Here is a 72,089-nt window from a genome sequence, read left to right as displayed (position 1 = left end):
TCAATTAACAATGTCAATATTTTAATGAGGCTGGCAGCCTCTGATTTAACAACCTTGTATCATATCCATCAATTCCTAGTCAGAGCACACTTCCTGAAGTGCTAGGAATTTTTCCCAATTGAACCCTTCCGCCTGCTCCCACTCTCGTGTGAGAATCCCACACGCCCCCTCCCCACCCACCCATTGCCCTGCCCTTTTGCGCAGAGCTTTGCGGCGGACAAGCAAAACGCGCAAAGCCCCTCCAGTAAACACAGAAGTGGGTGGGTTGAAGCCGCACTGACACGGTTCAGATGTTTGAAATTTAATATCTGACCTGGCACCAGTCCGACCATTCCTGGATATTACAATTCCATCAATAATTCTCCCCGGGTTGCTTGAAATTATTCACTGACACAATATACTCCAAATAAAGACTTTTCTCCTTCCTAAATTAATTTGCTATTTGTAATCAAGTGGTTTTGAAGCATGATGAATTGCAGGACAAATATAGTTAAAACTTCTTCCCCTTGCCTATCTTTACTTGATGCAGGTGTATAAACAAGTGACACCGATGTAGCTTCACATTAGAAACAGCAGCTGCCATTTAGGAGGCAGCTATAGAACTTTGATTTCTTTTTCTTGTTCACATGGGAAATAAAACAGTGTGAATTTAAACTGGAATTAAGAGGCCCTTTTATCTGGAATGTGTTGAGCAAAAGCTTTTTGAGCTGTTGCATTTCAAAATTAAGAAGGTACATGGAACATCATTTAGTTAAACGTTAAATCTGCGAGCCTTGCATTTACAGTTTGTATATGGAGTCATAAAAGAAAAAGCAGAAACTAGATCAAAGACTGGCTGGCTCCCAGTAACTCCTAACAGATGTAAGTAAGTTAACATCCCATGGAGATTCTGCTCAAACGTGTTATTTTAAATCATATTCCACTAAAGCCGCTTCTTTACAGAGTGCACACAACAACTTTAAAATAAAGTGATCTGAAAGTCTCCTACATTTGTCCCATTGTGAACTAGCCAGTACATGCTGTTTGATGAAGAGGAATGAATTGTTTGTCAAAATTGTCACAAGCAAATGTTTCTGCTTGAGGCAAAAAGAATAGTAGGTAATATCTGCTCAGTCTATTTTAAGGATTTCACTTTCCACCTTCTAATGCTTACTGCTTACTCGCTGATATAGGCCAATAGATTGATTTGAAATGCCTAGTGTGTGGGTGAAGACAACATGCCTTCTACATTTTGTGTACTTGTTTCCTTCTCATTTTCAGCCCGTATCACTGGCTGGCAGCAATGCAAAAAAAAGAACCACATGTTTACATCTCTCCATCAGCACACAATCTTTCCACTGACGAGTCCTCAGCTGTGCCTCCTCGCGGAGACTCAGAGAAAGTGGATCCTTCATGGCCCCAGGCTAAATCTTCAGAGGATCTCAGTCAAGATTTGACACAGACTTATTGTGTGTGGGCGGCCCACCCTGGCAGTCATGAACGAAACTTCCAGCTACGAGGTGAACAGCTCTAATGTGTGTGGGTACCCCAGGGGAGTTGAAGGTTCATGAAGTAAACCCTGATTGAACATTTGGAATGGAGCCCAGAGGTGGACTGATGTCTAAATACGGCACCTCTCCTGTAAACAAGTTGATGTCAAACATTGTGCTTTGCATTTCTTTGGACTCAACTGGGAGGTCGAGAAGGGGACTCTAACATTCGGGCAGCCTGGAGTCTCTATAAATTTTGTCCAGACTTGCATCCTGGAGAGCAGACTTCAGTTTCACTGCAGAGTGTAAATATAACACGGGGTGCAGAAGTTATGAGTGATGAGCCTAACTCGACTGGCATAGACTGGCATATGCCATGTTTGTGAACCTACCTCCTCTCACCTGATGAAGGAGCAGGGCTCTGAAAGCTCGTGATTCCAAATAAACCTGTTGAACTTTAACCTGGTGTTGTGAGACTTCTTACTGGATTTAGTGGCTACAGGGCATGGGGTATGGACCTCCTGCCTTGAATATCTTGGTCTGGGAAAGATAAATGAGAACAGAAAAAAATCTATTTATCATTGCTGCTGCCATGGGTTTTGTGTAACTAACACCATCTTTTGGAGCAGATCATGCCACAGGGTGTCCTGAAAACCATCAAGATCAGGCCATTGGCACCCCTGTTGGACCTGATCATCACAACATTCTGAACACGCACAGCTACCAAGGAGATGACTATGATCCAAATCACTCTCTGGTGTGCTCGAGGGTCAGGGACTTTTGACACTTTTCCATTCGAAGCAGAAGTGCCATCCTTACATCTACATGAGCCACACACTTACCCAGATAAAAAGCGACATTCCCTCAGCTCGATTGAACAGTGCTCTCCAGCATTCCCACGTAGGAGTGCAGAAGCAAAATGAAATATACTTTGAGACATTATCTACAATACCGCACTCTCAACAGATGAGAAGCAAGAGCAGAAAACACAATTTGCTCAAAGCCAAGTATCACTTTGATTGAACCATAGAACGGTAGAAAAGTTAGATTGCAGAAAGAGGCCATTCAGCCCATTGTGTCTGCACTGGTCAGAAAGAGAATAAAGAAACTAGCCTTTCATTTTAATCCCACTTTCCAGCACCTAGTTTAGCACCTTGTAGGTTACAGCACTTCAGATACAGATCTACGTGTCTTTTAAATAGAAGCATAGGACCCCACAGTGAAGAAGAGAAGGCCATTCGGCCCATCAAGTCTGCACTGACTACAATCCCACACAGATCCTTTCCTACCCCACCCCATTAATTTATTCTAGTTAGTCCTCCTGATACTAAAGGGCAATTTAGCATGGCCACTCCACTTAACCCGCACATCTTTGGACTGCGGGAGGAAACCCCATACGTACCCCCATGCGTGCTCATTGTTCTCCGGAGCAGCTCATCCACTTAACCCGCACATCTTTGGACTGTGGAAGGAAACCCCACACACACCCATACGTGCTCATTGTTCTCCAGGTGGCTGTGGTGAGTGTTGGATTTACTTTAAACGCTTTTTGACTGCATTTCCGGTTCGCGGGGTTTCTGTGTGTACTTTTTACTTCCGTACTGGAAGTTAGGTGAGGGGGTAGTTGGGAAGGGAGAGCGGGGGGTATAAAAAGAAGGCAGCAATAGACAGCGGGCAGTGTCGGGAGCGGGCAGCGGAGTGAGTGGGAGCTGAGTGAGAGGTATAAGGGCTTTGGCTCGCTGGGCTTAGGCGAGAGCAGGCTTAGGCAAGGTGAGTGTAGTTTCTACCTTTCCCGTGTTGCATTTCGGCGCATACAAATCCAAGTGAGGTTGGGACATGGCAGGGACTATGGGGAGATGCTTTAGCTGTGTTAGGTGCCACATGTGGGAGTTCTTGGAGGCATCACGTCTCCCGAAGGTCCACATCTGCGTCAAGTGTTTAGAGCTGCAGTGTTTGAGGGCCCGGGTAGGCAACTCGAGCTGCGTTTAGAGGATGCGTTTCTGGTTAGGGAGAATGAGGAGATAATGGCTAGGAACCATGAGCAAGTAGAGGTCCCGGGGCTGAGGAGCAGGTTGGGTGGACGACTGTTAAGAGGAAGAAGAGGAAGAAGAAGAACAGTCCTGGTCCAAAGACCACCCCAGTGGCCCCCCAAAATTCATCAACAGGGGTACAAAAGGAAAGACAGGAGGGCCAGAATGACTCAGAGGGAAGGAAGGGGGCTGGCAATGTGATAGTGGTGGGGGATGGGAGGGTCAAAAGGGATTGATAGGAGGTTCTGTGGGCAAAAGCATGACTCCAGGATGGTGGTCTGCCTCCCTGGAGCAGGGGTACAGGACATATCGGAAAGGATAGAGGGAATTTTGAAAGGGGAGGGGACCCAGGCACAAGGAATAATACACATAGGGGAGAGGGACGTAGGAAAGCAGAATAGGGCAGATGTACACAGGCAATTTAGGGAGTTGGGGGCCAAGCTGAAGAGCAGGACCTCCAGGGTGGCATTCTCTGGGCTGCTGCCTAGTACCAGCAGGGCTAGGAATAATGAGATCATGCAGCTGAATGCATGGCTGAGGGATTGGTGCAAGGTAGAGGGCTTTACTTTTGTAGACCACTGGGAAGTGAGAGAAGGGCAACTGTACAGGAGGGTTGGGGAAAATTTGAATGGGAGGGGGACAAATGTCTTAGCAGGGAGGTTAGCTGGAGTGTTTAAACTAATGGGGGGGGGTGGGGATGTGACTGATAGCTCATTAGACACTGGGGTCGGGAGTGAGTTGGGTGATAGGGTAGGTTTGGGTGAAAGGAAAATTATCAGGGAGAAGGAGGTTCCGAGTGGCCCTGGTGGGTTGGACTGCGTCTGTTTCAATGCGAGGAGTGTGACGGGTAAAACGGATGAGCTTAGGGCCTTGATGTTTGTGAGGAGGTTAGATGTGGTGGCAGTAACGGAGACGTGGTTACGGGAAGGGCAGGACTGGCAGCTGAATGTTCCTGGGTATAAGTGTTTTAGGTGTGACAGAGGAGGGTTAAAGAGAGGTGGAGGGGTGGCGCTGTTAGTAAAGGAGCACATCACAGCAGTGCAGAGGGAGGACAATATGGAGGAGTTTGGGATTGAGTCGCTGTGGATGGAGTTGACAATAAAAAGGGAGAGATTACGATGCTAGGGGTATACTATAGGCCACCCAACAGCCCGAGGTCAGTGGAGGAAGGTATTTGCAGGGGCATTTTAGATAGGTGCAGAAAGAATAAGGTGGTTGTAGTGGGTGACTTTAATCTTCCTGGAGTGGATTGGAAGATGCCTAGAGCTGGGGGTATGGATGTGGAGGAATTTGTAAAATGTGTGTTGGAAGGGTCCCTAGAGCAGTACGTAACTAGCCCGACTAGGAAGGGGGCTATACTGGATTTAGTGTTGGGTAATGAGCCGGGGCAGGTGGTTGAGGTTGAGGTAGGTGAACATGTGGCTAACAGTGACAACAAGTCTGTCTACTTTAGGATAAAAATGGAAAGGGATGAGTGCCGTCTGAAAGGGAGGGTGCTGAACTGGGGGGAGGCGAGCTATAGCTGGATTAGGAGGGAGCTGAAGGACACTGATCGGGAGGGACTGTTAGCTGGCAAGTCCACGGTTGGTAAGTGGGAGGCTTTCAAGGGCAAACTGATAATGTTGCAGGAAAGGTATGTGCCGGCAAAGAGGAAGGATGGGAAAGGTAGGATTAGAGAGCCGTGGATTACAGGGGGTATCGAAGACTTGGTCAGGAAGAAGAGGGAGGCATATGTTAGGTCGAAACAACTGGGAACAGAGAGTGCGCTGGAGGAATATAGAGAGAGTAGGAGGGAGCTAAAAAGGGGAATTAGAAGGGCGAAGAGAGGGCATGAAATGGCTTTGGCTGATAGGATTAAGGAAAGTCCAAAGGCATTTTACTCTTATATTAGGGGCAAGAGAGTGGTTAGAGGGAAAATTGGTCCTCTTAGGGACAAAGGAGGGGATCTATGCATCGAGTCTGAGGGAATGGGGGAGATCCTGAATGAATACTTTGCGTCGGTATTCACAAAGGAGAGGGGTTTGGTGATGTGTAATGTCTTGGAGGGAGCTGTAGATCATTTGAAGGAAATATCTATTACGAGGGAGGAAGTGCTAGGGCTTTTAGGTAGCGTAAGGACGGATAAAGCTCCGGGGCCTGATGGTATTTATCCCAGGCTGCTTAGGGAGGTGAAAGATGAAATTACTGGGCCTCTGACGCAAATCTTTGTCTCTTCTTTGGACACAGGTGAGGTCCCAGAGGACTGGAGGGTAGCTAATGTGGTATCGCTGTTTAAAAAGGGTAGTAGGGATAACCCTGGTAATTACAGACCAGTGAGTTTGACATCGGTGGTAGGAAAATTATCGGAAAAAATTCTTAGGGATAGGATGTATGAGCATTTGGAGCGTTGCGATCTGATTGGGGATACGCAACATGGCTTTGTTCGGGGGAGGTCTTGCCTTACGAATCTGGTAGAATTCTTTGAGGAGGTGACAAAAACGATTGACGATGGGCGAGCCTTTGATGTCATCTATATGGATTTCAGTAAGGCGTTTGACAAAGTCCCTCACGGTAGGCTGGTAGAAAAGGTTAAGGCACATGGGATACAAGGACAGATAGCTAGGTGGATTGAAAACTGGCTGGGCAATAGGAGACAGAGAGTAGTAGTGGAAGGGTCCTTTTCTGGCTGGAGATCAGTCACCAGTGGTGTGCCACAGGGCTCAGTACTGGGACCTCTCCTCTTTGTAATATATATAAACGACTTGGAAGAGGGCGTACGTGGTGCGATCAGCAAGTTTGCAGATGACACCAAGATGGCAGGATTGGCGGATACTGAGAAAGATTGTCAGGTGACATAGCAGGATATAGGTAGGTTGGTATATTGGGCAGATAGATGGCAGATGGAATTTAATCCTGACAAATGAGAGGTGATGCATTTTGGAAGGAATAATGCAGGGAGGAGTTACATGATAAAAGGTAGACGGATTAAGAGTATAGAAATACAGAGGGACCTGGGAGTGCACGTGCACAAGTCTCTGAAGGTGTCAACACAGGTAGAGAAGGTTGTGAAGAAAGCTTACGGAATGCTAGCCTTTATAGGAAGGGGTATAGAGTATAAGAGCTGTCGTCTAATGCTTCAGTTGTACAGAACGTTGGTTAGACCGCACTTGGAGTACTGGGTCCAGTTCTGGTCACCTTACTACCGGAAGGACGCGGAGACCCTGGAAAGAGTGCTGAGGAGGTTTACCAGGATGCTGCCTGGTATGGAAGGACTGAGTTACGAGGAAAGATTGGAAAAACTGGGGCTCTTTGCCTTAGGAAGATGGAGATTAAGGGGGGATCTGATAGAGGTGTATAAAATAATGAAGGGAATAGATAGAGTCAACAGTGGCAGGCTTTTCCCTAGACTGGGGACAACTATTACGAGAGGTCACAATCTAAGGGTGAGGGAGGAGAAGTATAATTTGGATACCAGAGGAAGGTTTTTCTCGCAGAGGGTCGTGGGGGTATGGAACGCGCTACCGAGTAGGGTGGTGGAGGCAGGCACGTTGGACTTGTTTAAGGTTTACTTAGACAGACACATGAGTGAAACAGGGATGGAGGGTTATAGTAGACGGTATTAGAAAGGGTCAGAGCCTTGGGACGACACCGGAAATGTAGTATTACATGTTAATGTTTTTGTCTCTTTTAATCCACAGGGTCGGTCCAACTTGTTGTCAAACGAGGGGCATGCACACAGTGGGTCGTGCATGAGCTGCTCTTGGAGGTTCCGGGAGTGGCCTAGTACTTCGTGTCGTTGTGTGTGCTTAATCCTGGACCAGTAGACGGGCACCACAACAGCTCAGTGACTAGCACTGCTAGCTGTGCAGATACATGGATTTGGGCCTGTGTCTGTGGGAGTTTGCGCATTCTCCCTGTGGTTGCGTGGGTTTCCTCCGGGCGCTCCGGTTTCCTCCCACACCCCAAAGATGTGCTCTTAGGCTGATTGGTGTACCAAATTTACCCTACACTATTCTCCCCTGAATCTGGCTACATTAGGGGTACCATTCACATACACACGGGGCAGGGTAGGTGTAGGAAAAGGCTTTGTTGAAATGGTTGTTCTTTGTTCTTTGTACAAGGGGAGAATGTGCAAACTCCAAACAGACATTGACCCAAGACAGGAATCAAACCCAGGACCCTGATGCTGTGAGGCAGTAGTGCTAACCACTGTGCCACCATTCTGCCCTTGAGCTGTTGAGCATTTCAGCCTCAACCACCAACTTAAGCAGTGGAATCCAGATGCTCACCACCCTCTGGATGAAAAGGTTTTTCCTCATGAACCCATTAATCCTTCCATCAACTATCTTTAATCTATAACCCCTGTCTCTCCTGTCTAGACCCCTCATAATTTTGTGCACCTCAATTCAGCGACCCTCTCAACCTCCTCGTTTCTAAGGAAAACAATTTTAACTTATCCAATCTCTCCTCATAGCAGAAATTTTCAAGCCCAGGCAACATTCTTGTAAATCTCACCTGCATGTTCTTTCCAAAGTGATTATGTCTTTCCTGTAATGTGGTGACCAGAACAATACACAAAACTCCAGCTGTTGCCTAACCTGTATTTTATACAGTTCCATCATTATATCCCTACTTTTATATTCAATACCTCGCCCACTAAAGAAAAACATCCATATATTTTCTTGAACATCTTGATCATCTGCCCTGCCACCTTCAAGGGCCTGTGGACATACACTCCAAGGTTTCTCACTTCCTCACCTCCTCTCAATAACCTCCCATTCATCGAGTATTCCTTGCTTTGTTTGCACTTCCCAAATGCATTACCTTACATTTTTCCAGATTGAATTCTATTCCCCACTTCCTGCTAACACACCCAAACAATTGGTATCATTCTGGAGTCGACAGCTACCCTCTTCACTATCAACAACACGGCCACTTTTTGTGTCATCTCATAGGCAGCTACACTGCAAAATTTCCCAATCGTGCCTCCCACATTTAAGTTTAAATCATTAATATAAACAATGAACAGCAAGGGCCCCAATACTGAGCCCTATGGAATATCACTGGAGACTATTCTGCATCTATTGACTATTACCCGTTGTTTCCTATCAGTTAACCAGTTTTGGATCCAACTTATCCCATGGGATCTCTTATCCCCTGTATCTCATGGGATCTCACTTTTCTCACCAATCTGTCATGTGGAACTTTGCCAACTGAAATCCATGTAGACAACATCCACGAGACTGCCCTTATCAATCCTCCTTGTTACTTCCTCAAAAAATTCTAATGATGAAGCAGTTTTCCCTCATTAATTCCAATAGACATCGGAGTGATAAAATATTGAATGCACAATGTTTTCAAGTGAAGTCCAACAGAGTGCAAGGTGGTGGGCCAATGACTACTGGTTACCACTCTGCCAGAATATCTAAATATCCTCCGGCACAAGGAATGTCAGGGGCATGTCAAGAGCAAAGAAAATGGCTCCATAGATGACAAAGGTAGTGGAGGTAATGACCGATTGCAATGATCAGTTGGATTGGGTGGAACACTACCTTGTGTTGTACTCCAGGAAGCACCATCACCAAGGAAACTCATGGTAGATCTGGATATTGAACCCACAATGGAAGAGCTTAGCCAAGCTATTGACTATTTTCCATGGGCAAAGCTCCAGGTGTGATATTATACCGCATGAGCTCATCAAGCACAGGAAACTAATACTCCTGCAACATCTGCATGAACTTCTCCTTCTCTACTGCAGTGAGGGGCAATGCCTCAGGATATGCCTAATGTAAAGATTGTGATGCTGTACGAGAACAAGGGAGCCCACTGCGATTACAACAGCTATCGAAGTATCTCCTTGCCGAGCACCGTGGGAAAATAGTTGCCCATGTCGCTCTTGTCAGACTGTAGATCTTGGATGATCATCTCTCCCGATTATCAGTGTGATCTCACAACTGGAGGGTTTACAACTGACACGATCTTCTCAGTCCAGCAGCTGCAAGAGAATCACCATGAACAAAGGGGACCACTATATATTGCCTGCATCAATCTCACTAATGCATTCGGCCATGTGAACAGAGGAAGTCTGTTTAAGCTGCTGGAGAAAATTGGTTCCCACCCAAGCCACACAATGTGGTCTCCTCTTTCCAATGACAACAAGATGGATAAGGTCAGCTTTGAAGGGGTGAAATTAGAACTCTTTGAGATGCACAGTGGAGTCAAACAGCTTGTATTCTGGCACTGACACTCTTTGGTATGTTCTTCTCTTTGCTGTTGTCCTATGCCTTTAGGTCATCTTGACAGAGTGTCTACTTTTATACCAGAAAGCAGTTCGGCCTTTCTCATCTGAGATCCAAGGCACCAAGTCCTCGTCAGAGGGTTGCCAATGATGCCACAATAGCATTCCATATTGAGGAACACCCTCAGTAGCAAATGGAAAGACTCTCCAATGCCTCTGCACAGTTTGATTTGACCATCAGCATCAGGAAGGTCTAGGATGTTGCCACACTGCCATCTATCCCCATTCACAATGTGACACTGGATGCTGTTGATAGCTTCACATATCTGGGTTCCACAATCATCAGAATCTGTCAGAAGTGACAGAATCTGTCACTTAGTGATGAGATCAGCATGTACATCACAAAAACTGCAGCTGTTATATCCAAACTGAGTGAGAGAATGAGGAACAACAACCTGACTGGGTACACCAAACTGTGAGTCTGCGAAGCCTGCATCCTCTGTGCACTCCTCTACAGTGGTGAGACCTAGACTACATAAGCTATAAAGGAGAAAAGGCTGAAAATTTTCCACCTTTGCTTTCACAGACATATCCACAATATCTCTTGGCAGGACAAGATCACCAATTTAGAGAACTTGCAACATGCTAATTCCATCAGCACACACTCATTACTAAGCCAAAAACATCTCTGCTGGCTTGGCCACATTTATTAGGTGAATGATGACCCTATACCCAAAAACCTTCTGCATGGTGACTTGGCCACTGGATCCGCATCTTCTTGCCAACAATACCTCCACTACAAGGACACCTAGAAGAGAGGTATGAAGATAGCAGATTGACACTGACAATTGGGAGATGGTTACCGATGGGTCCCAGTGACCTCTGGAGGCTAACTGTTAGGAAGGGTATTGGAAGAGGCAAGCAGAAAAAAAAACTTAGTTGACTAAGAGGAGGACCTCGACAAAACAGAGACCAGTGCATCATGCACCTTCTCAACCATTGTCTTCCTCTGCAGCAGATGTGGCAGTGACTGCCATACCAGAGTGAGGCATCTGAACCGCACTGGGTAAATTTTAACACAGAGTTGACCGTGTCTCAAAAGATGAAAAGCTGCCACATAGATAGGCCATTCGGCCCAATATGTCCATGCTGGTGTTTGTGCTCCACATGAACATCTTCCCACCCTTCTTAATCTAACTTCATCTTGCTCATCTGGTTCTTTTGGTTCCTCTTCAATGGATCAGTTTCTGTTTACACATGTGTTGTGCAGAGAATGCTCTTTCCGATGTTGTTCTGCAACACCACAACCAGATTACGTTAGGTATGTGAATGTCATCCTATTCCAGTTTTCAGTACCATAGCTGACATGATTAAACCATTATGTTTTCCTTCCCCTTTCCTTCCTTCTCTCCAGATCATTATACCAGAGGAAATTTCCAGCCCATCAGATTGTAATCTTCATGGCATACCATTTACACAACCTTCCAGATAATTACTGCTCACAAGTATAAGCTTTCGGTTTAAAGTAACATTAGCTGATAAATTCCTTGGATCATTGAAGTTTTGTTCATTAAGCATATTATATAAATTTGCAGCAAGGCTGAGAATGCTGGTGTGTTTATTGCATAAATGTTTTAAAGATTAAAGTTTATTTCTTAGTATCAGACATTAACACTGCAATGAAATAACTGTAAAACTACCCTAGTTGCCATACTCCGGCATCTGTTTGGGTACACTGAGGGAAGAATTTAACACGGCCAATGCACCTAACCAGCACATCTTTGCACTACGGGAGGAAACCGGAGAACCTAGAGGAAACCCATGCAGACACAGGGAGAATGTGCAGACCTCACACAAACAATGACCCAAGCCAGGAATCGAACCTGGGTTCGTGGCACTGTGAGGCAGCATGCTTTAGCCTTCTGCTGCATGCAAATTCGGGACTTATTTCTTGTTAAAGCGGAACCCCAGAAATCTTTACACACTACCAATATTTTATATTAATCTCAGGTCCAACCTCAGCAAGATCCTTGTATGTAAAGAGTTATAAGGCTCCAGCAGCAGCATCAATCATTTTTACAATCAGAAAGATCACAGTAATGGGCTTGTTTGATTCAACATAATGAAATGAGCAAGTGCAAAGTAGGATTTGCAGAGAGATTATTTGGTACCAGAGGTAGGCTCTCCACTCCCATTGTCCATTCAATACACCTACAGGTCCAGAAATATCCACCTTACTGAGCAACATATGAATAGAAAGAAGTTGTATTCCATTGATACGCAGTTGTTCTCTGATTCTAGCAGCATTGTATCATGCAGGTAATCTTCATTTCTCAGACAGCAATCTGATTGTTTCCACAGGGGCACAATGGCACAGTGGTTAGCACTGCTGCCTCACAGCAGCAGGGTTCGATTCCTGGCTTGGGTCACTGTCTATGTGGAGTCTGCACATTCTGCCCATGTCTGCATGGGTTTCCTCCCACAGTCCGAAAGACATGCTGGTTAGGTGCATTGGCCATGCTAAATTCTCCCTCAGTGTGCCCGAACAGCGCCTGAGTGTGGCGACTAGGGGATTTTCACAGTAACTTCATAGCAGTGTTAACGTAAGCCTAGTTGTGACACTAATAAATAAACTTAAACTTCTGTGCCAATCATGGCAGACCACATTGAAGATAAAGGGAAACAGGAAGTATAATGCTTTAGACATCTCTAGACTTACAGTACTGCTTTATCCAGATCTGCTGCGAATTGCACAACTCATAGGTACATAGGAGCAGAAGTAGGCCATTTGGCCCCTCCAGCCCATTCCAGCATTTATCTAGATCGTGGCAGATCTTCAGTTTAACGCCATCTTCCCACACAATCACTGCATTCCTTCATGTCATGGGTATCTAAGAATCTATCGACTTCAGTTTGAACATATTTAATGACTAAGCCTCTGCAGTTTAAGGACACTTCAAAACTAATGGCAGAGTGGAGATGAATTTATGAAGTGAAATCATGTTTAACAGCCCCTGTTGAAGTCTTTTGTTCTGATGAATGTAATTATGAACTATTGGCACTCAGGCTGTTCAGCTTGTGCTCCTGTTGTATACAGAGCTAGAGGCCTGTTGCTCGCCATTCAGCTTTCAAGTCTTATCAGGTCATTGTGTCTTTACAACACTGGACTCACATCTTTCTGGTGCTGACCTCTGTAGCCACATCCATCCAGAGCCCTCCTGGTGTCTCTGAGTGGATCTCTTCTGCTGAGTACTGGGAGCAATATCTCTCACATCTCAGAGACTGCCTCAGTTAACGCTACAGGAGAGGTGTTAAAGTACCTTGAAGGCCCCCCATCTCCTCAGGGAAGAGCAAGCTCAGACATGGCTGTCATTGTTTTTTTTCATAAGGGCTTTCCATTTCCAGAGCCCACTTTCACGCTGCTCCCAGCACTACTAATTGGGTATTAAACTTGCACCTGGACCAATTTTGTTTTTTGTATTTTAAAATGGTGCTGCTCACTGCCCTTGACCCATACGTCTTTACATCAAATTCCTGATTTCCATCAACCCCCGCCCCCATCCTTACTCACTCATACTGACTCGCACGTTCACTCACTCCCCCACATACATGTACGCTCACTCAATCACACACGAGCTCTCAAAGAAATAAAAGAAATCTTTCCTTAACCTAATCTAGTTTTTTACTTTCAATATAATTCTGTGGAACACAATTTAATTCAGTCCACCATGGCACAGAGTTTTACTATACAACAATTTAACTGTGCACAGATAAAACAATTATGACCATTACTCTGATGTTTTGAAAGTTAAAAGGGGAAGCATCCTATCTTTGTTTTATATGTTTGTTATTTTTAAAAATCTTTTTGCTAAAGTGAAGGCCCATAAGCACACAAGCAGAGATGTTAATATGTCCTACTTTGAGGGAGGGCTGAGTACAAAGTTTCATTTCTTCCTGCGATATTCAGAATTAAGCTATTGGCAAATGAACAAAACAGAGCATCTTTTTCCTGGTAGAGCTTGAAGTACTGAGAGGCCACACACACACATGTAGCTGTCAGCTATAATAGTCCAGTAAATATAATTACAAGTACAACAGTAAATCCATCCGACAGGAACTCCTTCTGTTCACGTACAGTCTGTTCTGATTCTTGACGCCGAAAATATGAATAAAAGTACACATCCATTTCTCATTTCAGTATTGAAACATACATGCTTGGACTGGTTGGCCACTGATTAGAACGTTACTCAATTTTAAAGTATTCATTTTTAACATTGTCAATTGTATATTTAAACAGTTCAGGAAGAGGACACTAATTGTTAAGTTCTGCCAACTCCTGACTCAACAGCCCTTCTGTAAGCAAGTCTAAATGAATTAAAAAAAAGCAACCAAACCCAGGCGCTGTTCCTTGTGAAACATGTGTGTCTATTTGTCTATAGCTGTAAGAAAATTAAACCCTTCAAATTAAGCCCTTAATTCTAAGTCCCCCTGCCTGGTGTGATGCCTTACCCACCCTCTGCTGGCTCGATCCAGCCAGCTACATACTGCTTATAAATGGTATCATTATAATTAGGTTTTAAATGTATATTCTTTATTTACTTATATTTCAATTAAAATTCTCTTCCCCTCCCTTTGCTCTCTGTTCCTAATTCCTACTCTACCCAAAATTCCATTTGGAAAGCATTGCTTTTACTCAGTTCTTCCCAGAGTGCGTTACCAGCTCACATTGAGGTTTGCTGTCTGCTCCAACCATGGTGATAGATCCCACATGAAGAAGGTGTCAGTTCATGATAATGAGACACAAGATACTAGTGGCTTTCCTAGCTGTGACAACACAGATGCTGAATTGAAGGATACGCTTCTTTGTAACAGAAGTGTCATTATATAATGGAACATTTAACATATGGCTCTAATGTCCAAAAAGAACCCCTCCTAATTCTGACGTTTCTTCTGGGCTTTCAGGCTGTTTTTGCCAGAGCTTGTGGTCAGTTGCTATGCCTCCTTCCTCAGCTGTGATCGTACCACTGAAACCAGTACTGACTGACTAATGAGAGTTGCATCTATTTTCACAGGCAATTTCCTCGATAGGCTTTGTCAGAGGTTTCCAAACTGGGTCCGCAGGAGCCTCCCAGGGGTCAGCATGAGCCTCCAAAGGGTCAGTGTGAGTATCCCAGAGGTCAGTGGGAGTGTCCAGGGGTCAGTGGGAGCCTCCTAGGGGTCAGTAGGCGTATCCCAGGGGTCGGTGTGAGTATCCTAGAGGTCAGTGGGAGTATCCCAAGGGTCAGTGGGAACCTCCCAGGGGTCAGTGGCAGGACAAGCTCATTTGTAAAATTTGGAAAATGTGGCAGTGCTGCATGTCCAATCAAGGCTGGCTTCTTTCTGGAATCTCCACATCAGAAAGAGCATGATGGGAAGAGCACGCCTCAGAGTGGAACTCAGACTTGGGAGGTCAGAGTAGGCCTTGGGGGGAGGGGCTGCTGGAGTGAGCCCTGGAGTGGAGAGCTAGAATGAAACTCGGGGTGTAAGAAAGATGAGTGAGAGTGTGAGTGAGGAACGTGTGTGTGTGTGTATGTGTGTGAGAGAGAGTGGGAGATGTGGGTGTGTGAAAGAGGGAGCCTGTAATACCTTGTAAAGAGTGGCACCCACCAAACAAAAGAACTATTTATTAACAGGAGTAACAATATGCAGAGAGTGGGGAAGATGTTACCAGTTACTTTGACTCCAGTCTCCAGACTGTATGGGAGACCCCATGCTCAACTCCACAATTCATGTGCCTTGGCCTGATTGACATAACCTACCGAATTCTTGCCTCTTGAAGGGGCTTACCACCACATCCCACCCTCTTTAAGTTCCTTCTTAACACATACCAACAGGCAGGAAAGTGGAGTTGAGATCAAAGTTCAAATATTAGTCTTGTTGAATGGCAGAGTGGGCTGGAGGGACGGCATGCTCACGCCTGCTTCTATTTCTCATGTTCCTATGTTTTTAAGATATGTATTTTTAGGCAGCACATGGTTTAGGATCAGCAATAGATATGAGTTCATTTTTTTATACCACAAAGTTACCAGTTTATATGTGTCTTGTTATGTTGATTGATGGTGTCTTGGAGGGGTATGTAAGCTCATTAGAACAAGTCACCATTATGAGGAAGGAAGTGTTAGCTAAATTAAAAAACATTAAGGTAGACAAATGCCCAGGGCCAGGTGGCATTTATCCCAGATTTCTGAGATAGACAAGAGATGAAATTGTTGGGCCTCTAACATAAATCTTTGTTTCCTCGTTGGCCACTGGTGAGGTCCCAAAGGATTCGAGAATAACCAATGCTATCCTTTATTTAAGAAGGATCGCAAGGATAACCCGGGTAGTTATAGGCCATTGAGCTTGACGTCAATGAAACTGAAATTGTTGAAGAAGATTCTTAGATATATGAACTATACACATTTGAAACTGAATGATCTTGTTAGCAACAGGCAGCATGATTGTATATGGGAGAGATCATGTTTCACTAACTTAATTGAGATTTTTGAGGAAATGACAAAAACGATTGAAGGGCTGTGGATGTTGCCTACATGGACTTTAGTAAAGCATTTGACAAGGTCCCTCATGGCAGGGCTGGTGCAAAGTCACACGGAATCAGGGGTGAACTAGATAGATGGATTCAGAACTGTCTTGGCCACAGATGTGGATGTTTACTATCAAATAAATCAGTTGGACTAAAACCTGGTGTTGTCAGACTTTTTACTGTGTTGGCCACAGAAGGCAGAGGGTGGCAGTGGAAAGGTGTTTTTCAGAATGGAGGTCTGTAACTAGCGGTGCTCTGCATGGATCATTGCAAGGATGTTTGTAATATATGTAAACAATTTGGAATAAAACTGGTCTTATTGGCAAGTTTGCAGGTGATACTAAATTTGGTGGAGTTGTGGATAGTGATGAAGATTGTCAGAGAATACAGCTGAAAAATTGGACAGAGAAATGGCAGATGGAATTTAATCCAGACAAATGCGAGACGATGAATTTTGGTAGATCCAATTGAGCTGGGAGCTATAAAATAAATAGCAGAACAATCAGGAGCATAGACATACGGAGAGATCTGGGCATGCAGATCCATAGATCCTTAAAAGTGGCAGCACAGGTGGAAAATGTGGTGAAGAAAACACATGGCATGCTTGCCTTCATCGGATGGGGCATCGAGTATAAAAGTTGATAAATTATGTTACAGTTATATAAAACTTTGGTTAGGCCACATTTGGAATTCTATGTCCAATTCTGGTCACCACACTACCAGTAGGACATAGGGGCTTTGGAGAAAATACAGAAAAGGTTTACCAGAAAGTTGCCTGGTATGAAGGATATTTGCTATGAGGAGAGATTGAATAAACAGGGATTGTTCTCCCTGGAAAGACAGAGTCTGAGGTGCGTCTTGATAGAAGTTTATAAAATTATGAGGGATACAGATAGGGTGAACCGTTGCAAGCTTTTTCCCAGGGCAGAAATTACAATTACAAGGGGGCCCAAGTTCAAGGTAAGAGGGGAGAGATTCAGTGGAGGTGTGTGGGGGAAGTTTTTTCCACTGAGGGTAATGGTAGCCTGGAATGCACTACGAAATGAGATGGTTGAAGCAGTTATGTTAGCGACATTTAAGACTTATCTGGATTGACACATGAACAGATGGGGAATACAGGGATATAAGCAGTTGGTCTGGATAGGACAACGTGATTGGCACAGGCTTGGAGGGCTGATCACATTGTTCTTTATTTGTTCTTTGTTCTTTGTCTCCTTGCCTAATACTGCTTATCTGGATCAAGTGGGATCCTCTTTAAGTAAACAGATCCATCACTGAACGATGTAAACAGGGCCCACCTATCATTTTAACCTGAGGCTTGAGTGGGGGACAGTGTTGGCTCCCTTGCCTGGACAAACCTCGGGAATAGCACTAATGGCCAGAAGAGGCCAAAAGACAAGTTGAGATGTAAAATATCATTCCTGTTTCTTCTTGTCCCAGGATTATGTGCTCAGCAAAAAATTTCGATTTTAATATAAAGCTGGTAAGAGTGATGCTCAGAGCTGCATGTAATACTGAATTAGATGATGAATTATAATGCTGGAAACCAAAGGAAGCTACAAGGAGATGTTGATGCAGTGGTGGGAAAGGCAACAATTGGTAGATATTATTCAATGTCAGGCAACATGAGACAGTACAGTTTGGTTAAAACAAAAATTCTTTTGAATAGAAAAAGGCTGTTTGATGTGGAAGAGAAGAATTTGGGATTCTAATCCATGTAACATTAAAAGCAGCGCCTCAAGTACATAAAACTTTGAAGATGTCTCGCATTTAGAAATACACGGAGCAGATAAAGTGCATGGGTACATATATCTTTCATAGCTTGTGTTTCCTGGAACAGGTCACTATCCTGAAACCATAGGCTATAACTTGAGGGCTGCCACTGCACATCAGGCATGGCTGATGTGGTATGTTGAAAGGATTTCATAATCAACCTGTCTGACTGCAAAGTGAACACACCTTCAGTCACCATCAAGCTCTCGGGTGGAATTTAAGCTCCGAGCTTCTGGCTCAGAGGGTGGGAACTCCAAGGTGTTTTATAAAGTTAGTCGAGACCCTTAAGTTTTGTATTTGATTTTGTCATGGGTGAGCATAAGGTGTTTCCCTCCAGGTTTGATTCAAGCGACCCACTAGGAAGCTTTTATCAAACAAAGTTTATTTAAGAACACAGTTAAAATATAACAAATTTCAAGACTTAAACACGACACAGTATAACTCCTAACTGCTAGTTATCTCTGCTATTCCAAGTTAAACTCCATCCCATAGACATACACCCTTTTTCAGACTTGGCACAAAAACAGGTATGTTCACCTAATGCTGGACTTGCAGCTTTTTATCACCTGCTGTCAATTGGTTGTTTGACTGTTGGATCAATTCTCTGAGGCTCCTCAGTCTAGGAACATTCAGCAAGCCTCTGGAGAGAGGGAGTGACAGAGACTACTTTCGTCCACCAGCTTCTAGCAGCAATGAAAAATGAAACTAAAACTGGACTTTTCTGTAAAAAAAACACTCCCCAGGCATATCACCCGACTTGTCAATCATCCCCAAATCAAACTCCACTCTACAATCCTAAGGGATCACTAAAACCATAGGACACTGCATTTGTCCAGATTAAAATCAATATGATATCAATGATACTGCCTCAGCAACAAAACAGGACACCAGCTACAGACATCACAGTGCCAACAAATTGCCAGGGTCTGCAGAAACATCTTGCAGAGAAACATGATCAAAATATACCTCTGAAAGGCACAGTACCATCTTGCACTGCACCACAAGACTTCCCCAATGAGATAATACACAATTGTAAAAGGAAAATGTTTTGTGTCAAGAGATATAGAACATTGAAGCTGGGATGTATTGGTGAATCTGTATGAAACCACAGTTAGAATGCAGGTCAGAGTATTGTGTAATTTGAGCTCCCCACTTTAAGAAAGATTTGAGGTACTGGAAAAGGTTCAGTACAGAGCCACCTGTTTTAAATAAATACAAACATGAAGAATGATCTGAGATGAAGGCATTAGAATAGAGGATGTTAAGGGGTAATCTGATGGAGATATTTAGAATGATGATGGAATCGGATGAATGGAAACAGGCTATTTCCCGTGACTGTGGGATTAGGGCTAGAACAAAGGGGTATTGCTTTGACATGAAATGTGAGAGAATAAGGACAGATGGCAGAAGAAAGGCTGTGGAATAAAACTACCGAGGTCAGTGAGTGAAGATCCAATGTTGACATGAAAGAATATGTTAACCTGGTGATAGAAAGAAGGGGAATGAAGGGAAATGGGAATAGGTGGGCCTATATGATTAGGATCCCTGCTTGTATAAAAAATAAACATCAATATGAATTGGTCAACTGCATACTTCCATGTTGTAATTAGGTTATACTTTAATTGTTGAAGTTTATTCCTTGCTCTGTTGCATTGACCTAATACATGGTAGGCACCCTCCGCTGGCACTTTTTAAGAAGTGACAAGTCAAGTCAATACATAATTTTCCATTGATATTCAAGAGTCAGTCACCGGAAGTAACAGACGTTGACAGAGAATGTTTCGGACACGATGGGGCATGATTTGACCAGTACAGAATGGAGTGTTAAATGATAGGAAAATGTTCAGACAGTGGGAGAATGAAGGGATGCAGAAAAGACACTGCAATTTGTTTTAACTAGAAACATATATTCCTTTCTTGTTCAAGTAAGTTCAACAAGACGGCCTTTTGGCTAAGATCAAGTATTGGATCAAGCCCAAGATGTGGCTCTATGTCTTATCCTGTTAGCTTGGATCTTATTTGTCTCTCTTGTGGGGATCATGAATTGAATTCGATTGGAATTTGAATTTGGTTTTTGGAGCAAGCAAGGAATGGAGTCAGATCTGCCAGGTCCATTCCAAGCATTGGCTTTGTAACTTTAAGGATGGATTAAAACTTTTAAAAATAAAACCACCCATCCTGACCTTTTGGCTAAGATTGAGGGTAGGATCAAGCTTGAGATCAGGTGCAATGCCTTTTCTTGTCAGCTTGGATCTAGTATGTCTCTCTTATGGGCTCCATGAATTGGATTCAGTTTGAATGTGAATTTGTTTTGGGAGCAAGCAAGGGATGGATTGGGCGTTTGCCCTGTCTACTCAGCACATTCATGTTGTAGCTCTGAGAAAGGATATTTTTTTAAAAAGCAACACTTATATAGTCCCCTAATGTAACTTAATAACCACTGGTACTTCACAGAGACTGCAGGCAAAATCTGTGGTGGGAAAGAAACCAAGGAGGAAAGGAAGAATTTGCTGGGATGACAGGATATTGTGGTGGGTGGGGTTGATGGGAGTGCTCAAGGAAATGGGCAATGATGAGAGGTTTATTGAAGAAATAACTCTCGAGCACACTTTATGGATAGGTTCAGGAGGAGGATTCCAGAGTATAGGAATTTAATATCTAAAGCCTCTGCTACCAATGGGACAATAAAGTGGCTGGCAGATAGTAAACAAGAATAGAATTGGATGACTCTAAAAATTGTCTCAATCTGAAAAGAACTTTCACCTATTTCCATGTGACTGAATCTGAATCAGTGGGCCAGAATTTGCTGAAAATAAATCATCTGGACAATTCACACTGTTATTAGTGAGCAAATTGGCCTGAAACTTCCAGTGAGGACTAGGCATCTATGAATTCTGAATTGACCCCTGCCTCCCTCTCATCTGGTCTATTGTGCTGTCCTGCCATTAGCTGTAAACAGCATTCCAGCCTCTTCCCATGATTTTAATGAATGAAGAAGTTAATCATAGTAATGCATTGTGTAAGTAACCCTTTTAACAACATGATAATTAATGAGTTACAAACAACCCATCTTAACAAGAAAGTAAACAATTATATAGTGTGTCAGTCTTTCTGCTTATGAATTGCTCTGGAGATTTTAGAAGTGTCAGATTTTATTTTTCTACTTATTTTTTCTCTTGGTCTCTTTGTCTCTCTCTTGCTCATTTAATCCAATCTTAATGTCCCTTTCTTTATTTCTCTTCCTGTACCTAATGTGAAATTAAATTCCTCCACTGTCTCAGTCTTTCCTTGGTTTATTTCTTAATCCATGAATCACACTGGCTCAGAAAATACATTTTCCATCCCATTGCTCACCAAGGTTCTCAATGCCCTGTTGCCCTCCCTGTGCCATTATCATCTGACACTTCCAACAAGTTAGTGATAGAAACATTTTGGAGGTGAGTTTGAGCCCACACTCTCTGCCCTCGTGCTCAAAATTCTGAAAGTGCGATACACACCAGCAAGTTTCTGAGTTGCCAGCCCCTTGCTGGTGGTATGGTATGAACACATTGCGGGACTGCAGAAAGTTCATTTTAATACATTAGCATGTCGTTAACAAGCACTCTGTCTGGGACTTCCCCTCATACCAGATATTCAGAATTTACACCTGGTTATGGTATTCATTGCTCAGGGGCACTGGAGAGGACTCGGGAGGCAGATAGGTTCAACTCAGAGCCAGAGAAAGGAGTCAGGAGGGGTCACTTGCAGGCTTTACCTTCCCTTCATATTGGGGCATCCTGGGGATGTGAAGGCTGGTATATAGGCAGCAGTTCCCATTTCCTCCTTCCTAGGGTACTATCCATATCGCAGCTGAGGGAGTGTCCTTCCTTAGTGGGAGCAGGCAAGAGGATGGGAGGGATGCAGCACTATCTTTCTCACACTCCACAGGGATGAGGTGCCAGGTGAGTGCAGTGATTCCCCTGAGCTTGGTGGTATGAGCAGACAGGGTGGAGGCTCTGTGAGTGAACAAAGTGAAGCCCCACTGACCTCTGACACTGATACTCATGGATTCCTATCAGTGCCTGTCAGTTGAAGACCTGCACCATGGTGCAGACATCTCCTGCCGTAAAGTGTATATTCTGCTCTAAGATCTCCACTGCAGACACTACCCTCACAGTGTTGGCCTCGGTGCGCTGCATTGACAGCACCATTCCTCGGATAGGAGACGTTGGGATTTCTCCAATCGGCCTTGCACTCCGAGGAGGGCTGCTGTCATCCCTTCCTGGTACTCGCATCTCTGCCTTTGCAGCTCCAGCAGCTGTGGGGTAACCGGGCCCAGGAGCACATCATCAGCAAGGGGCTCAGCAAAGTCCTGAGCTCCGGCACCCCTCTGAATGCCGGTTCTCTGGCATGGGTTAGGTAGGTTGGCTAAGTTGTCCCTTGGTGTCAGGGGGGCCAAATGGCACTGTACTGTTCTATGAGTTAGGGCCATTAGTTTTCACTTAGTCTCTCCAACAGGTCTATTACACATGGAGTAATTTTCCAACATCGCCAGCACAGAAATAAGTTTTCTCTCCCACTGGAAAGGCAAATCTTCACAGCACAGACCCTGATATGCTGTAAAGCTGACAGCAGGATAATCCCCTGTTCAACTATATCATTCACTAAATCAGACTCACCAACTGTTTTATTTTGGTACTGACAATGAGTAATTTCAGTGTGGAGGAAACCCACACAGACACAGGGAGAACGTGCAAACTCCATACAGTGACCCAAGCCAGGAATCCAACCCGGGTCCCCAGTGCTTTGAGGCAGCAGTGTTAACCACTGTGCCACCTGTTATTGAAGCTGGATCCCTTTTGCCATATATTGAATAGAGGCTCAGTCATAGAGACGAAAGGACCAAAGGATGGTCAATAAATGCAAAATGACAATGAAAGGGATTTTTATTCTTTCACAAGATGTGGGTGTCGCTGGCTGGGCCAGCATTTATTGCCCATCATTGAGAAGGTGGTGGGGAACTATCGTTTGAACCGCTGCAGACCATGAGGTGTGGGTACATGCACAGTGACTATATTACACCAGCATCAATTTTAGATTGCAGTCGCTCAGGATAAAGCTAGACAGGGGTTTTTTTTAAGTATTTCCAGTGCTAACGAATTAATGATGCTTTAAAGCTGAGATGAAATGAAGTCCAGCACATGTGTGGGCTGGTGTGTGTCAGGCGCTGGGGGGGAAGAGGACCCAGGAAGAGTTGATTTGTGACTGGTGCTCGCAGGCTGGAAGCTGCAGCCTTGTGTGTAAAAGGGGGAGGAGGCGCTGCTGCTAATTGACTGAAGGCTGTAGTTTGAGTGGGTGATTCAGTGCATTGTGAGTGGCGGCTGTCCTCAGCCCAGTCCCTCTCCCCTCCCATGATCAAACTCACATCCGAAGAAAGGGGGTGGAATTTCAATCGGGTTCCCTCCCTGGGATCCCTTTGCTGTCCCTCCCCATTCCGTATCGCTTCAAACTCTCCCCGAAGGGTGGCTGAACAAAACCAGGGGGCACTTCCCTGCTCTTCCTCTCTCTCCAAGAATCGCCTACTTTGAAGCACTCGCCTTCCGGAAAGGCCGGAGAGGAAATGTACACAAGTGTCCGAGTGTCCACACCGGGACCAACTGCACAGAGGGAGTGCCGGGGGCTGGCTGCTGCTGCTGGAGAAATGATTAACCTCACACACTCCTCACACTTGTAACTCTGCTTGAAAGAACTGGAGCAAATCCTTGGAAGAATACTGATATTTTTTATGTGTGTGTGTGCAGTCTGGCCCGGAATAGCAGCAGCGATTGCAGAAGGGCTTTCTGACCAGAGGCTGACAACTTGTCCTTTTTCTGAAAAGCGGTGCTGTCTGCAATAAGGAAGCTGGTCGGATGTCCCGTTGCAGACAGAAGTTGCTCAGCCCACACTAACTCAATGCTGGTGGTGCTGTGAAGGAAGAAGAGGCGAAGCGAGTGGCAGGGAATATGAAGGGGACTGGGTTATTGCTCCTTGTCTTGGTGCTGCTGTGCTGTTTGCTGTGTGACTCCGGGAAGCCCTCGGAATCGCAGAGGCTGGGGGGCAGCAGGCTGCCCAGGCGGCTCAATGGCTCAGTCAGCCCCGCTCCGGGGCGCCGGAGGCTCTCCCGACCCTTCTTCCCCATCAGAGGCAGGAGGATCCGAGAAGGGGGCGCCCCCCGCTCCGGGATGGTCCGGGACACGGCCAGGAGCCGCCGCGTCCCGGCCTCAGCCACCCCCAGCCTGCTGGCCGGGCTGGCCGGCAAGCAGAGGCTCTGGGTCATCTCTGCCCCGCACGCCTCGGATGGCTACTACCGCCTGATGCTCAGCCTGCTCAAGGACGATGTGTACTGCGAGTTAGCCGAAAGGCACATCTACCAACTGGTCCTGTTCCACCAGCAAGGAGAGGAGGCTGGCCAGGTCAGGAAGATCACCAGCGAGGGCAAGATCCTGGAGGAAGCTCTGGATGCCAGGACGGTCCTCAAGCTGTTGGACTTCTTGAAGCTGGAGAAGGGGAAATTCAGCATGGTCCTCCTCAAGAAAAACCTCCAGGTGGAAGAGACCTACCCTTACCCAGTGAGGCTGGAGGCAATGTACGAAGTGATTGACCAGGGTCCCATTAGGAAAATCGAGAGGCTGAGGCAGAAAGGCTTTGTGCAGAAGTGTAAGCAGGCTGGCTTAGAAGGGCAGGTGGTGGGATCCAGTGTGCCAGAGAGGAAGAAGGAGGAAGAGCCCAGGCCCACCCCAAAGAATGAGAATGTTGAGGTGCCGAGTCCAAAGGAGACGAGGGAAGAGAAAGTGTCCGAGAAGAAGAAAAAAGTTATCATTAGAAAGCCTTTCAGGATATCCCTGAACACACACGGAGGCTTGAAAATAGTTAGGGCAACCGAAGTGCCCACCACAACTACCAGCACCACAAGGCCAACTACCATGCCCCCTACCACAACTGCAACCACAGCTAGCACCACAACAGCATCATTTGCTATTGAGAGACAAGCTGGCACCTCACTCTCTACCAGATCCCGCGTAATATTGTTACCATCCCTACCGAACTTCCACAAGCCAGCAATTGTTGCTGAAACTCCAACAAAGCCATCAGCCAAAGCTGACTCCCCAGTATCACGGGGTGGCACATATAGTGATAGGCATCGGACAGTGAGCAAGACCTATGGCAGCAAATCTCACACAAATAAATCCTCAAAAACCCTCAGCCTCTATCCTCCGGCACCCACTCCTCAGTCCACAACAGCCAGTCCAGATTACACAAAAGAGCAGACAACCCGTCACAAGCACAACCGGACAGACAAGAAAGAGGGGAACTATCGGCAGAAGGGCCCAGTGGTGACACTAACGCTACGCAAGCCCACCAAAGTTAAACCATCAAAATCCAAAACTACAAATAATAAAATCCTCACCAATGAATACGAGGATCAATTTGACCCTGAGAAAACCTCACCTACAAACACTGGACAGGAAGTTGAAGTTCCACATGTACCTCAGAAAAGAGGGAAAGGTCAGAACAAGCATCGGAAACCAGTCAAGAATGAGAAGAAGAAGAAGAAGAAGAAACCTCTGAAGAAAGACAAAGCAGGCAAGAAAGTCAAACCTGTGCCAAAAATTAAACTCTTAAAGGAAACCAATCACAAGAAACCAAAGAAGGCAACCAAGAAAGGTTTCTTCAAGCAGCCTAAACAGATTCCAGGAAGCCCAAAGACATTGGCATCTATTCTCAGCTACTTTGAAAATAGACGACGTCTAATAGTAAGTGTTCTAAACGATTGAAGACATTTGGTACTGGCTAGAAAAAGCAGTTGTACTTTGTTTTCATCTATATGACATTACATCCATGTGACACAGTGGCATTTGATCAGAGTAATAACACATTTCAGAACAGTTTGGCAGGTTTACAACCAAAACCGGCCACTAAAGCATGGTGTTTCTTGTAAGACTGCACACACATTTACAGAGTACTCACACACTTAAGAGTGCTCATATGAACATACAATATTTAGGTAAAAATGTTTATTTATTAGTGTCACAAGTAGGCATATGTTAACAACATTGCAATGACATCACTGTGACAATGCTCTAGTCGCCACACTCCAGCCCCATTTGGGTACACTGAGGGAGAATTTAGCATAGCCAATGCACCTAACCAGCACGTTTTATGGACTGTGGTAGGAAACCGGACCACCTGGTGCAAACCCACGTAGACACAGACCGTGACCCAAGCCAGGAATCAAACCTGGGTGCTAACCACTGTACCAGTGTGCTGCGCGAGCTGTAGATATTACAGGACCTGTAGATATTAAGTTGAAATAAATGTCACAAGTGCCTTGGTTCATATTATCTTGGTTTCTAATAGCTTAACTAACCAAAACTTCAATTAATTTTGGAAGAGCTAGTTAATGGATTTTTTTTAATTCAAAATCCTTTGGGTTTTTTTTAAGAGATAAATGATGACTTGCCAAAATACATTTGCATTTTTTTTTGAAGTTACTGGGTGCCAAACAAAATGAAGTGTCCCCTCCCTGTTGGACCATTCCACAATGTCACCAACAGGGACAGTGTCCATCCATTTCCACCCAACCTCCCAACAATTTAGAAAATGTAAAAAGATGCACAACATTTTGGTATATAATATTTTTCTTGCCTTTAGAAAATGTACCCCCTCAGATCTGTTAAGATTTGACAATTCAGTAAATAGTTGGGGTTGACGTTTCCCTGGGTCATTACTGCCAATACACTTTTTGTTACTTGATAATCTGGTAATGCACTACAAGAATATCAAAAATTATAATTGTCAGCTAATAGCCTGTGCTACAGAACGCAAATTAAATTTGCCAAGTGATGATAGTAGAGTGAAAAGGGAAGGTGTTACAATTGTTCTCTCACTGGAAAGAAAGAGGTAATATTGGAACTTAATTGATGTCTGCCACATTCATAAAGTCTTTCACAGTTGTAAAGATCAATGCTGGTGCACCAGCACACTATATTTGAAAGGTTACATTTCGGAATACATTCCTTGCATTGTTTGTTTATGTAACATCACATGCTGTACAGCTGCTAACAGTTAAGGGACTGAATCGAATGTTGTTCCAACTCGTTAACCTTTGAATTGCTAATAGTAGACAGACACGTTTTTAATATTTCAGCAGTACTGCTTTTTTACTTTATAATTCTCAGGACAATATCTTAGAAATGCTCAAAGAAAGCCCATAGTTTATGTGTGAGATTATATCTGTTCCATCAAGTAAACTCATTTTTACATTGTATTTTGGAAAGTTTAACCCAGTAAGATTTAAACCTGCAATATTCTCAAAGTGATACATTTTTAAGTTCAATAACTAAATAACATATATTATGCTTGCTACAATCTCTACTGCTGATGTATCTTTTCAGACTAAGGTCTCAAGGTCTGTGTGCAGATTGGGCCTTTGACAAATAGAATTGCGGAGATCAGCTGATTATGAGGATTTTTTAAACCTATCGTGGGATGTGAGTACCATTGGCTAGGCCTGCATTTATTACCCATCCCTAATTGTCCTCAAGAAGCTGGTGATGAGCGGTCGCCTTGAATCTCTACAGTTCATCTGGTGTAGGTACACCAACAGTGTTATTAGAAAGGGAATTCCAGGTTTTTGACCCAGTAACAGTGAATGAACAGTGGTATAGCTCCAACTCTGTTTGGTGTGTGGTTTGGAGGAGAACTTGCCCGCAGTGGTGTGCCCAGGCATCTGCTGCCCCTGGCCTTCTAAGTCATAAACATCATTGGTTTAGAAGGTGCTGTTGAATGAAGCTCGGTGAGTTGCCGCAGTGCAGCTTGTAGATATCAGTAGGGGAGGGAGTGAATGGTTAGGGTCATGTATGGGGTACTGATTAAGTGGACTGCTTTATTTTGTTTGGTGTTGAGTGTTTTGAGTATTTTTGAAATTGCACTCAGTTTAAGTTTATCTATTAGTGTCACAAGTAGGCTTATGTTAACACTGCAATGAGGCTACTGTGAAAACCCTCTAGTCGCCACACTCAGGTACACTGAGGGAGAATTTAGCATAGCCAATGCACCTAACTGCATGTCTCGCGAATTGTGGGAGCAAACTGGAGCACCCAGAGAAAACCCATGCAGACATGGGAAGAATGTGCAGAGCCTGCACAGACTCCAAACCAGGAATTGAACCTGGGACATTGATGCTGTGAGGCAGCATTGCTGGCCACCGTGCCGCCCACACATCCAAGCAAGTGAAGAATATTCCATCGCATTTGAGGAGCTCGGAGTTGGGTTACTGACCACAGAATTCCCAGCTCCGATCTGCTGTTGTAGCCACGATATTTATGTAGCTGGCCCAGTTAAGTTTCTGGTCAATAGTAACATTCAGGATGTTTATGATATCTGATGTAGAAAATGAAAACACTTTGGATAAAGTCACAGTTATAATAACTGGGACTTTTTGTGTGTGACTAGTGGAAGTGTCGATTACAGAATAAAAATCTCTTCATGAATGAAGCTAAACAAAAAGTTATAAAATGCAATGTGGCAATGTATGATTGGAAATATTAATCTCACTGGCCATTAACATTCAATATATTTCTGCATATAATAGTTTTGTAGTCAAAAAATATGAGTTCAAAAACCTTTGTCATCTGTTAATAATTTTTATTTATTCATTCATGGGACATGGGGGTTGCTGGCTGGGCCAGCATTTATTGCCCATCCCTAGTTGCGCTTGGAGGGCAGTTGAGAGTCAACCACATTGCTGTGGTGCTGGAGTCACATGTAGATCCAAACAGGGTAAAGATGGCAGATTTCCTTCCCTAAAGGACATTAGTGAACCAGATGGGTTTTTCCAACAATCAACAATGGTTTTGTGGTCATCCATAGATTCTTAATTCCAGACTTTTAATTTTATCAAATTCAAATTTCACCATCTGCCATGGAAGGATTTGAACCCGTTTCCTGGAACATTAACTGAATTTCTGCGTTAGTAGTCAAGCGATAATACCAGTAGGCCATCCCCTCCCTTAAATCAATTAACAGAAACTTTACAGTTACAGCTCTTCTGACAGTGTTAATGGCCACCTTGGTTGCAGGAGTTTGTGGCACTGGGAACCGGAATGAAATTGTTAATTCCCAGCAATAATCTCCCTCATTCTAATGAATACAAAAATTGGTACAATGGAAAAGAGAGTCAAATATAATAATAGCACAGCTCCGATTTACCATCTGTTACTCAAGGCTGTACTACATACCTACCCACAACTTTCCCAAACGTTCTGTGCAGAGCACCACATGGATTTATGAGAAAAAAAAACTCACATTGTGGTGTCGGACATCATTACATCAGGAGAGTCTCTCTACAAGTCAGCTCCATGGCAATGGATTTTTAAGAAATTAAAGCTCATCAACTGTTTTGCAAGATTGCCAATAGCTGCAAGTCATTAAAGAAAGTATAATTGGAGGCTTCACAATTGTTACTACAACTGACAATAAACTTGTCGTTAGCACTGCTGCCTCACAGCACCAGGGACCTGGGTTCGATTCCTGACTTGGGTCACTGTCTGCTTGGAGTTTGCATGTTCTCCCCATGTCTGCAAGGGTTTCCTCTGGGTGCTCTGGTTTCCTCCCATAGTGTGAAAGACATGCTGGTTAGGTGACCCAAATAGGTGCCAGAATATGGCGGCTGGGGGAATTTCACAGTAGCTTCATTGCAGTGTTAATGTAAGCCTTACTTGTGACTAATAAATAAACTTTTTTTTAATAGCGCCCACAACTTGAAAGTGAACAGAAAAAAGACTGGGATTTTAAAATGCTTCTTATGGAGAAAGGGAATTTCATTACACCTCAGCTCTGACTATGACTTTTAGTGAGTGAATAGAGGAAATGTTCGTCACAGAATAAAAATCTTTTCATGGATAAAGCTCAACAAAAAATTATGAAATGCAATGTTGCAGTTTATGAGTAGAAATATTTATTTCACTGATGACCATTACACATTCTACATATTTCTGCATGTAATGGTTTTGTAGTCAAAGTATATAAGTTGAAACAACTTTGTCAACTGTTAATCAGTTAACAAAAACGCCTCCAACAATCTGCATGCACATACAAGCATCTTTCAATAACAACATTTGTTCAATGAATTAGTTTGTCTTGATCCAAAATTCTAATTATCATGTGCAATAACGTAGCGCGTGTGTTGTTCAGTGAAGGTGTTTCATCATGACCATGCTCTAATTTTGCAATCTCCCCTAATCTTTATGCTCTCATGGTTACAAGCACAGAGAATACTATCTCTGACCATTTTCTTGCATCCCTCATGATTCACCCCACTATCTTTTAGCCTCACCTCTTTCTACTCCTGCCCTTGGAAAAAAAATCTCTTTCATAAATTGCTCACAAACACCTTCAAACTTCTAACTGCTCACCTATTTCTCTCCGTCAACCACACCTCCATCCTTGATGCTCTTGGCCCTGACAAAACCCTTAAATGTCTTCCATTCTGCTGTCTCCCTGGTATGGCCCTACAACATTACTAAATCAAATCAAAGGGGCATTATTCTAGATGTGCAAAAGCAAAAAATTGCAGAGTCATCCCACAAAAATCAATCAAAACTTTCTTCTTTTCCTCACAGACATGTTGTCTTTTGGCAACAATATCTACATTTATACAGCCAATTTCCTTGGATGTATTGATGACATCCAGCTCTACTTCTGCACCACTTGGCTTAACCCCTGTACTGACTCTGCCTATCCAACATCCAGTCTTGGATGAGGCACAGTTTCCTTAACTGAATGTTGGAGAGAGAAAAACCATTGTCTTTGGAGATCACCACAACTCCGTGTCCACCAGACCTCTCCAAGGTCACTGGACTCAGGCTAAACCACACTTATCACAATCCCAGCATTCCTTTCGAAGTAAGCTGTGCTTTCAATCCTAAATCTTCTTTTTCTGATGCTGAAAGTTCATCCAGACTACTGGCACTTCCAGACTCAACACTCAATGTTATTTTGGAAAGCAGTCCATACTTAGTAAAGTTCAGCTTCTTTGCTGCCCATATCCTATCACTGCTTTGTCTACAGTAGCATGTTTCGAATTGCCTGGCTTGTTCTTCTACAAGTCTTTCTTCTACTATGGCACTGAGTTTTGTAATTAAAATTGACATTTCTACTAGTCTACAATAATGCTTTGCTGTTTACTTCACTCACGCTCAGGCACCATCATGTCAAAAATAAACTAAAGATTGCAGCACTGTCTACTCAATTCAGCAACGATATTGATCTGCAGCTTTAACCTACAACGCTTAAAAACAATTCCATTTCAAGACATCTTATCTATAAATTGTAGTTTTCTTTAAATTGACAGATTTCAAAGGGCCTGCTGTAAATATTAGACACAGTTTAATTTTTGATTTTCAGACTTTTAACAACATTCAGCCATTTCTCACAATGATCATATTTAAGTCATTCAAATGTGTTATCTCCAAAGATATATGTTAACAGTTTGGCAATTGTTCATCTTTGTTCTTCCTTCAAAGCCACTTTTCTTTGTAGTTTTAGACTTCAACTATACTGCACCCATTGTGAAACAAGAGTGGAGTATTCTCATGCTTCAGGGCTTCAGTGTGTTTATTAAGCTGCCGTGTTATATTGCCACTTTTTTCTGCTAGGTATCCAAAACCGCTTTGCACCGATGCAAAAGTGGTAAAATATCTACCTGCAGACTTAGAAATCCACAGTGACTGCTGTCACTGATATTAATAAGAGTTTGATGCAAGATGGTAATACAGTGATGTGGCAATGCAAGCTAGTCTATTAAGTTATTACTATGCATATGGTTTGAGAATTTTTACAGTTTGGATGGAAGTAATGTGGTTTGGCATTAGCTGCTGTGTAATTTACATTAGAAAATTACTTGAATTCAAAGTAGTGTTCCTTAAGACTGAAACATCAGGTAATTTTACTTTTTCAATATGAACTTCTCTTTCTTATAGCTTATCACCTCTCCCAATGACAAAAACAACATGTACGAACAACAACGAGATGAGTACTTGGAGCACGTCTGTGAAATGGCATTAAGAAAAATCTCAATTATCAACATTTTTGGGCCTTTGAATAACAGCACGATTAAAATTGATCATTACCAGCTGGGTCAGTATTTCATGCTTTCTCTTCCTTTTTTTGTATGAAATTGTTTTCTTCCATATTTTTGATTGACAGCTGAGATTTTTAACATATTCATTATTTTACCAGCGCTACTTATGGCATTGCTGTGAGTGGTTTCCAGTGTGTCCCTGTATAATGATTGCCACAGGTTTCTCCAAAGGTTATAACAACACTTCATATTTGGTGCCACACAGACACTTTGTTATACTTGTCTGTGAACATACTCAGCTGTAGTGAAGCTCCATGTTATGATAGAAACCAGAGAGCCAATTGTGTGTATCTAGTTTCACACGACTATGCACGTGCAATCTGTTTACTGGAGGAGCGAGTGCAGCTCTCAGTCAAGCTTGGAAAGGTTGCAGTGTACGTCAGAATATTGGTTTCTGGAGCCCCACGTTGGCTCCAGTTGGCGTATTACATCTGACTCCTACCCCTCCTTGGAAGAGCCTCAGTGAAGAGAGGGCAAGTTAATTGAAGGGCAGAAGCAATTAGAAAAATATACTGGAAATCTCTTTCGAAAAGGCAAAAAACTAGATCAACCCTGGGTATACTGAGTCATTGTCAGAACCGAAAATGGAAGGTGAGAAAGTACATCACAACAGAGGGCATATAAGAACAGGAAGAGGAAAAGAAATTCAGATCAATCAACAAAGGTGCTATTTAATTCACTTAGTGTTTTTTGAGTTAGAGAACAGTTTTGAGTTTTAAAAGTTTTAGGTGTAAATTGAGAGAAAAAATTCTCTTAATTACAGGTTTAAAGATGCAAGTGCATTTGACAAAAGTGTGATAAATATCTTGTGATTATCTCATAAACATCTCATTTGCATACTTCCAAAAATACAAAATTACTTTTTAACTTTTTTTTAAGTCAAGCAGACTTGTCTCCTGGTGATAATTTTCTACTGCTTCCAAAATACGAGAAATCTTGTGAAAAAGAATACTGCTGACTTGTTACAGAATTCTGGTCAGCTACATTTGCTTAGTGGGTATTTTATTTATGCCAGGTTTTTAAAAATGTAAATGGCCTATTTTATGTAGCAATACAAGTAAAAAAAAAGTTCCGTGTATTTGAGTTTGCACCAACAGAGCCCTTTTTTTTTGCTGTGTGTCTAAGTGATGTAATGAACCCACGTAACTATTGCACGCAGAGCTTCACAAATACAGTGGATATTGCATTCAGATGCACTGTGCAATATCCGAGTTACATCTTGATGTTGCACAGAAACCCAGTGGGATTGGGTGCTGCAGGAGGCCACATGTCTGGAAACTGATGTAATGTTAGTCCAAATTGATGGGTTGATGACCTTCTCACTCAGGCTCTGCAAAGAATTGAGTGCTCTTAGCACAGGTCTAGATCACTTTGAGTACACAATGCAAAATGAAGTATGCTTCAAGATGACGAATGTGCAATTCTGCTAAACACGGTTCTTGTTAAAGTGGCCTCTGGATACATTTTATTATTTCATTTAACGGAACAGAAACAAATAGGCCTAAATTATCAATATATCTGAAGGATAGCAGCCACAATTTGTTGCATTTCACTTAACCAGGCTATCAACAGATTGCAAATGGTATGCTTCCAATGTATGTGAGATCTTGTGAAAAAGACTATTACTGAAATATTGACTCTGGTCAGCCACATTGCTTAGAGGATCGTTTCTTCATGACAGTTACTGTTTTTAATGTAACTGACCTGTTTTATGTAGGAATATAAGTTTGGTGATTTGCTTATTTGAGAAGATATTAATTGGTAATATGTTTCAATGTCTTAAGACAATGAGAAACCAGTGAAAGATATAAGACCCAGTGACCTCGATCAGGACCTCATTACTGAGCTTCGCAAGGAATACGGGATAACTGAAAATGAATTCTTCATGGTGCTAACAGATGTAGATATGAAAGTCAAGGTACGAGAAATATAGTTTTTGTGCATAATGTTTAATATTTATCAATATGTGGCACCAGTGCAGTTAAAGTGGTCTTTGTACATACAGCAGTTTTTTCATTTGGAACAGCTTAATAGCCTAAGTAATTTGACAAAATACACGGGCTATCCAATTCAATTGTTTTCCCGGGTTCTCCCTTTTTCTTTGAGATGTGGCATTTGTTGGTATCGTAGGCAGTCTTTACAATCTTGTCCATTTTTTGTTGTTAATGTTTGAGCCCAAGGCTGTTCTAATGTAGTCAGCAGCCACACATAGCCCTGTTCTCACCTAATAACGAAGTTACACTTAATAATATTGTATAATCATGATCAAGACGCCTGAAGTTCCTTTTCTAATGACATTAGAAAAAAAAATGTCTCTTACCTTAATCGGTGATCCAATAATAATATCCCAGGAACATGTAACTTTCAATTCTTCCAACAACTTATAAATATGGAAAAATAAGCATTCTTCTGTTTTTCCTACAAGAGAAATTTCACTCCCTCAGCTAGTTTTTCCCTACACAGATCCTGTGATATTGAGGCCAATCTTGTCTGAATTGAAATCAACTCATCTGGCACAGACTAGGAATCAGGATCAAAATCTTCCTTGGAGATACAAAGAGGTCTATATGGTGCCAGAGCGTGTTGACTTCTTGTGAGCTGTCCCCAGCATACCCTTTAATTCTATCTTTTACTCTTGATCTATGCTCATTCTAAGAAGTATGGTGGCACAGTGGTTAGCATTGCTGTCTCACAGCACCAGAGACCTGGGTTCAATTCCTGGCTTGGGTCACTGTCTGTGCAGATTCTCCCCCTGTCTGTGTGGGTTTCCTTGGGTGCTCCGGTTTCCTCCCACAGTCCGAAAGACATACTGTTAACGTGCATTGGTCATGCTAAAAATTCTCCCTCAGTGTACTCGAACAGGTGCCTGAGTGTGGCGACTAGGGGATTTTTCACAGTAACTTCATTGCAGTATTAATGTAAGCCTACTTGTGACACTAATAAATAAACTTAATGAAAGTCTTTATTAACTACCAGAAATGTTTACAAATATACAGTGAAGAGTACAAGTTAGGAGGCGTCTCCATGTTTAGGCATATACACACCTAGACTCAACACCACATTGACCCTGGGTCTGAATCATCTGCCTTCTTACATCACTGCATCGGCAGTACTGTACTCGGTTCCCCATTAACCCTATATATGCCAGACCCTAATACTCCAATAACCAGGGGAAAAACCAACTCATAGAGCAGGATGCAGACACTGACCAAAAGGATATTGCTGTAGAAATGCCAGTACAGCTAGGAAGAACCAGATATTAAGTGTCTGAAAAAACCCTTTGAAGTGTCACACTATACTGAGAAAAGCCATTGTAGGCATTGGTAAATTTTAGGCATTGTTATATTTCTAGATTCTCCTCCAGATGCCTTATTTCTAGTCGATACTGAAGAACACTGCTGTAAAATCTCTATGAGCTAAAATGTGACCTTATGTGTGCAAAACTAGTAATGCAGCATTGCCCACTCTTGAACAGGCAACCTGGTTGCTGTAACTTGATCAGTGGAAATGAAATGAACACTTTCATTTAGTTTTGAACAAAAGGAGAATGATCATTCAGTTAGACCATATGGCGTAAACAATAACCTGGGAAGCAGGACTCAAGAAATGAAATGCAGCAAAAGATTAATGTACTAAATTGCACCTGATAGTTTGATGTACATTTCCAAGGACAAAAAATAATAACAGAATCAACACTCATGAGCCATCTGAATAATATTGTATTTGGACTATCTTTTTGTTCAGGAAGCATGTAATTGAGGTATAACCCGCTCCTATAAAGCCTTCAAATGCATAGTTCTACATGGGTACAGTAGACAGGTAAAATTCAGAAAGTGCAGCAGGTTTGAGTGAAAGCTTGCCCACCTCTCTTGAAGTTCCAAACTGTGACAAAAGAAAGCAGGAAGATTTTCTTACAATTAAGTAAAGCTATCAATCAGCTAGTTTTAAACATAATATATCCCATTTGTGATTTGTGTCTTCTGTTATGTCATTGGATCTCATTAATTAAGTGTGTCATCTTTCTATGGTCAGATATAGCCGTTTATAACATAGAGATAGACCGTGAGTCTTTTCCTTATCTGCTTCCCTTCTGTCTACCTGTCCCACAGGTTGCACAAATCGGTGGAGGTAAATCATTTTTCATTGCTCTATTCACAAACCTATGAGCAAAACAGATGGTGGTTTGGGCCCAGATGTTGTGTACATTCCAATTAGTGAGGTTAGACCCAGCTAGAGAGTAAGCAAAATAAAGTTATTACCAAAATCCCACACACAACCAAGAAAATTCTAGTGCTCGGGTAGGCACATGCCTGACTGAGAACCGTGTGAAATTGTATGAGGTGATGTTACGTACATGCCCTGATGGTTATTGCGCATGTGTGAGCAATATTTTGGTTGGCGGATGTGTGACAGAGTTGAAAGCACACCCATCAACAAGCAGGTAGTTTAGCCCATTAAGCAGCCAATTAATAGCAACTTTACACAGCCCGTGGTTGATGCAGTGGCCAATTGGCCAGGTGGCCTTTACATTTTCACATTAACCTCACTCCAGGCAGGATGAACTGTCCGGGATGAAATCAACTTTAAGAAGTTGTCCAGAGACTGAGATTTGTGTTTGAATGTGTTGCCTGGACACTCTTTGCATAATTTTTCCATAGCAGTTTATTGATTACAGGTCTGCACCTCCCTGAGACAGCTCCACAATGACTGTCCCCTCTGAGGGAGCACATTAGAAGTACCAGCCCACCCACTTCCTTTTCCTGGTTCCCTTCCTCTTCCCACCCTCCCCGGCAGCACTGAGCCTTTCACAGCGTGCATTTCACGGCCAGAGATACAAGGCTGTTAATTGGCCAGCCCGTGTGAAATTGTGTTCCAGGGCTAGAAGCCCATTTTGCACCAACTTCTGGGCCTGCCAAGCTCGTGCATCCAATGGGCAAAAAACTCAGGCCATTGACTGGGTGGGGATGGGGTTTGGCAGTGTTTCTTGGGCAAGGGAAGGCAGGTTTGAATGCAGAGTGTTAAATCCCAAAATATGATTTCCAGTATAGATCCTGCCATCATCCAACACTCTTCCAGCTTTCACCTAAGCAGAATTGAAGGCCAGTGGGGAATCCCATCCATCTATCAGAAGACATTTGCATTTGACAATAGATCATTAAATATTGTTTTAACCCACAATTTTAGCTTTAACAGCAGGTCACCCCGTTTTCTGTCCTGTCACCAAAGCGAGTGCAGAGCAGGAAGAGCTTTTTCAGTGAAACTGACAGGCAGGAAGGCTTTGATCAGTGAAACTGAAGAGCTGAAGCTATGACCATAGTGTTCATGTCACTTCTTCTCTCAGAGAGTGCTTTCATGGCTCATCGGGTGACCATCAGCTTCTTGGCTTGTACTGCACTTGTTGCACTCACCTCCATTTGTATTTCACTGATTGCTAGCCTTCACAACAGCATGGAGCAGCTTCTGCAGTTCCACCTTGGATCTCTGATGAAGAACCAGAAGAGTAAAACCAGCTGCCTTCTCCTCAGCCGCATACTACGCCACATGGCAGAGGGGTTAGGCATAGAGATCAAACTGGAAAGAGGCTAAATGCGAATACAGGCGGAGGATCCTGATATGTGTGAGCACCAGTACCTCAGGAGGCTCTGACTTGCACAACAGCTTGTCCCTGATGTCTGTAGCCTCTTGGAAGCAGTGAACTAGGTGGACACACATTGCCAATAGCCATCAAGGTGCCCCTGCATCCCTTCTATCCCTCAATATGGTGTTCTCTCTTCTGAAGAGAAAAGCAGTTGAGTGTTTGGAATGGCTTCTGTGAGAAACAAGGAAGGACAACTTTGTGAATGGTGACTATGCAGCATGGGCATTGGGCAGAGGGTGAATGTGGACGTTGGCTGCTCTGCTGGCGATCCGAGGTACCTGGAGAGAGAGAGAGAGAGAGAGAGGAATGTGGGGCTACAAGGTGTGTGTCGGTCTGAGGTGTGTTGTGAAGGAGAGTGCTGGTTAAACCAGAGTGTGGGCTCGGCACGTGAATGTGACACCACATACCTGATGAGTTCCCTGATCCTCTTGGTGCACTGTCTCCAGGTTGGAGGGAGGACACTCCTGCTGCTTACTTCCTTGGTCACTTCCATCCATGCTGGCTTAGTTGGAAAGGTTGGCTTCTTTCTCTATTCCCCAGGAGAAATCATCTCACTGCAATCCCTCAGCACCCACAGTGTGACCTCCACGCAAGAGTGAGAACATAAGAACATAAGAAATAGGAGCAGGAGTAGGCCATCTAGCCCTTCGAGCCTGCCCCGCCATTCAATAAGATCATGGCTGATCTGTCGTGGCTCAGTTCCACATTCCCGCCCTCTCCCCATAACCCTTAATCCCCTCGCTTATCAAAAACCCATCAATCCGCTTCTTAAAAATATTTAGCGAGGCAGCCTCCACCACTTCAACGGGCAGAGAATTCCAGAGATTCACCACCCTTTAAGTGAAGAAGTTCCTCCTCAACTCCGTTCTAAACCGCGCCCCCCCTTTATCTTGAGGCTGTGCCCCCTAGTCCTACTGTCTTTTTTGAGCGGGAAGAGTCTCTCCACCTCTATCCTATCCATCCCATTCATCATCTTATACGTCTCAATGAGATCTCCCCTCATTCTTCTAAACTCTAATGAGTACAAGCCTAGTTTATTCAGCCTCTCCTCATACCTCAACCCCCTCAACTCCGGTATCAGCCTAGTAAACCTCCTCTGCACTCCCTCCAAGACCAAAATATCCTTGCGTAAGTACGGCGACCAAAACTGCACACAGTACTCCAGCTGCGGCCTCACCAATGCCCTATACAGCCGCAGCAAGACCTCCCTACTTTTATATTCTATCCCCCTCGCTATGAAGGCCAGCATCCCATTCACCTTCCTGACCAACTGCTGCACCTGCAAGCTGGGTTTTTGCGACTCGTGCACAAGGACCCCAAGGTCCCTCTGCACCGTCGCCTGCTGCAGTTTTTCGCCACATAAGTAATAGTCCTTCCTACCATTATTCCTACCAAAGTGGACCACCTCGCACTTGCCAACATTAAATTCCATTTGCCATTTCCTGGCCCATTCGCCCAGCCTATCTAGATCCTTCTGTAGACTCTCCACACCCTCCGCACAATTTGCCTTTCCTCCAATCTTGGTGTCATCAGCAAATTTCGACACCCTACACTCGGTTCCCTCCTCCAGATCATCTATATAAATGGTAAATAGCTGAGGCCCCAGCACCGACCCCTGAGGCACTCCACTAGTCACCATCCGCCAATCCGAATAGCACCCGTTGACCCCCACTCTCTGCCTCCTATTTGACAACCAATCCTCTATCCACGCTAACACCCTACCCCCAACTCCCTATCCCCTGACCTTCTGCAATAACCTCCTGTGAGGTCTCCTGTCCGTTTCTGTAGTTGTTGCAGCCTGAGGGTGAGCCATTGTAAATCGTGTCAGGATCCGTTTGAGTAAAAATCCTTCTTTTGACAGATCCAGAGCATTATCCCAGATGCCTTCCCTGACTGCTTAGGAAACCTGGAGGTGAGGTGCTCATATCAGGTCTCTGGGGAAGAACCTCAGCAAAACTCATTAAAGCTGCCAATGCATTTCTGATGCACTAGTGGCCCGACTGTTCCAGCAGGGACAAACATCAAAAAATTCTACCCTTAATCTTTCTTTAGAAAGGCGGCACCATAGCATAGTGGTTAGCACTGCTGCTTCATAGCTCCAGGCTTCGATTCCCAGCTCGTGTCACTGTCTGTGTAGAGTTTGCACACTCTCCTCGTGTCTGCGTGCTCCAGGTGCTCTGATTTCCCTCCCACAGTCCAAAGATGTGCGGGCTAGGTTGATTGGCCATGCTAAAATTGCCCCTTAGTGTCCTGACATGCGTAGGTTAGAGGGATTAGCGGGTAAATGTGTACGGATGTGGGGTAGGGCTTAGGTGGGATTGTAGTCGGTGCAGACTCGATGGGCTGAAGGGCCTCTTTAGTTTTAGATATACTTTCCTGTGTATCGAAGCAACTAATGTAACACTATCCCCATGTGCATTCTCAATTACAGTTGATGCACCCTTTTCACTATACTGCTTCCTAATTCTCCAAAATCAGAGAGAAATTCTCTGGTAAGAGTTTAACCACATCAGTTTAACTTGTGTAAATATCAGTGATGTTAATCTCTTCTCCCATGTTGTTTCTCCTTAATGTTGATGCATTGCGTGCAGTTTCTAACTCCTGACTGCTGACTGCTCAGTAAGTAGCCATTTGAAGGGCTGGTGAGTTGGGTGGCTACAGGATTTCAATGGAAAACACTGACGATTCTACAGACACTATACCTGGCTTTTGAGCTGTGTGGCACGGTGCCACAGTGGCTAGCACTGCTGCTTCACAGCACCAGGGACCCAAGTTCAGCCCTGGCCTCAAGTGACTGTCTGTGTGGAGTTTGCACATTCTCCCTGAGTCTATGTGGGTTTCCTCTGGGTGCTCTGGTTCCCTCTCTCACTCCAAAGGTGTGTGGGTTAGGTTAATTGACCATGATAAACTGCCCCTTAGCGTCAGGGGGATTAGCAGGGTAGATGCATAAGGTTATGGGGACAAGGCCTGGTGGGGTTGTTGTCGGTGCAGGTTCGAAGGGCCAAATGGCCTCCTTCTGTGCTGTCGAGATTCTATGATTCTAACTGCTTCTGCTTACCTCCATGGCTGGTTGGTCCACTTTCTAATGTATGGGTGCGATTCAGTGCCAGCTTGAGTGAGAGCAGCCCCAACACTGCCTTCTGGCCGTGTACAAGCTGCAGAGTACTTCTTCAGTTTTGTCCCCGGGTGACAACAGGCCAGACAGCCACAGTGATGCCTTGCTTGATATGTCTGTCCTTCTGATTACTCAGCATGTGAACCAGAAAAAGTGTTAGTTAAATATTAAGGTCAACGCCTCTCTTCGAAGTGTGAAAATCCACTAAGGTATTCCCACTGGAGTTATTTACACCTGGACCACTGACGACGTCACATGTCTCTGAAGTTGCCACACAAGCCATGCAGTGCAGTAAGGCCTCCCTAAACATTAGCACAAATGTAACTGGTGAAGATCTCCACAGCGTATTATAGATAAACTCAAGCTCTAACTGTACACAATTCCATTTTATTTCACTCCACACGGTTCCAATGAGATCAGAATCCCTCAACACAATGGCTGAAGTAAAAACTGAGCCGGCCCTTTGGTCAGCAAGTTCATTTTCCTTTCCACTAACACTTGCTCCTCTTCAGAAGTGTGCTGTAATTTGAACACATTATTTAAATCCTTTGGTATGTGGGTAGCTCTGTTGTAAGTGAAAATGAAGCAGTATGATGTGAGGAGTTGACTTGCTCAGTCCGCTTACCGTGCTGACAGACCTTGAGAAACAAATGAACATATATGTTTTAAGATGACATCTTCACCCAGAGCTATTGCGCTGATTTTCTGGATGAATGCATCCCTTCAAGTAATAGGAGAAGAAGGTATAACGAGAGCCAGCTGGCATTAGCTCTGTATTTAGCGCGGCTTCAGGCTTCATCTAGCCCCTTCTCCAATTTCTCAATATTTTCACAATCAATCAAATCGAGTGTGGTCTCTTCAAATGAAGTCATGGATTGAAGTATCTGAACCTTCCTCCAGTTTGGGTTCACTTCCTTTTTTGCTGTATGCCAATTTTTCCAAAAGTGTAGACTTGAGGTGTGGGGAAGTTTAAGGATCACCTACACCTCATTGCTGAGAAACTGTAACCCCTTGTGAGAGAGCCCTCTGGTCCCAGGGTATAATCTCAAAGTAAGGGATCACTCATTGAAGACAGAGATGAGGAGGAATTTATTCCCTAAGGAAGTTGGGAATTTGTGGAATTCTTTACTGCAGAGGGTTGTAGAGGTTGGGTCATTAAGTATGCTCAAAGCTGAGATAAACATATTTTAAGGGAATCAAGGATTATGGAGAAAGCGCAGGAAAGTGGAGTTGAGGATTATCACACCAGTTCATTCATGATTTCACTGAATGGTAGAGCAGACCCGATGGGTCAAATAACCTGCTTCTGCTCCTACGTATTATGGTCTGCAGTGATAAATGAATGCTTAACATGACAATATTTGAATGATTGTTGAACACAGAACATTATAGCACAAACAGGCCCTTCGGCCCACAAGTTGCACCATTCATATCCATATCTACCAGGCCCGTCTATAACTCTCAATCCCACTAAATCCCATGTACAAATCCCATTGTTGACTTTGGTTGTATCCAAAAGATTTCTGATGTGAAATGTTATTAAACAGGACCATTCAAAAATAAATCAGAGATAGAAACTGTGACAAAAGTCTGGCATTGGAGGTGATCATTTTGGACCTATGTAGTCCTGAAGAAAGAAGGAAACAGGAGGGGAATAGATATGGATTCCAGTGATGTGTCCTGGATAATTACAGGCTCTTGTCATTTGCTTGATTTATCCTGAAATCAGTCATTTTTATTACCTTTCCCTCCCCTGAGAGTGACCAGCATTAACAGTGGGTAGGTCACGAAGCTATATGATGGACATGGAGAGCATTTAAGGGCCAGATCATAGAATTGCTCCAGTGGAGAAGGCCATTTGGCCCATTGAGTCTGCCCCGACCACAATCCCAACCAGGCCCTATTCCCATAACCCCACATATTTACCCTACAAGTCCCCCTGACACCAAGTGGCAATTTAGCATGGCCAACTGATCTAACCCACTCATCTTTGGACTGTGGGAGGAAACCGGAGCACCCGGAGCAAACTCACACAGACACAGGGAGAATGTGCAAACTCCACCAAGACTGTGACCCAAGCCGGGAATCGAACCTGGGTCCCTGATGCTGTGAGGCAGCAGTGCTAACCACTGTGCCAATGTGCTGCCCCAGATGGTCTTTTCTAATCTTTTCTTTTGATATGTTCATACAGTTTGAGATGTAAACTCCAGTTTGTATTTATATCCTGTAGTATAACAATTTCTGGAAGCATTCAGTGGGGTTTAAGTTTGTATGACTGTGTTAATGCTTTCAAGAGAAAGCAGTAAATATCCAGCAAGTTATGAGGAAATACTATATTGCGCACTTATTTGGGGAAACTTCTTGTACTAGGATATTTTTCACTAGCCCTACGATGGAAACTTTTCTCAGGTATGGCAACTTCTTATACATTTGCAGCCAGATTCCTGGGCCTTGATGATATTCACCCTCGCTGAACAGCTGTGTCCCACTGTATTTGCTGGACCATCCTTTCTGGGAGGTCTTGTGCAGTGGGTGGCATCCCTGCCTCTGAGGCAGAAGCTCTGGGTTCAAGTCACAACCCAGGACTTGATGGCCAAGAAAAGTGCATTATTAATGCAGTCAAACAGTTTGAGTGTCAATCTGCAAATCCTTCCAAAATGCCAGAGGCTGGCGGTAAGAGCAGGAGAGATTCCTGATCAGCCATGTTTGATGTGGAGTGGCGCCCCTCAAGCTATAAGCCTCAGGTGTCAGACTAACGACTTTTTTCAGGAATTACCAGCTATGGAAACAGATGAAAGTCTGCCTTAGTGCGCTACTAGGTATGGGAAGAAAATTGTAATTCTTCCTGGGGAGTTTACTCTTCAGTGCTAAAGGAGGTAGCAATTATTAGCCCTACATCCCCCATTAAGAGTTCAAGCATAGTTGCTGTGAGTTCAGGCATGCATGAGCAAGAATTTTCCATTTCCCAAGCATTTGGCAACTGCAATTCCTTCCCCTTGTCTTGTGCTTGAGAATGCAGCGTCTTTAAGGGTGTTCAGAAGCCTGTTAGTTCTCTCATTGTGTTCACGTCTGAGTGATCTTCCAGGCAGCCTGCTGTACAGATGGGAGCTTCCTTACATTACACAACTGATGTAAATGCCAAATGTTGTAGGAATTGCACCATGTAACTTCACACAGCAACAGTACACACACTCTGATGTTCCCTTCTGGCTTGCACACAGTCTGGGGTTTTTACTGTTATAGTGGTTTAGTTGACAAGTTGTGCCTTAAACTCCCAGCATCATGGCAGGGAGCTCAACAGCTGGTCCTAGAGGGCATTGATGTAAAGGAAAGGGGGGTGATTGGGAGGGGGGAGAAGGGTTGGCGGTGATGTGGAGGAGAGGGGTGGGTGAGGTGGGGGGGGAGGGTGATGTGGAGGAGACGGAGGGAGGTCTCTCCTCCACATCATCTCCCTCTTCACCACATCACACCCCTCTCCATATCACCATCCTTTCCTCCACAACACTTCCCTCTCTGCCACATCACCCCTTTCTAGGGCTAGTTGCCGAGCATCCTGCCATGATACCGGGACCTTAAGGCAGAAGTAGTCAGCTAAGCTACTACAAGAGTAGAAACCACTGATGGCTATAGGATGTCATTGGCACTTGTTTGCACAAAATGTTCTTGAAAATATAAAACTAAAATGAGAAGAAATATTAAGATTCCTCCACATCACCTCCCTCTCTAAATCACTTCTCTCTCCTCCAAATGCTTCTTAAAACGTACCTCTTTCACCAACCTTTGGTCACTTTTCTGAATATCTTCTTGTTGTTTGACAATGCCCCTGTGAAGATCATTGAGGTGTTCTATTAAGGAGCTATATTAAGGCAAGGTAAAGCTCTCTCCATTCATATTGTCCGTAATTGTAAAGACTCGATCACCTGCAAAGACTTGCATTCCAACCATTATCTTGTAATTGAGTCTTTGTCTATATGTGCCCTGTTTGTGAACCCAACTCTCTCACTCCCCTAATGAAGTAGCAGCGCTCATGATACCAAATAAATCTGTTGGACTTTAACCTGATGTTGTGAGACTTCTTACTGTACCACCCCAATCCAATGCCGGTATCTCCACGTTAAGGCAAGTTGTTAGAGCAGCTGGAATGGGGCTTCACTGCAGGCAACTTTAATATAGAAAAATATAGTGGTGGATATTGTGTTGCAACAATGTTTTGTGTTTGTGTACAATTGAATCCTGTAAACAGGAAGGACAGGAAAGATAACTCTGTGTATCTGTATTGACAGCAACACTATGAAGTGCCAATAGCTATGCAAGCTGTGTTCAATTTGATTGACAGCTTCACATCAAGAATCAAAGAGATGGAGAAACAGAAAAGAGATGGTACACCCTGCAAGACAGAAGACAAACCTAGGTCATTGGAGAATTTCTTATCTAGGTATGTACAGTTTTAAAATTAAAGAGCCATAAAATTGAAGCAGGTTTATTTATATTCATAGAATCCCTACGTTTGGCTCAGTGAGTCTGCACCGATAACAATCCCACCCAGGCCCTACCCCCTTAACTCCATGTCTTTACCCTGCTAATCCCCCGACACTAAGGGCCAATCAACCTAATTCGCACATCTTTGGGCCATTGGAGGAAAGTGGAGCACCTGGAGGGAACCCACACACACACAGGGTGAAGGTACGAACTCCGCACAGACAATCACCCAAGGCCAGAATTGAACCCAGGTCCCTGGTTCTGTGAGACTAAGCACTCATGCCAATCTTTGTAGTTTCTCTGTGGTTTAGTCAATTAGGTTGATAGGCACCACAGAAACCTAGCATGGCTACAGCACAGAAGGAAATTATTCAGCTTGTCCTGTCCATGTTGGCTGTCTGCAAAAACAACCGTATTCACATATTACAGTGCAGGTTGAGTTCTGAGGAGGCCTGGTTGAAAGGAACACTTCAGTTCTCTGGGACTTTGTCCCAGTTGTTTGGTTCTATTTTAGGCCCTGTAACCCTCAATCCTCACACCTCATCACCAGCCTACAGATCACATGGCCCCTTCATTCCTCCATTTTCCCTAATTTGAAAACACAGTCCCAAAACATGACAATCTTGTAAAACATGGCATTTATAACGACACAAAGATACAGAAAGAATGCTGACTAAATGCAAGCGTGTATCTGTCAGCATCCAACCAGAACCTGCCGTCAGTTTATGTTATCGTATCCCTCTGTTGCCAACAATACGGTTTATTTTTGCTGCCCTAAGATCCCAACCTCCCTCTTGTTCTCAGACTGGAGTCACATATATTAAAACATAGAAACTAGAAGCAGGCATAGGCCATTCAGTTCTTCGAGCCTGCTCCACCATTCATTTTGATCATGATTGATCATTAAATTCAATACTCTGATCCCTCATCACCCTCCCCCCAAAAAAAACCCTTTAGCCCCCAGAGTTATATCCAATTCCTTCTTGAAATCACACAACACTTTAGCCTGAACTACTACTTGTGGTAGTGAATTCTACACATTCACCACCCTCTGGGTGAAGAAATTTCTCCTCACCTCAGCTCTGAAAGGTTTACCCCTAGATCTGGACTCACCCACCATTGGGAACATTCACTCTGAATCTACCCTGTCCAACTCTGTTAGAATGTTACAAGTTTCTATGAATTCCCTTTCTCACTTTCCTGAACTCCAGTGAATATAATCCTAAGCAACTTAGTCTCTCCTCATGTAACAGTCCTTCCATCCTAGGAATCAGAACCTTTGCTGCACTCCCTATATAACAAGGACATCCTTCCTCAGATAAGGACACCAAAATTGCACACAATACTCCAGGTGTGGCCTCATCAATGCCCTACATAATTATAGTAAAACATCCCTATCCCTATACTCAAATCCTCTTGCTATATAGGCCAATATACCATTTGCCTTTTTTAATGTCTGCTGTATCTGCACACTTACTTTCAGTGACTGAATGCAAAAGGCCACCAAGGTCTTGCTGAGCACTCAACTTCTCAATCATTCAAATAATAATCTGCCTTCCTATTTTTACCACCAAAGTGGATAACCTTTCATTGTCTATATTATGTTGCATCCACTATGCATAAATCCACTCAGCCTGTGCAAATCTTGCTGAATATTGAAGACTGACTGACCCACTGGATCTGTAATGATGCCATTCCAACTCAATAGCTGAGCCACATGCCAATCTTTGTAGTTTCTCTGTGGTTTAGTCAATTAGGTTGATAGGCACCACAGAAACCTAGCATGGCTACAGCACAGAAGGAAATTATTCAGCTTGTCCTGTCCATGTTGGCTGTCTGCAAAAACAACTCAACTAGTCCACTCTTACTTCTATTTCCCCACAACCCTGCAAAATTTTCCTCTTCCAATACTTATCCAATTTCCTTTTGAAAGTCATGGTTGAATCTGCCTCCATCATGATTTCAAGTAGTGCATTCCAGATCATAACAATTTGCTGTGCAACAAAGGTTTATTCTCATGCCTCTGTTAGTTCTTTTGTCTTAAAACAATGCACTCTGGATCTTGATCCTGCTGCCAATGGGAGCAGTTCCTGTCTATTCTGTCTAAACCTTTCATGATTTTGAACACCTCTATTAAGTCTCCTGTCATCCTTCTGTACTCTAAAGGGAATAATACCAGCTTAAGGTGTAACTGAATTTCCCTCATCCCTGGAATCATTCTCATGAATCTTTTCTGCACCCTCCTCAAATCACTCACAAATTTCCTGAGATCTGATGCCCAGACTTGAAGACAAAGCTCCAGTGTTTTAGAAATGTTCAGATAGCTTCCACGCTTTTGAGCTCTATTTATAAAGCTCAGGACCCTGAAGGTTGTCTTAACCACTTTCTCAATCTGCCTTGCTGCCTTCAACAATTTGTGCATAAAGTCCCCAAGGTCTTGCTGTTCCTGCACTCCCTTTCGAATTGTATCTTTTATTTTATATTGTCTTTCAAGAAGGAATTGGATATAACTTGTTCTTTGTATCAAAATATATTAGTTAACATTTCTCCGCATCAAATTGCATCTGTCAGATGCCCATTTAGTCCACCAGTCTATTTATATCCTTTTGAAATCTGTCATCAATCCTTACAATACTTCCAAATTTTATCTCAAATATAAATTTTGATATTGCTCCCTGTGCACCCAAGTCTAAGTCATGAATATGAATGAAGAAAAGCAGTGGTCTCATATAGGCCTCTGATGAATCCCAAAGTATACTTCCCTCCCGGCCAAAAAATAATCCATTCATAACTACTGTTTGTTTCCTGTTACTCAGCCAACTTTGTATCCATGCTGTCGTAATGGCCTTCAGCTTTGCTGGCAAGCCTACTATGTGGCAATATGGCATCCTGTGAGTTCCTTCTTTCCTTTATTCTTTCATGGGTTATGGGCACCAGTGGCATGACTGGCATTTGTCGCCCATTCCTGAGTGGCTTGCTAGACCATATCAGAGGGCAATTAAAAGTCTAGAGTCAGATTTTGGTCAGACTGGGTCGGTATAACAAATTTGAACCCATCTGAAGCTGATGGGTTTTTACAACGATCTATTGATAGTTATCACAATCACATTACTGAGTGTAGCTTCATATTCCAGATTCATTAACTAAATTTGAATTCCATGCCAGCTGGCATGGCTGATTTTGAACCTATGTCCCCAGATGATTAGTTTTTAGTCCAGTGACATGACCAGTACGGTAGTACCTCCCATGAAAATTCCCTGCACATTTGCCCCTCTATGCCTTTCCCACTATTTGGTTTCCTATAGAATGCACTCAATAGAATAATGGGGGTACCTCGATTGTTTCTTAACACTAAATAGACTCTATCCTTGAGCCCACTAGGACATCTCTCTCCGGGACTGTAACATTCTACCTAATTAATATTGCCTCTCTTCCTCCTTTCTTTCCTTAAGTCAGTCCAGAAATAGTTTATTAGCGGTATTCAGAAAGAAAGAAATGAACCTCCTCCAATCTCAGCAACATACCATATCCCTAGGGCACCAATATAACATTTTTCCATTTCCCAGGCAAGCCATTCTTTTGCCTGTGAGTGAAACTGTTATTTTATGTTGAAGTTTTGTGCAGTGGGTCCTTAACTACTGATAGTTGGGTTAGGATTGTGTTCAAGCCAGTAGGCTGAGTGAATTTTCATCACAGTAGCCTGGGTTGAATTTAAACCGAGGTCACAGAGATGGAAGCCAACATTCAAGCCAATGTAAGAGAAATCAAAGACTAGGTTAAAATGCAAGTTTCGATACCATGCATTGCTAGGTTTTAAAAAGATGTACAAGTGGTTAAATCATGATTTAAAGCAAAGTTCTGTTTGATAGAAATCTTTCAACAGAAAACATCCATTTAGTCTGTCCTCAGTCCAGCCAAGCAAAAAAAGAATGATGTTAACTTAGATCTCTCTCCAGGATTTTCCCTTATTTGAATAGCTAACACAAATTCTTTCTGTTGTTTTCCACATTACTTCCTTAAAGTGTTATGATCCTCAGAAAGTAAAATGAGGTGGTTTTTTTAAAATAATTGCAAATTTATCTTAAGTTAATATCGGTATAGCAAACAGCATTTCTGCCTCTCCATACTGATGGCAGGAGAAATTGAACAAGCTCTGGGCCCCTCTGTACACCATCTGGCTGGAACTGTTTTCATTTCTTTTGTTTCTCTTCCTCAGATTCCGTTGGCGGCGACGTTTATTTATTATTTCTACCCCTTCTGACGAAGAGTGGGCCTATCAACATCAGCTTTATGCCTTAAATTCACAAGCCTGCAACCTGGGTGAGATGTAGCATCATTACTGAGCAATGTGTTTAATCTTGCATTTTAATGAGTGGAGCCTTTAGGATTGCATCACTGTCAGCCTTCTGAGACTTTCCCTGCTTTACTGTGCATTGTTTTATTCAGAATGGGAGAAAGCATGCAGAATTAATCCAATTGCAACTAAGTGGGGCCGCCCCCAAATTAGCTGTGTACTAACAATTTAAATGGATGCTTAATCGCCATACTGATGCCCAGTAGAGAGAGTTTGTAAGGTACTGTGCAGTTTGCCTACAAAAGCTTCCCCTTAAATCTAATAACAAGCATTTACAAACCAGTTTCATTAACGGTGTCCTATTTTCAGGGAACATCTTATGGTTTATAGTATTCCCAATGAGAATGACAAATGCAGGCTGCTTTGGACTGTTTGCGCATTTGCAAAATATTACAGAATAAATATAAGAAGCCATGAACTCCATCCAATCATAGAAATGCTTAAAATGTACAGTGCAGAAACAGGCCATTTAGCCTATGTGTTTGTCCTCCACACAAGTCAACGCCCTTAATTTTTCATCTAATCCTATCAGCGCAGCTCTCTTCCTGTTTCCCTCATATGTTTATCTGACTTTCTCTTAAATGCATCAATGTTACTCCCCTCAACCACTCTTTCTATAGTGAATTCAACATTTAAACTGCTCTCTGAGGTAAAGAACTCCTGAATTCCCTATTTTGTTTATTAGTAATGGTCTTATGTTTATGGTTCCTAGCCTGGTCTCCCCACAGCGGAAACATCTTGTCTATGTCTACTGTGTCGATTCCTTTCATGATCTTAAAGATCTCTATTAGGTCTATTAGAAAAAAGCCCCAGCTGTTCAATCTTTCCTGCTACACATAACCTCTCAAGGTTTCATACTGTAAATCAGTTTTGAACTTTCTTCAATACTTCTTTGTCCTTTTTCAGATATGGAGACCAGGTCTGTAGAGAGTACTCCAAGTATGCTATAATCAAAGTTCTGTACAAGTTTAAGATGACTTTGCTGTTTTTAGTTCAGTTCCTTTAGAAATGAACCCCAGTGTTTGATTAGCTTTTCTGTTGCCTTACTAATCTACATTGTTAGTTTTAGTGAATTGTGTATCTGAATCCCCGGTCCCTTTGCTTCTCTACCATATTTTGTCTCTCAATTTCCAAGGAATATCCCATCCCCTTTTTCTTCCTAACAAAATGCACTACCTTGTACTTATCAACTTTGAAACTCATCTGCCAATCATATGTCCATTCTGTTAATTTATTCATGTTGTTGTGTATTTTGCATCTAAAAAGCTAATTTAGGGTTGTTTTCTAAGAGGCTGACCTGTTTTCTTTGGTCATATCTACTGGTGACTCTCGCTGTTCTTGTGTGTGAGAACAGCCAAGGTGGCACTAAAGCAGAACATGGAGTGAGACTCTTCACTTCTCAATGTAGACAATGTAAATCAGACAATTGAGAATTGGTGCTCCACTTGAATAAATGTTAGTGATGAGTAAATAAACTAACCTAAAAACTGAAAATGCTGGAACCGCATGACAAGTAAAAAGTCTGACAACACCAGGTTTTAGTCCAACCGATTTATTTGATAATAGATTCACAAGCTTTCGGGGTTAGTCCCTTTGTCAGGTGAATCTATTATCAAATAAATCGGTTGGACTAAAACCTGGTGTTGTCAGACTTTTTACTGTGTTTACACCAGTCCAACGCCGGCATACCCACATCATGACCGCATGACAAGCCAGGCAGCACCTATGGAGAAAGGAAAATGTTCATATTTTAAGTGTAACTCCAGAACTAACATATTACAGAAGAGCAAGATGGCACGGTAGCACACTGATTAGCACTACTGCCTCACAGCACCAGGAACCTGCATTTGATTCCCGGCTTGGGTCACTGTCTGTGTGGAGTTCGCATGCTCTCCATCTGTCTGTGTGGGTTTCCTCCGGGTGCTCTGGTTTCCTCCCACAGTCTAAAGATGTGTGGGTTAGGTGGATTGGCCATGATAAATTGACCTTGTTTCAGGGGGATTAGCAGGGCAAATATGTGGGGTTACAGGGATAGGATGGGATTGTTGGCGTAGGTTTAATGGGCTGAATGGCCTTCTTCTGTACTATAGGGATTCTATGATTTAGTTTTCACCATGAAGGTGAATATCTCAAGTCGGTAATTTCCTTGCTCTGGCATATGTAATTGCGTAGCTTTATGCCTCTTTAATGGGCTCTTTAGCAAATTGCTGTGCTCCGAATACAGATTCACATACAGCCTAACCAATAGTCCTTAAAGGGATAACAAATCACTTCAAAGTTTAGTTTCTAATAATGATATACCTGAATGAGGAGTTGTGAGGCGTAAGGAGTGCTCACCCCAGCTCCTAGGAAACATTGGATGCTGCCAACGATTGATTGCCCCGCTGTCTATATCCCCAGAGTCACTGCCCTCAACCACCCACACTCCAAATTGTCCTCATATTTCACTAGACTTCCACCAGCAGTGATGCAATCATCAGAAATTCATATGTTCCTTGTCAGTCCAAAAATTGTCTGCAGCTCACCCTACTGCTGTGAATAAAACCTCATTGCCATTATCAGATCAATTCTAGTGTTCAGTTTTCATTGTTTGGCTGGCCTCCATATCCATCTGAGATGTGAATAATCTAATTGAGAAATTACAGTGTTGATCTCATTGGTTTATCTTCTCTAATTCAATCAGTTTAAAAGTTGGGAAATATGCAGGTAGCATCCCTATTTCTGGCCTTCTACAGGCTCGTACATTTACAACTGTTTGCATTATTTCTACATCTATTTCATTTGTTTCTCTTATTTTGTTACTGATTTATTTTCTAGTACTCCTCCTACCAAACTAACCTACTGAGCTCATTGGCTTAGGGCAGCACAGTGGTTAGCACTGCTGCCTCAAAGCACCAGGGACCTAGGTTCGATTCCCAGCTTGGGTCACTGTCTGTGTGGTGTCCACATGTTCTCACCGTGTCTGAGTGGGTCTCCTCCAGGTGTTCCGGTTTCCTCCTGCAATTCAAAAAAGGTGCTGGTTAGGTGCATTAGTCAGGCTAAATTCTCCCTTAGTATACCCAAACAGGCACCGGAGTATGGTGACATTGCAGTGTTAATGTAAGCCTAGTTGTGACTCTAATAAATGAACTTAAACTTACCTGGAACTTATGAACCTTAAATGGAAGGAGAAACATTGTAGAAACGTTATTTTGTAACTTAAAGTTTCTTTTGTTGCATTTACCCAATTTGTTGTGGTCTCCGCATCACTCCGTAAGGAAAATTTAAGAATAAATCTCTCTTTTAAGGTTTACGTCATTTGGCTATACTGAAGTTGACGGGTATGGGTATTGATGTTGGAGGAATTTTGGAACTCTATCCAATTAACGGTAAGAGTATGTTCATTATGACTAGATATATTTAAAAATACTTATGCTACTTTGAGAGCTGAAACTATATCTGGTGATGACAGCCAACAGGCTCCAGTATAAATATGGCACTATTCTTTAAGTAAGTAATGCTTGTGCCCTGAGGAATGGCTTAAGAAGTGAGAGGCTTTGCAATATTACATGATCTCTTTTATTCTCCTTGTGAGTTTTTAATAAATGTTGTAGCAATGATTTATAACCTTCCTTTCACAAATGTCTACCTGAAAGATGATCCTGTAGGAGTTCCTTTTTTATATAAAAAGGTATCATAAATCCAATTGAATCACAACCAATTTAAAATATCAACTACAATACAAGCAGCAGTTTTCGTGTCATAAATTACGTTACAAGAAAGAGACTTGAAGTTGTGTTTCAGTAGTTGATTCCTCCACATTGTGCTGGGAATGCGAGGTGAATGGGGGATGGAGAGTGGTGGAGCGGAATTGTTTTATGACGTGCATTAGACACAGCATTTCCTTTGACAGCGGAGGGATCACTCTTGTCATCTGCATTGCTTCAAAATTCTATTTTTTTGTGTCTTTGAGTGATTCCTTCTCTTTTTCACAGATTTCCTTTACAAATTAGAAACAATTCTTTTTCCAAAGAGTGTCCTGAATTTTAGCCCTCCCCGCCCACACCCCCAGTATGTTTTGAGGCAGTGAGGAACGTGAAATCATGTGACTGGAATTCCCACTGGGATCTCGTCCACCCTGATCTGGAAGTAATTTTAGATGGTGGGGATTGGTGTGGGATGTAGTGTGCATGGAGAGGGAGGGATGCGGTTGCCCACCCTTGCTCCTCCTAAGACCCATAAGTGGCTACTGGCAAGAGCCAAAGAGATCGGGTGGGATGGGGAGAGGTTAGAAAAATTTTGAAACTTGAATCTCGGATGAGAAGTCCCTCCCCTCCCTGGGGCCCCTGCCACTTACCTGGCCTCTATGTCCCGATACTTAGTTCCAGGCATTTTGTTGCTGTGCCTCTTCCGACCTACAAATTCAGGCCAATGATTTTATTTAAACATGTCACCTGAATAACTTACAGAACATCTCTGAATACTTGCCAAGCATTGGAAAAACTCTTCTCTCTTCAGCTCCTCAGTACCTTTCTACACTCAGTATGACAGAAGCTATAATAGCTCCTTGAATAAGTAAGTGCAGAATCCAAACCTCAACTGAGGTGTAATGAATTCACCAAGTTTACATTCATTTTCTTCTGGGAAATATGGAACTATCGTAATTATTATGAGAATTAATTTTTGCATTGCATTACCAATATAAATTTAAGACCATGCTAAATATAAATTTACAGTTCAAATTACATGTACAAGCCAAACCTGCATAAAAAAGAACAGAATAAAAAAGTATAGAATACTAAAACTTGTATAATCACTTAACTCACTACAAATATTCCTGGATAATGTCTATATATATATATACAAATGTCAGTGTGCTACCTGCAGTAGAATAGTTTTGCAGAGTGGAGATGGGGGTTAGGATTGGGGGAATGAGCAGAGCAGCTGAGCGACTGCAGCTAATTCTCATATGCAGGGCATTCAACTCTACTGCTGGGATACAGACCATTCAGAATCAAAAAGGTAATCAAGCAAAAGTTAGATGAGTCCTCTAATAGGATATTGTTCTTGAGGATGACTCTGTATATGGGCTGAATTAAGGTGAGAATTAATTACTGCTGCTGTTCTGCACATTCACTCTCTGTATGTAAAATTAAGCAACTTGGACAGTCTGCATCAGATGTACTCTCTGAAACTGTTTCAATTCATCTTGGAAAAGCATAGATGTATAAAAGACAATGCCCAGTTTAAATCACAAGAGTACCTTCCTGGGTTAGGTTGCTTGGTATGTAGATATTGGGCAGTGTGCCTTACCCATGAATATAAGAAACAACAGTTTAGGTGGCCAATATCGCTATACGCAGGAGAATGTTCAAGGCAAAACTGAAACTTGTAATAATTGTGTACATCAACAGCATGATGAGTTAGTTATCCAATAACAAGTGGTACGAGTGGAATTGTAGGACATGGATTTGTGACTGTAAATCGCTACATGGTAATTTCCCATTTCAGTTTACCCAAGGGGCAAAACCTACAGACATCAGCTATGCTCCTCAGCCAGGTGGTTTCCATATAGGACTGTGTCAACACTCACTGCCCTCACCCTTTTGGATGGCACAGTGGATAGCACTGCTGTCTCATAAGCCAGGGATCAAGATTCAGTTCCAGCCCTGGATGACTATGAGCAGTTTGCATATCCTCCCGTGTCTGCATGGGTTTTCTCCATGTGCTCTGGTTTCCTCCCACAATCCAAAGATGTGCAGGTCAGGTGGATTGGCCGTGATGAGTTGTCCCAAGATGTATAAGTTGGGGGAATAAGCAGGGTAAATATGTTGAGTTATGGGGATAGGGCCTAGGTGTGATGCTCTGTTGGGGGGTTGGTGCAGACTCGATGGGCCAAATGGCCTGCACTGTAGGGATTCTTTGATTCAACTAGCAGGTTGTGGGTGACTGTTATTGACAGACACACATACTGGCTGAGTGACTTACACCTCAAGAAGCATTCAAAGAAGATCCAGGAATGGGTCGCCTTGGCTGGCCACCTCTAAGAAATGGTGTGCAGCACAGAAAATCCAAGTAAGAAATTGCAAAATGGATGGAAATATATAATTTCTGTGCTTAGGAACCAAAACTTAAATTGACTAATGTAAAAAAAAATGAAACCTTACAGATGAAGACAAAAAGCGAACAATGCCAACATGGAAATGTCATCTCTATATTGAAAAAGTATTGCATATTGCTTTCCCTTTTCCAGAAATATTATTGCTTTATTTTAGGATCTAACCTTATGTGGTTTGCAGTAGGATTCATAGTTTTCAAAATCAAAAAAACGTTTGGTGGAATTGTGACAGGGATGTGCCCAAATGTATTTAGTAGTCTTGTGGAAGCATTATTCCACTGTTCCATGTTTTGTCAATTAGAATGTGTCCCATCCCTGTGGAGACATAATTTCACATCAATGCAGATATTGTCTCTTAATTTATGACATTGGGTTTCTATTTTGTTTAAAAATACTCGCCAAAACTCCATGAGGAAATTTTTTTTCTCAGATGTGGCAGATTTCAAAGTTTGGGTTTCTGTTATGGTACTTCAAGTGCTGTCAAATACTGCTGCGTCAGACAAAATTCAAGAGTGTAGCAAATTTTAACTCAAAAGTCCGATGAGAGATGTGGTTTCTTCTGTTTCCCGTGTAACGAGATACTGGGCGAAGAAAGTGGTTCATGATGCTGTATAGTTTTGCAATGCTTGCTTCAGCCAGTCAATTCCAAGCTGGAGAATATACACAACCAGGCAAGCTTGCAGAGGATATTTTTAAGAAAGAATACAAGACTTCTTATTCTCAACAATGATATCCAAAATGCTGCATTGCCAGAATCACTAAAATAGCAGCAGATATGTCATAAAAATAAAAGAAAAAGCGGGTACAAGTTCGAAAGCCTGGCTTCTCGATCGTAGTTCCTACTATAAACTGGCAGAGAAAATTTAGACATCTGTATGAAATTTATTTTGGGACACATCAAATGAAGGGAATAAAAAAGTAAATATTTTTACAATTTGACTGTATTAATATATTTGGCTGCATTTGAACTTTTGAATCTTTTCATGTAATCTTCCTATTGCTACACAAAATAAATTATATGAATATAATTTAAACACTGGAGAAGTCTATTCCCAGTGCATAATGAATGACCATTTTTTTAATGATATAAGTACTATAAGATAGTACATTTGTTTTGTAGTCAAATAATCTTTGGTTTTGCCAGTGAAAACTTAATCTTCGGTAAAACACGGTAATTTAGCAGTTAACTTGGTATTTGTAGGAAGGACGTATTTATAAATGGCAATTTCTCTGAATTTGTGCTTAAAATTAAGGAACTTATAAAAACTTCTGTTTGATAAATCAAGTTTACTGGCTTTGGTCACTCTGTTGACAGGAAGCGCAACTGTTGATCGCGAGGATCTCTCTCAGTCCTTGGTAGAAGATATACGGAATTATTTCCAGGTGAGCCCGGAGTATTTCTCAATGTTACTGGTTGGGAAGGATGGAAATGTCAAGTCGTGGTACCCGACGCCAATGTGGAATATGGCCATAGTTTACGACCTTGTTGACTCCATGCAGCTGCGGCGCCAGGAAATGGCTATTCAACAGTCCTTGGGTATGCGATGCCCAGAGGATGAATATGGATATGGTTACCATGGTTACCAAGATGGATATCAACAGGGTCACTATGGTGGCTATCATTACAAAAAATAATAACGTCACGGCATTTTGTGCAAACACCAAAGACGAAATTTTAACAGCAATCTAGAAATCACATTGGATACCAATTTGAGAATTTTGTTTTCATAATCACTGAAAGAAAGCTTCAGAAAATATTCTGCTACAGCTATTGAGAAAAATGTCAATTTTCAGTTATGTTTTGGAACTATCTAAAGACTAATCACTGAACGCTCTGCTGACTTTTTTTTGGAAGCTATACCATAGTCAGCTTTTTTGAAAGAAAGTTTGTGTAGCTGATGCTTAACATGGAAAGTGTGCATATTCATAATTAGAAGTGCTTGTTTGATATAGCATATTTATTGTATATCAAAGGGAGAAAGACTTGCATCAACTGTAAGGAACCAAATAGAATAGTCTCATCGTGTATACGTCAGACTCCAAAAGAAAATCTTCCTTATTTACAGTATGCAAAGATGCATCTACCCTGCAACTAAAAAGCTAAAGGAGTTTAACAAGCATAAATCCAGTGTTAGTACCAGCTACTTAACATGATGTTGTGAAGTGCTGCAACAGAACACGTTTGAACAGTTACAAAGCAAAAGATGCAAGGCATTTCAAAAGTACATTTGAAATTAACTTCACGCTAGTCACAGAAATTACTCACTTGTTTTTATCTGACCAAGGAGGAACAAACAAATGCCGTGTACAATGAAGGTAACTGTGCTGTCAGTTTGTAGAGTGATGGTGAGTGAAATTTGAAGGATTCTGCTAATGCTGCACCTCTGACCTTGCATTACATCTCGCGTATATTTACAAAGGAAGATCTGAACAAAGCACGCATGGATCAGTGATTTGATAACAGCCTCCATTTCTGCAGAGTAATACTGCTCTTGGACTGGCATTATAGATTCAACACAGAATGAGATCTTGAGAGGGAAATTATTCACTTTTTTTTTCAATTTATGGGGTTGGGCTGGAACGTTAACTATTTCCAAAAAGTATAGATATGTTACAATTAGTCCAAGCCAATAGTGATCTGTCAGTTGATAGAGGAGTTGGTAGAGGCAGGTACAATTACAATGTTCAAAAAACATTTGGACAGGTATATGGATAGGAAAGGTTTAGAGGGATATGGGTCAAACACAGACAAATGGGACAAGGTCAGTTTAGGAAACCTGGTCAGCATGGATGAGTTGGGCCGATGGGCCTGTTTCAGTGCTGTATATCTTTATGACTCCAACATAATTAAATAGATTACTTGGTCCCTATAGTTTTGTTGTTCTGTGGGACCTGGTTATGCACATATTATTCATTACATTTCCTACATTACAACTGTGACTACACTTAAAAGTGCTTAATTGTCTGTAGAGTGCTTTGCATAGTTCTGAGGTCACGAAACATGCCATGTTCATACAAAATTTTATTTGTGTGGATTGCTGCCAAGTTCTAGAAATGAGACGAAATGGATGAACATTTCTCATTAACAGTTAGAAAGGCATGGCTGAGGGTGTAAGGAAAGAGGTAAGTGTTTGTAAAGCACAATAATGTTGTACACAATTTGTTGTGGTCCAATATTTCTAGTCAAAGTGTTAGTCTTTAGAAAAGAAGTAATCAAAAAAAAATCTGGCATTGAATAAAACGGGGACTGCAGTTTACTTTATTGTTGAAAATGTACTGAGAAATTCCAGGGAGAGTATTTAGTAAGCCAGGATGTGTACTGTACTTCACAACCGGTGACCCTAGAGTTACTTAGAATTCAAATATGTATTACGTTGTAGAAAATAAGCACTGCTTTCAGTTCTGTTTGTTACAGCATCCCACTAATTGAAAACCTGGCTGTAGTTTTAGCCACAATTTATCTTTTCGTTTCACTTGGTATCAATGTAATGTTCTGAAATGTAAAAAGATTCTGGATCATTTTTATTTGGGGAAGCAATAATAACACCAGCAATTTTCTGACTGAATAGCGCAATCATTTCATTGGAGTGGTACAGCAACACCATTATGAAAGAAAATTCTTAATATTTAAAGAGATACAGAAAAATAGAACATTGTAGAATTACGCAACAGCCCCATTAACACCTGAGCAGGGAAAAGATTTTGGATGGAGATCATGGCCGGAATTCTCCCATCCCACCCGCCACTGGAATTTTAGCAGGCAGGTTGTGGAGAATGTGAAAGGCTGTTGATGGTTGGGCAGGAATTTCCAGCTTTTAGAACAGCGCAGCCAGAGAATTCTGCCCCATTTATCTGAAGGTCCTGTTAAAAGGTCTTTTTTCAAAAGATTAGCCATCATTTTTCCTCATAAATATATCATATTTCTAGTATTTATAATTTCAGTTTCACCTTTGCTTCACTTCACAGTTGCTGTTGATTCACCCTACCTGAACGTAAATACTGTCCTCTCAGCCTTCTCATCAGGACAACCTGTTGTTCCTTACAATAAGCATTCCACCAGTCTAACTGCATAAATATTTAAGCTACTTTGCACCTTAATATTATTTAAATTAAAAAATTGCAATGCACAAAGTAAAAGACACCGATCTGACAATAAACACAAGTTTGTTTTTGGTTTGGATTTGAATTTCTCCTTTGTTGCCCAAGGGTCATGAACGTCCATGGTCCCCATATCTTGCAGCACAGAATTGCTCCCCAATCCTTTCATCAGGTTGAACCTGGCAGAGGAAGTCCTTGGTTTGATCACCAGTACAGCTTAGCTGTTCTCAACCAGAACAGCTGACATAGTCCAGCCGTGTGTGACTCAGGATATCCAAGTTTCTTGATATCTATGCAGTTCCTCATCAGAATAGTAGTTAGTATTCCTTGCCTGTCACGCATGCACGAGACTGGGGTTCAATTCCCCAATGGGGAGTTTGTCATGGTTTTACTCTCAAGCGTGCAGTGAGAATGTGGAAGGGAACATAGTCATTTGGTAAGAGGTGAAACAAGACTCCCACTCTCTACTGGCGATGTGGTGATAAAACATTTCATCTGCAAAAATTAACCCTGCCAAGAGAAAGAGGAAGTATAACCGGATGCTCAGACCAAAAGGAGAGGCTGCATGAGGCAATTGATAGTGGTGTCCGATTTTAGAACGAATTCTGCAAAGGGGTCATCCGGAAACTCAGGCGTTCCACAATGACTTTCGCCAGCACTGCATAAACTACTGGTGTAACTATGCAACAAATAAAGCTATGGTTTGAAAAAAAGATTAAATTAAAAATAACACTGCCCTTGAGTTGAGGGCTGGATTCTGTTAATTTATGACACCTTCTGCAATCACATGTTTTCCTCTGTGCAGTGTGAATGGGCAATGTGTACCTGTGGAACTTCATAGCATCATGCCAACACCTGCAAAAATATACACTGCTTCTCAGCCTTTTGGCTAAATGGCAAGTGTAGGTAATGCCTGTCCTTCTCAGCTTGGATTTAGTACATTTCTTGTGTGGGGACCATCAATTGGATTCACTTTGAGTTTGAATTGTTTTTTGGAGCAAACGGAAAGAATGATTAAGAGCTTACCTTGTCCACAGTGCACATTGGCTTTGTAACTTTAAGAAAGGAATACATTTGTTTTAATTAAGTGGAGAAAACAGATGCAAAGGGCCAAAAATAACTAACACAACTTTTGACTACTCAGAAGTAAGATTTTCAGTTAACCATTTCTGTACTGAAAATATTCCATCTTCCCACTTCCTCATCCTTCAAAAACAATATAGTGGTGTCAAATCACAATTTTCTTGGAGCTTCTCCAGATTAAGAATATAATTTGGCTGAAGATCTGCAAAGGTGTGAACTATATATCTGGGATTTCACCAATCTTACATGAAGCAACTTCCTTCACTTTTGTCTGTCTTGTGGTGCTGTCTCCCCCTTAGTGTCAGGGGGATTAGCAAGGTAAATACATGGGGTTATGGAGATAAAGCCTGGGTGGGATTGTTGTCGATGCAGGCTCAATGGGCTGAATGACCTCTCTTTGCACTGTTGGGATTCTATGGTTTTGAACTTCCAGCCGGGAGTCAAAAGTGTCAGCTGCCTATTTTGGAAACTGTTGAAATCCATGGACAAAACCCAGGAGGCTGAAAGGATATGTGGCCAATCCACACTGATAGTTTTACACCAGGGTAGCATGTTGATAATCTGTCTCATTGTATATCCAGTGAACAATACTGCACTGCAGGACTCAACATTTTGTCGCATAAGGTTGCTTTTAAAGTTAGTACAATTCTTCAACTCACCCTGGAATCAATTCAGACACAAAGAGTTTGAGTTTAGCTAACACACTGTACAACCACACAAATAAATTTGAAAGAATAAAGAGGACACATCAAGTCGTCTGTGCTTTAAATCAGATTCTTACCATCTGTTTATGAAATTTAAGGCAAATAATTAATCTAAGTTGAATCAAGGTTATTTCCTTGGGTTGGTTAGCAATAGTGGTGTAGTCTTGAATGTGCTATGATCATAAAGTACTTTGAAATAGTTTCCAACTTTTATACACATAAATTAGTCTATTGTACTGCCCGTGTGTGTCACCCTGTCTGGAGTTGTGCTGCAAATTCCAAAGGGTGTGGGATTCTGCCTGAGATGCTCTTCCATTCTCTCACTTTAATGTCCTTGTCAAACAGACTGGAGTTTCTATCCTTGTGTTACACAAACTCTCTCATATCGATGCTTAATTGAAACTTCTTCACACTAGTGCAAAAATTACATATATAGACAGGCACTTGCAGCAGTTGCTATATTTTACAGGTATAGTTCTTTGCAAACAATTTTTTTTTAATATGTACAGAAATTCACAGGCCATTGTCCTGACAGCTAAGCTAATGCCAATTGTTCAGCAAGTGTTTCAATTCAGCAGTCTGCAGCACTTTGTATTATTGTCCATCATGGAGCATTTCATGCAGGCAAAACTCTCATTCAAAGCTTTGCCTCCAATCAGGAAGTGCAATCTGACCATCTGCTGCCTATTGGGAATTCTAATACCAAATCATAATCTGATTCCAAATTGATGACAGATGTTGGGTTCTGATGCCCATTTTAGAAGTCAAACATTGAATCAACTCTGGCAAATGAAACTTTGCCTTGAAATTGTGCGCTACTTCTTTAATTTGCAATAAATTCAAAGTGGCTGACCAGTTGAATTAATTTTACTTATGCATAGCATGAGAAGAACTAAGAAAGGATTTATGTTAAGGAGAGATAAACCTACTACGATGGTACCATTACTGAAATGAAGGAAGATCTGGCCTTAGAGTCCTGAAATTAGGTATATAAACTGTGATAATATTTGAAGGGCGCTTGAAGAAGGAGATTCTTAAAAATTCTTTCAGTAGGTGTGGACACCGCTGGCAAGGCCAGCTTTTGTTGTCCATCTGTAATTGCCCTTGAACTCATTTGTTTGCTAGGCCATTTCAGAGGCAGTTAAGAATCATTGCTGTGGATCTGAAGTCACATTGTAGGCCAGACCATGTAAGGGTGGAAGATTTCCTTCCCTGAAGGACATTTGTGAATCAGTTGGATTTTTACAACATAATAGTTTCATGGTCACCATTTTGGAGGCTAGCTTTATATCCCAGATTTTATTAACTGAATTCGTTGAATCGAGTTAATAGCTTTGAATCCATGGCCCCTGGTCATTCACCTGGGCCTCTGGTTTACTAGTCCAGTGACATTACTCCCAAGCCACTATCTCCTTTAAGATTAGTTTATTTTCTTAACTTTTGAGTCTTTGATTCTTACCATAAAAATACATTGCTCTAATGGCCAGAATGTGCATGTTTGATAGTTGTAACATGGTCAGCAGAAAATAAATGCACTTGGCTGACTCCAAGGTTAGAGAATTTTATAGGTTCCCTACATTGCAAAAGAGGCAATTTGGCCCATGAAGTCTTCACTGACTCTCTGGTAGAGTATCTGACCCAGGCCCCCTTCCCCAGCCTATCCCTGTAACCCCAGGCATTTACCATGGTTGATCAATCTGACCTACACATCTTTGGGCACTAAGGGGCAGTGTGGCATAGCCAATCCACCTACTCTGCACATCTTTGCAGTGTGGCAGGAAACCACAGCGCCTGGAGGAAACCCATGCAGACACAGGGAAAATGTGCAAACTTCACACAGGCAGTCACCCAAGGCTGGAATTGAACCCCGGTGCCTGGCATTGTGAGGCAGCAGTGCTTATTGCTGTGCCGCCCCAGTAGCCAATGCAGGAGAACTTCAGAAGCAGTCAGAGAATAGTGGAAAATCAAAGGACAGAATTTTTAACTATGAAGGAGAGACAGGTTTGGATGTGTTTAAAGAGTTAAATCCCCTAATAATGCAACCGGATAGAAATCATAATTTCACCTATTTCACCTGGGTGAATTTGTATGGGAGTGGGGAAACTCCATTGGAGTTGTCAGGAAGATAACCAGATTCTGAAAACAAAAATTAAATGTATCATTAACTCTTATTTCTGGCTTTAACAGTCACCCAACCTATTCCCCGGGCTGTCAGCAACTCGCCAAGATCATCCAGGCAAATGCACAGCAGAGTGCTTCATCATTGACACTAACTTGCAGAAGGCCCTGATTAGTCAAACTGAAGAGCTCTTACTATGCCCAAGTGAGAGGTTGCTGCTCACAGCATTCCTTCTCAGAGAGTGCCTACACTGCTTGGCAGGTGATTGCCAAATTCCTGTTATTACCTGGCTTACCCTTCACTCACGTTCAACTGCACTTCCCTGCTGCCAGCTTTCTCTATGTCATGGGAGCAGCTAATCATAGAATATCTACAGTGCAGAAAGAGGCCATTCAGCCCACCAAGGCTGCACTGACTTCAATTCCACTCAGGCCCCACCAACGTAACACCAGGCATTTACCCTGCTAATCCCACTGACATTAAGGGGTAATATAGCATAGCCAATCAGCCTAACCTACACATCTTTGGACTGTGGGAGGAATGCAGCTTAACCTTGTATCTCTGACAAAAAAAACACAAGGAGAAGAAACCCCAACACCATCAGCACCGGAGCAACTCTGGTTCCAGCACCAGCTGGTTCCTCCTCAGCCATGTGCTACCCTACAGGGAAAAGGGGACAGACACCGAGATCCAGCTCCATGGAGGCTTGACCCCGACTCAGGGCCCACAGGTAAAAGATCAGCTCCCTCAGTATGTTTGAGCATCGGTGCCTTATAAGGTTTATGTTTCCATGCTGACATCTTCAGTTTCTTTCACTGTGGAGCAAGTGGACATGTATTGACTGTGGCTGTCATTCCCTGGGTCTCTGCTTCCCTCCCAACTGTGTGATCTCTTTTTCTGCAAAGAAGGAAAACAAAGAGTTCTGAATGTTAGAAATTGCTTAGTGTGGATGGCAGGTAGGACATTTTCAGAGGCTGACTGTGAGGCACATGTGCAAGAGGTAATAGGATGGGGGCGAGTGTGAGTGTTGGCTGTTTAGGTGCCTGGAGAGAGAGGAATGAGTGCAGTCGTAAGGTGTGTTGGTCTGGGCAGAGCTATGCAGGGGAATGCTGGGACAGTCAGCAAATGGGGCTTGCCCCTCAATATATTGGTCACGCCCCTTACTCACCTTCCGGAGGTCCTAGATCTTCTTGGTGCTCTGTCACCAGGTTGGAGGAACCAGACCTTAGCTTCTGACTTCCTCAGCCACTTCCATCCACACATGCATGGTTGCATGTCATAGGGAAAGATCGCCTTACTGCGGTCCCTCAAATCACACAGCAGGATCTCTGGGAGCAACATTCCAAAGATTCATTGCTGAGTCAATTTGGCAAACTCCTCCATTGGCAGACTGCCTGAAATATCAGAGGAAGGCAAGTAGGTATTTTTTGGTCTGTCTGGGGTTGGAAATTGAATCATTCAGGCCATTACCAAACAAGATTTGACAATGAGTAACATAAAGTGATATTAGGCCAGACAAACAAAAGCTAGCTCAAAGAGGTAGCCTTTAAGAAGTATCTTAAACAAAGAAAAGTTAGAGAAAAGTTTAGGGTCCCTACAGTCGAACCACAAAAAAGTTATCTTACAGAAAAATACTAAAGTTCAAGTCCAATACAAGACCTTGACTTAACTTTGCAGATATTGGCCTTTATCTGTGTGCTGGTCTTGATAGTCCTCTGTGTAGCCTGGTCCTTTGGTCTGGTGTGGTACTCTGGCTCTGGTCTTCCTTCCTTCCTTCCCGGGCGTGGTGGCTCTCTTCGTGCTGGCGATGGTTACCATTGTTGTAGCTTGTTCGTGGGGTCAGAGAGAGAGAGAGATTCCTGGTTGTGCAGCACCCTTTATACCCCGTTTGGTTTCATGCCCTTTTCTGGCCATTGCCAATCAATTGATCAGGACTTGATCCCCCTAATTGATAAGAGTCCAGTCAGGTGCTACCACACCGGTCTCTGGGTGTGTCCCCAACAGCCATGTCTGTAAGTGCTGGAGGCACATAGGTCACATACCTCCCTCCTAAATAAAGGTTCACAGTGCCCTTATGTCTGGTACACAACCCAGTGTGACTATAAAGTCTCTTTCATCCTGGAGATGACCCATATCCTGTTTATTCACTCGTCAGGCTTGCAGCCCATTTGTCTCTGTCTTTAAACTGCAGCCTGTCAGTTTAGTTTCTTGCCCAACTGTCCCAGAGTGCTTTACAAAACACCATTCTAGAGGACCCGTTTGGCCACAGGGGGTTAGCAGATAGGAAGCAAAGAGTTGGCATAAATAGGTCTTTTTCTGATTGCCAGTCAGTGACTAGTGGGGTTCCACAGGGATTTGTACTAGGATCCTAACAGTTCACATTATGAATTAATGATTTGGAAGAGGGAACTGAATGTATTATATCCAAATTTGCAGATGATATAAAGTTGGGTGGGAGGGTGAGCTGTGAGATGGATGCAGAGATCCTTCAGCATGATTTGGACAGGCTGAGTGTGTGGGCATATGCATAGCAGATGCAGTACAATGTGGATAAATGCAACTGTACAGGGCACTGGTGAGGTCGCAGCTGGAGTACTCTGTGCAGTTTTGGTCGCCACACTTACGCAAGGATATTTTGGCCTTGGAGGGAGTGCAGAGGAGGTTTACTAGGCTGATACTGGAATTGAGGGGGTTGAACTATGAGGAGAGGCTGAATAAACTAGGCTTGTACTCGTTAGAGTTTAGAAGGATGAGGGGAGATCTCATTGAGACATATATGATGAATGGGATGGATAGGATAGAGGTGGAGAGGCTCTTCCCGCTCAGAAAGGACAGTAGGACTAGAGGGCACAGCCTCAAGATAAGGGGGGGCAGTTTAGAACGGAGTTGAGGAGGAACTTCTTCACTCAAAGGGTGGTGAATCTCTGGAATTCTCTGCCTGTTGAAGTGGTAGAGGCTGCCTCGCTAAATATATTTAAGACGCAGGTAGATAGGTTTTTGATAGGCAAGGGGATTAAGGGTTATGGGGAGAAGGCTGGAAAGTGGGACTGAGCCACAACAGATCAGCCATGATCTTATTGAATGGCGGGGCAGGCTCGAAGGGCTCGATGGCCTACTCCTGCTCCTATTTCTTATGTTCTTAGGTTATCCACTTTGGTAACAATAATACGAAGACAGATTGTTACCTGAATGGGTGTAATTTGACAGAGATGAATACTCAATGAGACCTTGGAGTCCTTGTGTATCAGTTGCTGAAAATAAGCACACAGGTACAGCAGGCAGCAAAGAAGACAAATGGTATGTTGGCCTTCATTGCGAGAGGATTTGAGTATAGGGATAGGGATGTTTTGCTGCAATTGTAAAATGTTGATGAGGGCACACCTAGAGTATTGCATGCAGTTTCGGTGTCCTTATCTGAGGAAGGACATCCTTCCTATAGCGGGAGTACAGCAAAGGTTTACCAGTCTGATTCCTAGGATGGCAGGTCTGTCATATGAGGATAGACTAAGTTGGTTAGGATTATATTCACTAGCATTTAGAAGAGTGAGAGGGGCTCTCATAGAAACTTATAAAATTCTAACAGGGTTGTTTCAGAAAGAATGTTTGCAATGGTGGGTGAGTCCAGAACTAGGGTTCATAGTTTGAGGATAAGGAGTAAATCTTTTTAGAACTGAGGTGAGGAGAAATTTCATCACCCAGAGGGTGATGAATGTGTGGAATTCAGAACCACAGAAAGTAGTTAAGGCCAATATGTCTGATTTGAAGAAGAAATTGGATATAGCTCTTGGGGCTAAAGGGATCAAAGGATATGAGGGGAAGGGGGGATCAGGATATTGAATTTGATGATAAGACATGATTGAAATGAATGGTGGAGCAGGCTTGAAGGGCTGAACGGCCGACTCCTGCTTCTATTTCTTTGTTTCTAATCATGTCAAAGGTTGCAGCCAGGTCAAGAATGGTAGTTTAAAATGGTTGCAGACAAGAAGAGTATAATTTATGACTTTGATAAGAACATTTTCAGATCTGTTGCAGGAACAAAAACCTGATTGGTAAGATTCAGACATAGAGTTCTGGAAAGATGGGCATGGATTCAAGCAGTAACTTTCTGACAGTTGATTAGTGGCTACTTTGCAGCGACTGACTAGGAACAGCATGAAAGGGGTATGTTGAAAATAACAGGAAAGGCTATAATAATATTGAATTATTTTGATGCAATGAACATTTTCAGCTATCCTACATGCAGAAAGGTCTCACAAAATGAATGATCAGTTAATCAGTTATGATTGAATTCACCAATGGAAGAATGTAGCCTTGGGCACCAAACTAATGCGTTGAATAGTGTCAGATAATCTTTACTATCAGTCTGAACCACTCAGCTGTGACAGTTTAACATGTCACCCGGAAGACCAAGTGTAATATACTTTCTATATTGACTGATGTTAGGCTTAGGGAATGGTATTTGAACCTTTACCTTCTGACTCAGAATATCTAACATCCAACGGAGCGAGTTAAAGCCAGGAAATGTGGTATTCAGAAAATGCCATGTTGATGTTTCACTTATGGAAAATCAAAGGTGTGGTTGATGGAAAACGTCCACTGGTTTGACAGGTCGTGAAACAAAGATGGAGTTAATTATTTCCTCTCCCATCAGACTTCCCTGTTCATGTCTGGCAACTGGTTCAGAGTGTTTTCAGGCTTTACCTGGCTTACTTATTTAATTTTATGCTAGGTCACAGTTTGTTTTGAATACGTAAGGCAGAACCTCAAAAGGATGTTACCAAAGCTTGCATTTCACTGAGAATGTTTAGAGCATGGAAAAAATACCATCTACTATTATTGAAACTGGCTCCATTAATCTACTTTTAATGGTAATGTGTTTTGTGACAAAGAAGGGAAAGAAATAAAGGACATGGGGAGTGAGCAGGCTGGTGGCATCAGCTCTGTGGGTTCACCAGCATAGAAAAATGAGACTAATATCCATTTCTGTGCTTTAACATTCTATGGCAGCCACCTTCAGATATATCCTGGGCTGGGAGTGTAAGGTGCAGGATTACTGAGAACTTTTGTGGAGAAACCTGTTTTGCCATAATACAAAGGAGAAGATAGGAAAAATCTTTTCTATCATTCCAGTGTCATCCATTAGCCCCATTAAGGGCCAATGGTTGGGCTGCTGTGGAACAGGCATGTTGTATGCTCTATCTCATTTTCCCAAGCACTTTACAGCAAGGTTCTGAAAGCAGCACAGAACACTTCTACGCATCATTAAATTGATCCAGTGCATTTTTCCAGGCAGGGGTGACTAAAAGCTGCACCAATTTAGCAACAGCAATGCCATGGGCACAGATAAAGTTTGGGATCTTCTGCACAGAAATTGCTTTTATAGTCAAACCCTGGATGAAAAGCATTCCAATGTCTCATCACGTTGAGTGCAATATAGAAAAGTTTAGAAACATAAAGAATAGTAATAGGCCATCGAAGAAATAGGCTTCGTGCTTGCCCCACCATTCAATATGATCATGGCTGATCCTCTATTTCAACCCCAAACTCCAGCTCTCTCGTAATACCCCTTTCGTGCCCAGAAGTCTAGGTTAGTTTTCTACAGAATAAATTAAGTCACTGCAGAAAAAGCATTTAGTGCCATCTACAGGGTTTTAGAAGTATTACAATTCACAACCAATAAATCTTCTAAATTTTGTCAATGTCACCTGAAGTTCATGGGTTTCCAAGGACTCAGGGTGATGGCTATGAACCTCACCAAAAATCAAAATCTATCCTTCTATTCCTTGTCATCTGCTGCAATTGTAATATGTTGGTGAGGGCACACCTGGAGTATTACATGCAGTTTTGGTGTCCTTATCTGGCCTGCAAAGTATGAGCTTCTGATGTCATTGACTCAACAACCCCACCCCTCAACATGACAATCCTAGAAACTATAACATAAAGCTGGGACCTGGCATTTCTGGGTCTTGCCCTAATTGCTGCCAAACAAGTTTATCCAATCAACATTTCTGACTAATGATGGCCACAAATACATCAACCTTGTCTTCTGCACTTATGTGCTTGATTCTACTACCAAGTTCCCGTTGAGGATGATGGTGCTCATGGCGTCTCCTGTTCTTGTCAGTTCCCAGAATTGTTCATCACCTTTTGCTAGCATCTGTATGACAATAAAACTTTCACATAATCAAAAGCAAAAACGCTAAACTTGAAATAACAGAAAATGCTGGAAATCCTCAGCATCAGTGGAGAAAAAAAAGTTAACATTTCAGATCAATGATTTTTTTCCTCACTAGATGCTACCCAGCTTGCTGAGCAATCCTAGAAACTATAACATAAAGCTGGGACCTGGCATTTCTGGGTCCAGCAAGGAAGTACTGGAAGTACTCAGCAAGATGGGCAGCATCAAGTGTTTTACTTCACATGATTTGTTGGTTGTGGGATTGCTTACTTTTGCCTATAGTAATGCTACTTCCAATGTTGAGTATACATATAATTCTGCATTGCAGTTTCACCAAGTTAGCATCTCATTTGCAGGAATGCTCAGTGCTGCTCCTGCATTCCTCATTGACCAACAGTTGATCATGTGGCTTGATAAGGGCGGCATGATAACTAGCACTGCTGCCTCCCAGCAGCAGGAACCGGGGTTTGATTCCTGGCTTGGGTCACTGTCTGTGTGGAATCTGCTTGTTCTTCCCGTGTCTGCATGGGTTTCCTGTAGGTGCTCCAGTTTCCTCCCACAATCTGAAAGACCTGCTGGTTAGGTGTATTGGTTATGTTAAATTTTCCCTCACACCCGAACGGGCGCTGGACTGTGGTGACTGGGGGATTTTCACTGTAACTTAATATAAACCTACTTGTGACGCAAATAAATAAACTTCTAAGGGAGAGGTTAAGTGTATGGTAGATTGTACTGGTAAACAATTCTGTTGCTGGTGCAGAACGCAAAGGCTGCTGGATCATTTCCTATTCAGTCCCATATAGCAGAGCGGCTGTGACACATGGCTCAGAGTGAGGTTGCAGTGTAAATGGGAGAAAAGTCAATTCCAACACCAGGCTTTTGGAAGAGAGAAAGAATTCCAAGTAAAAAAATTGAACATCACAATTAAATACAGAAGGCAAATCATGTAAATTTAATCATTTATTACAAAATAGTCATTTAAGAAATGTTAGAAAACTTACTTTGAATCCTGCTTATTTAAATTTTTGGGGAAAGTAAAATTACTGCCAAAAGGATTTGAGAAACAAAATGTCAAACAATTTGATAGTCTGCACTTCATTTTCTTTTTAACTTTTTGCCTTCCAGACTGTTTTCTGTTGATTTGTTCCCATGTAAAATGCTTACGTTTCTATTATGTCATTTCATTCTGCAAGTACAAAGAAAAAGACTGAAGTGACAAACACAAGAACTACAAGCAGCAGTAGGCCATTTGGCCCTTCAATCCTGCTTCACCATTCAGTGATAATGGCTGGCCTTAATTCCACTTTGACTCTCAGAAAAACATTCTCCTCTGTCTTAAAAAGGAGACCACTAATTCTAAAACTGTGTCATCTCGTTCTAGCTCCTCCCCAAAGGGAAACATTCTCTTAACATCTACCCTGTCAAGTCCACTCAGGATGTTATCTATTGCAATAAGATTACCCCCCATCTCTTCTTCTAGACTCCAATGACTATAGACCCAACATAATAGATGAATCATATAATCCCTACAGTACAGAAGGAGGCCATTTGGCCCATCAAGTCTGTACTGACCACAATCCCACTCAGGCCCTATTCCCACACATTTACCCTGCTAATTTCCCAACACTATGGCCATGCTAAATTGACCCATCAACCTAACCCACGCATCTTTGGACTGTGGGAAGGCTTTGGACTCTGGAGACCCGGAGGAGAGGCAAGAACGTGCGAACTCCACACAGGCAGTGATCTGGGGCCAGAATTGAACCTGGGACCCTGGTACTGTGACACAGCAGTGCCAACCACTGCTCAACATACTCAATCTTTCCTAAGATAATTCCTTCAACCCAGAAATCAGTCAAGTGAAACCTTCTCCAAACTGCTTCCAATGCAACTGTATGCTTCCAAAATTGTACATAGTATATCAGATGTGATCTAAGGACCAGTGTAGCTGCAGCAACTTTCCTACTTTTAAACGCTATTCCCTTCACATTCCATTTTCCTTCCTAATCCTT

The 72,089-nt window shown here is 42.7% G+C and overlaps 1 protein-coding gene across 1 annotated transcript; it reads left to right on the top strand.

Annotated features, from left to right (window-relative positions):
- The first annotated feature begins 23,412 nt into the window (after window positions 1–23,412).
- Window positions 23,413–60,068, top strand: ccdc80 (coiled-coil domain containing 80). Its single transcript, XM_080203825.1, has 7 exons — window positions 23,413–25,823; window positions 32,052–32,208; window positions 33,997–34,130; window positions 45,249–45,400; window positions 49,661–49,764; window positions 53,086–53,166; window positions 57,211–60,068. The coding sequence occupies exons 1-7, from the start codon at window positions 24,033–24,035 to the stop codon at window positions 57,528–57,530; spliced, it is 2,739 nt and encodes a 912-aa protein (XP_080059951.1). The 5' UTR covers window positions 23,413–24,032; the 3' UTR covers window positions 57,531–60,068.
- The last annotated feature ends 12,021 nt before the right edge of the window (window positions 60,069–72,089 follow it).

This window comes from Carcharhinus amblyrhynchos, chromosome 15 (assembly GCF_965287045.1).
Source record: "Carcharhinus amblyrhynchos chromosome 15, sCarAmb.v2.hapA, whole genome shotgun sequence".
NCBI classification, from domain to species: Eukaryota; Metazoa; Chordata; class Chondrichthyes; order Carcharhiniformes; family Carcharhinidae; genus Carcharhinus; species Carcharhinus amblyrhynchos.
This window is presented reverse-complemented; position numbering and strand designations above follow the sequence as displayed.

Bases quoted from the DNA above. Each gene is read 5' to 3' on its own strand.
- ccdc80 (XM_080203825.1), top strand. From the start codon at position 24,033: ATGAAGGGGACTGGGTTATTGCTCCTTGTCTTGGTGCTGCTGTGCTGT. The intron at 32,209-33,996 runs GTCAGTATTTCA...CAATGTCTTAAG, and splicing joins AATTGATCATTACCAGCTGG to ACAATGAGAAACCAGTGAAA. The intron at 53,167-57,210 runs GTAAGAGTATGT...CTCTGTTGACAG, and splicing joins GGAACTCTATCCAATTAACG to GAAGCGCAACTGTTGATCGC.